This window comes from Triticum aestivum, chromosome 2A (assembly GCF_018294505.1).
Source record: "Triticum aestivum cultivar Chinese Spring chromosome 2A, IWGSC CS RefSeq v2.1, whole genome shotgun sequence".
In the NCBI taxonomy this organism is placed as follows: Eukaryota; Viridiplantae; Streptophyta; class Magnoliopsida; order Poales; family Poaceae; genus Triticum; species Triticum aestivum.
In genome coordinates, this window is record NC_057797.1 from 209,346,054 (window position 1) to 209,418,142 (window position 72,089).

Below are 72,089 nucleotides of genomic sequence, written 5' to 3' on the forward strand. Positions count from 1 at the left end.
GGAGCATCGCCGTCCATGGCGACGGGAGCCGGCGGCGAGAGCAGACAAAGAGCGGTTTCGCGGTGCTGGCGGCGGCGCTCATCAGCGAGTCTAGCAGCGCGCCGCCGCTCCTCGGCGATTTCAGGGGGGAGAGGTCGGGATGGCCATCGTCCTCCATGGCGAGGGCAGCCAGCGCAGAGACCAACCCAACAGCGGGTTTGGGAGTTTTTTACCCGCTTTTTTTTCCCAGCAACGTGGTTCGTTCCGTGTCTTTTCCTCTTTTTTTATATATAAAATATAGAGTTGTAAGTTATTTTTTTAGGCAATCCCACGAAGCTTTATAAAGACGTCACAGCGTTTACAGGGACGAATGAAAGATTTTCGGGGTGTCCTAACCAAACATGGCGGCCCACCCCTAAAGTAAGAGCATGCTTCGCTAGATTGTGAGCCTTGAAATTCAAACTCCTAAACTCGTGGACAAAATTACAGATAGTAAAAGACCTACTTGCCTCTATTATTTCATGTATAATCGCACCGTAGCTTGCCAGACACTGTTGCTTGATGTCGTTCACCACCACCTTGCAATCAGTAGCTACATGTATCTTCAGTTCATTGAGATCTTGAGCTAGGGCAAGCGCCCCCCGGACTGCCATCGCCTCGAGAGTTATAGGGTCATCAACTCCCTTGAAACTGATTGCCGAGGCTCCCAAGAACACTCCGTTCTGATCCCTACACACTGCGGCCACAACTCCCCTCTTCTGATTTCTTCTTGTCGCTGCATCAACATTTACTGTTGCCAAAGTCGCCGGTGGATGTAGCCACTTTGTAGGCCTAGGAATAGGCTGGGCACTCACCACCCGTCCCGGTGTTTCAATTTCCTTGAGATCATTCAGATAAGATTCGATGAACTGATGTGTTGACATTGGGCTGGTATATATATCTTCATAGATCACCTTTCTCCTCGCTCTCCACACCACCCAGAGGGATATGATTAGTCTCATAAACTCTGAAGGAGTAAGAGTCTTATGCAGAGCGAACAGCCAGTTCTTCGCATCTGCATCGCTGTTTAGACTGACCTGTTCCACTAAACGCTCATTTGACAAAGCCCAGATGCATCTCGACACAGTGCAATCCAGCAAAGCATGTCTCCACGAGTCTTGAGCTCCACAGATAGCACAATGGGCAGTTTGTGACATGTTACGGTGATGTAAAACATCAGCTGTAGGCATTGAGTGTTGGGCTAGCCGCCATGCAAAGATTTTCTGCTTCGACGGTAGAGTTGTAAGTAGGAAATATGGTGTAGGAAATATGCCCATTTGTTACAATGAAAGAAAAACAATCAGACTATACATATGTCATAGAGATAAAAAAAAGTCTGAAGCATACGCTAGAATGAGATAAGGACTTTTAAAATGTGATTTAATAAACTATGTTTGAATCATGTTACAATGAGGTAAGGAACTTTTAGAAAGTCATTTCAAAAGCTAAAAATGTGATGGTCCCATCACACTTGACCTAACATCACGATGTTTATCATAACCAACAAAACTATGATATCAGAATAAATATAGATGTTTGCCACCAAAAAAAAGAATAATCATAGATGTGTATGGAGGCAAATTAGACAATTGGTCATTTTCATATTGCTTACAAAAATTAACACATAGGAAGATGTGTCAATTTTGGGGGCTCAACATTGAACATAACACGGAAAATGTTTTTTTAGGAAATGCACGATGTACTAAAAAAATCATAAAATGACGTCTATAGATCCAAAAAACCTCTATGTAAGCGGGTTAATTTTGTTTGTTATTTAAGGATTTGGTTGAATTTTGAAACATTTTTTAAAATTCCAAAATATGTTTTGAATACACAAAAAAATCATGAGTAATTTTTATTTCGTGAGCATTTTTTTGAAATCATGATTTTTCTTATAATATGAAAGATTTTATTTAAAATACCGTACATTTTAAAATTTTCCAAACATTTTTTGATTTCTTAAGAAATCAAAACCCGCAACTTTTTAAAATTTGTAATTTTTGGAAATCCCAAGTTAATTTAAAGAAGGAAAAACATAAATAGAAAAAAGAAAAGAAAAAAAGGGCGTCACACCCCGCATGGTGGGCGGGCCCATGAACAAGTGTGGGGGTGGAGGAGGCGCGCTTGTTGTTAAGAGAGGAAAAAGAAACGGGGGCTCTAGCCACTCGTAGTTGAGTGCCTTGAGATACATGAGGGTATGACCATCTAACACGATGACGAGTTTGAAAAAAAATTGAATTGTTTTCTTTATTTATGGGTGGCATGGTGGGTAATTTACGGCAGTTTTGGGGGCAATTTCAATGACGGGCGAACAGAAGCAGTTCGTGCCTTATTATTAGTGAAAGATTAAAGGAGGAAACATGGTTGTTACGATCTTGCAAGACCACGCTCAACATACAGGTTGGCACTGTCCCTTGCAATAAGGCTCTTGTTGCAATGGCGACAGACATAACTGTGGAGGTGCTTTTTACAACAAGAATTCGGTTGCAATTGCTAGAACCCTTGTTGCAATTGCAAAACAGGACCCTCCCCTAATCTCCATGCCTTCCATGCAGATCATGAACTCGCCGACTCGATCAACTACTTCCTGATGATCCTGCAATCGGGCTTGTCTTCACCGGCGACGACGACACCCTCTGCTATCTTGGCCGCGTCGACAACAGGTGGCCTCTTTGCATTAGCGGCACCAGGCAGTGCCATGCTTGTAGCAGCTATTGTTGGGGAACGTAGTAATTTCAAAAAAAATCCTACGCACACTCAAGATTATGGTGATGTATAGCGACAAGAGGGGAAAGTGTTGTCCACGTACCCTCATAGACCGAAAGCGGAAGCGTTATAACAACGCGGTTGATGTAGTCGTACGTCTTCACGGCCCGACCGATCAAGCACCGAAACTACGACACCTCTGAGTTCTAGCACAAGTTCAGCTCGATGACGATCCCCAGATTCCGATCCAGCAGAATGTCGGGAAAGAGTTCCGTCAGCACGACGGTGTGGTGACGATCTTGATGTTCTACCGTCACAGGGCTTCGCCTAAGCACCGCTACAATATTATCGAGGATTATGGTGGAGGGGGGCACCGCACACGGCTAAGAGATCAATGATTTATTGTTGTGTCTCTGGGGTGCCCCCCTGCCCCCGTATATAAAGGAGCAAGGGGAGGAGGTGCGGCTAGGCAAGGGGCGCGCCAGGAGGAGTCCTACTCTCCTACCGGGAGTAGGACTCCCCCCCTTTTCCATGTTGGACTAGGACTTGGGGGGAAAGAGAGAGGGGGGAAGGAAAGGGGGGGCGCCGCCCCCCTCCTTGTCCAATTCGGACTTGGAGGGGGCGCGGCTGCCCCTTGGCCTCCTCTCCTCTTCCTCCACTAGGCCCATTAAGGCCCATTAGGTTACCGGGGGGTTCCGGTAACCTCCTGGTACTCCGGTAAAATGTCGATTTCACCCGGAACACTTCCGATGTCCAAACATACGCCTCCAATATATTAATCTTCATGTCTTGACCATTTCGAGACTCCTTGTCGTGTCCGTGATCACATCCGGGACTCCGAACAACCTTCGGTACATCAAAACATTAAACTCATAATGAAACAGTCATCGTAACGTTAAGCGTGCGGACCCTACGGGTTCGAGAACAATGTAGACATGACCGAGACACGTCTCCGGTCAATAACCAATAGCGGAACCTGGATGCTCATATTGGCTCCTACATATTCTACGAAGATCTTTATCGGTCAGACCGCATAACAACATACGTTGTTCCCTTTGTCATCGGTATGTTACTTGCCCGAGATTCGATCGTCGGTATCTTAATACCTAGTTTAATCTCGTTTCCGGCAAGTCTCTTTACTCGTTCCATAATACATCATCCCGCAACTAACTCATTAGTTGCAATGCTTGCAAGGCTTAAGTGATGTGCATTACCGAGAGGGCCCAGAGATACCTCTCCGACAATCGGGGTGACAAACCCTAATCTCGAAATACGTCAACCCAACAAGTACCTTCGGAGACACCTGTAGAGCACCTTTATAATCACCCAGTTACGTTGTGATGTTTGGTGGCACACAAAGTGTTCCTCCGGTAAACGGGAATTGCATAATCTCATAGTCATAGGAACATGTATAAGTCATGAAGAAAGCAATAGCAACAAACTAAACGATCAAGTGCTAAGCTAACGGAATGGGTCAAGTCAATCACATCATTCTCCAAATGATGTGATCCGGTTAATCAAATGACAACTCATGTCTATGGTTAGGAAACATAACCTCTTTGATGAACGAGCTAGTCAAGTAGAGGCATGCTAGTGACACTCTGTTTGTCTATGTATTCACACATGTATTATGTTTCCGGTTAATACAATTCTAGCATGAATAATAAACATTTATCATGATGTAAGGAAATAAATAATAACTTTATTATTGCCTCTATGGCATATTTCCTTCAGTCGCCCACTTGCACTAGAGTCAATAATCTAGTTCACATCGCCACGTGATTTAATACCAATAGTTCACATCACCATGTGAATAACACCCATAGTTCACATCAACATGTGACCAACACCCAAAGGGTTTACTAGAGTCAATAATCTAGTTCACATCGCTATGTGATTAACACCCAAAAAGTACTAAGGTGTGATCATGTTTTGCTTGTGAGAAAAGCTTAGTCAACGGGTCTACCACATTCAGATCCGTAAGTATTTTGCAAATTTCTATGTCAACAATGCTCTGCATAGAGCTACTCTATCTAATTGCTCCCACTTTCAATATGTATCCAGATTGAGATTTAGAGTCATCTGGATCAGTGTCAAAATTTGCATCGACGTAACCCTTTACGACGAACCTTTTTGTCACGTCCATAATCAAGAAACATATCCTTATTCCACTAAGGATAATTCTGATCGATGTCCAGTGATCTACTCCTAAATCACTATTGTACCCCTTGCCAAAAACAGTGTAGGGTATACAATAGATCTCGTACACATCATGGCATATTTTATAGAACCTATGGCCAAGGCAAAGGGAATGACTTTCATTCTCTTTCTATCTTCTGCCGTGGTCGGGCTTTGAGTCTTACTCAGTTTCACACCTTGTAACACAGGCAAGAACTCTTTCTTTGACTGTTCCATTTTGAACTACTTCAAAATCTAGGTATGTACTCATTGAAAAACTTATCAAGCGTCTTGATCTATCTCTATAGATCTTGATGCTCAATATGTAAGAAGCTTCACCGAGGTCTTTCTTTGAAAAACTCCTTTCAAACACTCCTTTATGCTTTGCAGAATAATTCTACATTATCTCCGATCAACAATATGTCATTCACATATACTTATCAGAAATGTTGTAGTGCTCCCACTCACTTTCTTGTAAATACAGGCTTCACCGCAAGTCTGTATAAAACTATATGCTTTTGATCAACTTATCAAAGCGTATATTCCAACTCCGAGATGCTTGCACCAGTCCATAGATGGATCGCTGGAGCTTGCATATTTTGTTAGCACCTTTAGGATTGACAAAACCTTCTGGTTGCATCATATACAACTCTTCTTTAATAAATCCATTAAGGAATGCAGTTTTGTTTATCCATTTGCCAGATTTCATAAAATGCGGCAATTGCAACATAATTCGGATGATTCGCATAGACACGATGCAGAACTCTCATCAGTCAAAGATACGAACTTTTCGTCAGTTGTAGAATACTGAACACTACATCAGGTAGTTATCCTCTGAAGTCACTTAATCTCAATGTCGAACAAGTCATCAAGTCCATACTTTGTTCTAACATGGATCTCATCTCAGATTTATGCCTCAACGCGAAACTGGGTCATCATCGCTCCTCATACACTACTAACATAGCAGATTACCGTCCACTCTGGTCACTCTGTTTACCTACGAAGTAACATTGCCATTATACATTAGCTCACTAATTGGTGTCAGTAGTCAGCCGGATCAATGGGCAAGTCATATCAAGTCCATACTTTGTGTTGGGGAACGTAGTAATTTCAAAAAAATTCCTACGCACACGCAAGATCATGGTGATGCATAGCAACGAGAGGGGAGAGTGTGATCTACGTACCCTTGTAGATCGACAGCGGAAGCGTTAGCACAACGCGGTTGATGTAGTCGTACGTCTTCACGGCCCGACCGATCAAGCACCGAAACTACGGCACCTCCGAGTTCTAGCACACGTTCAGCTCGATGACGATCCCCGGACTCCGATCCAGCAAAGTGTCGGGGAAGAGTTCCGTCAGCACGACGGCGTGGTGACGATCTTGATGTACTACCGTCGCAGGGCTTCGCCTAAGCACCGCTACAATATTATCGAGGATTATGGTGGAAGGGGGCACCGCACACGGCTAAGAATATGATCACGTGGATCAACTTGTGTGTCTAGGGGTGCCCCCTGCCTCCGTATATAAAGGATCAAAGGGGGGGTCCCGCCGGCCAACAGAGGGCGCGCCAGGAGGAGTCCTACTCCCTCCGGGAGTAGGATTCCCCCCCCCCTTCCTAGTTGGAATAGGATTCGGGAGGGGGGAAAGAGGAGAGAGAGAAGGAAGGGGGGCGCCGCCCCCTCTCCTTGTCCTATTCGGACTAGGGGGGAGGGGCGCGCGGCCCAGCCCTGGCCACCTCTCCTCTCTTCCACTAAAGCCCACTAAGGCCCATATACCTCCCGGGGGGTTCCGGTAACCTCCCGGTACTCCGGTAAAATCCCGATTTCACCCGGAACACTTCCGATATCCAAATATAGGCTTCCAATATATCAATCTTTATGTCTCGACCATTTCGAGACTCCTCGTCATGTCCGTGATCACATCCGGGACTCCGAACAAACTTCGGTACATCAAAATGCATAAACTCATAATATAACTGTCATCGAAACCTTAAGCGTGCGGACCCTACGGGTTCGAGAACAATGTAGACATGACCGAGACACGTCTCCGGTCAATAACCAATAGCGGAACCTGGATGCTCATATTGGCTCCTACATATTCTACGAAGATCTTTTATCGGTCAGACCGCATAACAACATACGTTGTTCCCTTTGTCATCGGTATGTTACTTGCCCGAGATTCGATCGTCGGTATCTCAATACCTAGTTCAATCTCGTTACCGGCAAGTCTCTTTACTCGTTCCGTAATACATCATCTCACAACTAACTCATTAGTTGCAATGCTTGCAAGGCTTATGTGATGTGCATTACCGAGAGGGCCCAGAGATACCTCTCCGACAATCGGAGTGACAAATCCTAATCTCGAAATACGCCAACCCAACATGTACCTTTGGAGACACCTGTAGAGCTCCTTTATAATCACCCAGTTACGTTGTGACGTTTGGTAGCACACAAAGTGTTCCTCCGGCAAACGGGAGTTGCATAATCTCATAGTCATAGGAACATGTATAAGTCATGAAGAAAGCAATAGCAACATACTAAACGATCGGGTGCTAAGCTAATGGAATGGGTCATGTCAATCAGATCATTCACCTAATGATGTGATCCCGTTAATCAAATAACAACTCTTTGTCCATGGTTAGGAAACATAACCATCTTTGATTAACGAGCTAGTCAAGTAGAGGCATACTAGTGACACTCTGTTTGTCTATGTATTCACACATGTATTATGTTTCCGGTTAATACAATTCTAGCATGAATAATAAACATTTATCATGATATAAGGAAATAAATAATAACTTTATTATTGCCTCTAGGGCATATTTCCTTCAGTCTCCCACTTGCACTAGAGTCAATAATCTAGTTCACATCGCCATGTGATTCAACACTAAGAGTTCACATCACCATGTGATTAACACCCATAGTTCACATCGTCATGTGACCTATACCCAAAGGGTTTACTAGAGTCAATAATCTAGTTCACATCATTTATGTGATTAACACCCAAAGAGTACTAAGGTGTGATCATGTTTTGCTTGTGAGATAATTTTAGTCAACGGGTCTGTCACATACAGATCCGTAAGTATTTTGCGAATTCTATGTCTACAATGCTCTGCACGGAGCTACTCTAGCTAATTGCTCCCACTTTCAATATGTATCTAGATCGAGACTTAGAGTCATCCAGATCTGTGTCAAAACTTGCATCGACGTAACTTTTTACGACGAACCTTTTGTCACCTCCATAATCGAGAAATATTTCCTTATTCCACTAAGGATAATTTTGACCAATGTCCAGTGATCTACTCTTAGATCACTATTGTACTCCCTTGCTTAACACAGTGTAGGGTATACAATAGATCTGGTACACATCATGGCATACTTTATAGAACCTATGGCTGAGGCATAGGGAATGACTTTCATTCTCTTTCTATCTTCTGCCGTGGTCGGGCTTTGAGTCTTACTCAATTTCATACCTTGTAACACAGCCAAGAACTCTTTCTTTGACTGTTCCATTTTTGAACTACTTCAAAATATTGTCAAGGTATGTACTCATTGAAAAAACTTATCAAGCGTCTTGATCTATCTCTATAGATTTTGATGCTTAATATGTAAGCAGCTTCACCGAGGTCTTTCTTTGAAAAACTTCTTTAAAAACACTCCTTTATGCTTTGCAGAATAATTCTACATTATTTCCGATCAACAATATGTCATTCACATATACTTATCAGAAATGTTGTAGTGCTCCCACTCACTTTCTTGTAAATACAGGCTTCACCGCAAGTCTGTATAAAACTATATGCTTTGATCATACTATCAAAGCGTTTATTCCAACTCCGAGAGGCTTGCACCAGTCCATAAATGGATCGCTGGAGCTTGCACACTTTGTTAGCTCCTTTTGGATCGACAAAACCTTCCGGCTGCATCATATACAACTCTTCTTCCAGAAATCCATTCAGGAATGCAGTTTTGACATCCATTTGCTGGATTTCATAAAATGCGGCAATTGCTAACATGATTCGGACAGACTTAAGCATAGATACGAGTGAGAAACTCTCATCATAGTCAACACCTTGAACTTGTCGAAAACCTTTTTGCGACAATTCTAGCTTTGTAGATAGTAACACTACTATCAGCGTCCGTCTTCCTCTTGAAGATCCATTTAATCTCAATGGCTCGCCGATCATTGGGCAAGTCAATCAAAGTCCATACTTTGTTCTCATACATGGATCTCATCTCAGATTTCATGGCCTCAAGCCATTTCGCGGAATCTAGGCTCATCATCGCTTCCTCATAGTTCGCAAGTTCGTCATGGTCTAGTAACATGACTTCCAGAACAGGATTACCGTACCACTTTGGTGCGGATCTCACTCTGGTTTACCTACGAGATTCGGTATTAACTTGATCTGAAGTTACATGATCATCATCATTAGTCTTCCTCACTAATTGGTGTAGTAGTCACAGGAACAGATTTCTTGTGATGAACTACTTTTCAATAAGGGAGAAGGTACAATTACCTTATCAAGTTCTACTTTCCTCCCACTCACTTCTTTCAAGAGAAACTCCTTCTCTAGAAAGGATCCATTCTTAGCAACGAATGTCTTGCCTTCGGATCTGTGATAGAAGGTGTACCCAATAGTCTCCTTTGGGTATCCTATGAAGACATATTTCTCCGATTTGGGTTTGAGCTTATCAGGATGAAACTTTTTCATATAAGCATCACAATCCCAAACTTTAAGAAACGACAACTTTGGTTTCTTGCCAAACCACAGTTCAGATTGTGTCGTCTCAACGGACTTAGATGGTGCCCTTTTAAACGTGAATGCAGCTGTCTTTAATGCATAACCCCAAAACGATAGTGGTAGATCGGTAAGAGACATCATAGATCGCACCATATCTAATAAAGTACGGTTATGATGTTCGGACACACCATTATGCTGTGGTGTTCCAGGTGGCGTGAGTAGTGAAACTATTTCACATTGTTTTAACTGAAGGCCAGACTCGTAACTCAAATATTTTACCTCTGCGATCATATCGTAGAAACTTTTATTTTCTTGTTACGATGATTCTCCACTTCACTCTGAAATTCTTTGAACTTTTCAAATATTTCAGACTTGTGTTTCATTAAGTAGATATACCCATATCTGCTCAAATCATCTGTGAAGGTCAGAAAATAATGATACCCGCCACGAGCCTTAACACTCATCGGATCTCATACATCAGTATGTATTATTTCCAATAAGTCAGTTGCTCGCTCCATAGTTCCGGAGAACGGCGTTTTAGTCATCTTGCCCATGAGGCATGGTTCGCAAGCATCAACTGATTCATAATCAAGTGATTCCAAAAACCCATTAGCATGGAGTTTCTTCATGCGCTTTACACCAATATGACCTAAACGGCAGTGCCACAAATAAGTTGCACTATCATTATTAACTTTGCATCTTTTGGTTTCAATATTATGATTATGTGTATCACTACGATCGAGATCCAACGAACTATTTTCATTGGGTGTGTAACCATATAAGGTTTTATTCATGTAAACAGAACAACAATTTATTCTCTTACTTAAATGAATAACCGTATTACAATAAACATGATCAAATCATATTCATGCTCAACGCAAACACCAAATAACACTTATTCAGGTTCAACACTAATCCCGAAAGTATAGGGAGTGTGCGATGATGATCATATCAATCTTGGAACCACTTCCAACACACATCGTCACTTCACCCTTAACTAGTCTCTGTTTATTCTGCAACTCCCGTTTCGAGTTACTAATCTTAGCAACTGAACTAGTATCAAATACTGAGGGGTTGCTATAAACACTAGTAAAGTACACATCAATAACATGTATATCAAATATACTTATGTTCACTTTGCCATCCTTCTTATCTGCCAATCACTTGGGGTAGTTCCGCTTCCAGTGACCAGTCCCTTTGCAGTAGAAACACTTAGTCTCAGGCTTAGGACCAGACTTGGGCTTCTTCACTTGAGCAGCAACTTGCTTGCTGTTCTTCTTGAAGTTCCCCTTCTTCCCTCTGCCCTTTTCTTGAAACTAGTGGTCTTGTCTACCATCAACACTTGATGTTTTTCTCGATTTCTACCTTCGTCAATTTCCGCATTACGAAGAGCTTGGGAATCGTTTCCGTTATCCCTTGCATATCATAGTTCATCACGAAGTTCTACTAACTTGGTGATGGTGACTAGAGAATTCTGTCAATCACTATCTTATCTGGAAGATTAACTCCCACTTGATTCAAGCGATTGTAGTACTCAGACAATCTGAGCACATGCTCACTAGTTGAGCGATTCTCCTCCATCTTTTAGCTATAGAACTTGTTGGAGACTTCATATCTCTCAACTCGGGTATTTGCTTGAAATATTAACTTCAACTCCTGGAACATCTCATATGCTCCATGACGTTCAAAACGTCTTTGAAGTCCCGATTCTAAGCCATTAAGCATGGTGCACTAAACTATCAAGTAGTCATCATATTGAGCTAGCCAAACGTTCATAACGTCTGCATCTGCTCCTGCAATAGGTCCGTCACCTAGCGGTGCATCAAGGACATAATTCTTCTGTGCAGCAATGAGGATAAACCTCAGATCACGGATCCAATCCGCATCATTGCTACTAACATCTTTCAACACAATTTTCTCTAGGAACATATCAAAATAAACACAGGGAAGCAACAACGCGAGCTATTGATCTACAACATAATTTGCAAAATACTACCAGGACTAAGTTCATGATAAATTTAAGTTCAATTAATCATATTACTTAAGAACTCCCACTTAGATAGACATCCCTCTAATCCTCTAAGTGATTACGTGATCCAAATCAACTAAACCATGTCCGATCATCACGTGAGATGGAGTAGTTTCATTGGTGAACATCGCTATGTTGATCATATCTGCTATATGATTCACGCTCGACCTTTCGGTCTCCGTGTTCCGAGGCCATATCTGTATATGCTTGGCTCGTCAAGTATAACCTGAGTATTCTGCGTGTGCAACTGTTTTGCACCCGTTGTATTTGAACGTAGAGCCTATCACACCCGATCATCACGTGGTGTCTCAGCACGAAGAACTTTCGCAACGGTGCATACTCAGGGAGAACACTTCTTGATAATTAGTGAGAGATCATCTTATAATGCTACCGTCAATCAAAGCAAGATAAGATGCATAAAAGATAAACATCACATGCAATCAATATAAGTGATATGATATGGCCACCATCATCTTGTGCTTGTGATCTCCATCTTCGAAGCACCGTCATGATCACCATCGTCACCGGCGCGACACCTTGATCTCCATCGTAGCATCGTTGTCGTCTCGCCAATCTTATGCTTCCACGACTATCGCTACCGCTTAGTGATAAAGTAAAGCATTACAGCGCGATTGCATTGCATACAATAAAGCGACAACCATATGGCTCCTGCCAGTTGCCGATAACTCGGTTACAAAACATGATCATCTCATACAATAAAATTTAGCATCATGTCTTGACCATATCACATCACAACATGCCCTGCAAAAACAAGTTAGACGTCCTCTACTTTGTTGTTGCAAGTTTTACGTGGCTGCTACGGGCTTAAGCAAGAACCAATCTTACCTACGCATCAAAACCACAACGATAGTTTGTCAAGTTGGTGTTGTTTTAACCTTCGCAAGGACCGGGCGTAGCCACACTCGGTTCAACTAAAGTTGGAGAAACTGTCACCCGCTAGCCACCTTTGTGCAAAGCACGTCGGGAGAACCGGTCTCGCGTAAGCGTACGCGTAATGTCGGTCCGGGCCGCTTCGTCCAACAATACCGCCGAACCAAAGTATGACATGCTGGTAAGCAGTATGACTTATATCGCCCACAACTCACTTGTGTTCTACTCGTGCATATAACATCAACACATAAAACCTAGGCTCGGATGCCACTGTTGGGAACGTAGTAATTTCAAAAAAATTCCTACGCACACGCAAGATCATGGTGATGCATAGCAACGAGAGGGGAGAGTGTGATCTACGTACCCTTGTAGATCGACAACGGAAGCGTTAGCACAACGTGGTTGATGTAGTCGTACGTCTTCACGGCCCGACCGATCAAGTACCGAAAGTACGGCACCTCCGAGTTCTAGCACACGTTCAGCTCGATGACGATCCCCGGACTCTGATCCAGCAAAGTGTCGGGGAAGAGTTCCGTCAGCACGACGGCGTGGTGATGATCTTGATGTACAACCGTCGCAGGGCTTCGCCTAAGCACCGCTACAATATTATCGAGGATTATGGTGGAAGGGGGCACCGCACACGGCTAAGAATATGATCACGTGGATCAACTTGTGTGTCTAGGGGTGCCCCCTGCCTCCGTATATAAAGGATCAAAGGGGGGGTGCGGCCGGCCAGGAGAGGGCGCGCCAGGAGGAGTCCTACTCCCTCCGGGAGTAGGATCCCCCCTTTCCTAGTTGGAATAGGATTCGGGAGGGGGGAAAGAGGAGAGAGAGAGAAGGAAGGGGGGCGCCGCCCCCTTCTCCTTGTCCTATTCGGACTAGGGGGGGAGGGGCGCGCGGCCCAACCCTGGCCACCTCTCCTCTCTTCCACTAAAGCCCACTAAGGCCCATATACCTCCCGAGGGGTTCCGGTAACCTCCCGGTACTCCGGTAAAATCCCAATTTCACCCGGAACACTTCCGATATCCAAATATAGGCTTCCAATATATCAATCTTTATGTCTCGACCATTTTGAGACTCCTCGTCATGTCCGTAATCACATCCGGGACTCTGAACAAACTTCGGTACATCAAAATGCATAAACTCATAATATAACTGTCATCGAAACCTTAAGCGTGCGGACCCTACGGGTTCGAGAACAATGTAGACATGACCGAGACACGTCTCCGGTCAATAACCAATAGCGGAACCTGGATGCTCATATTGGCTCCTACATATTCTACGAAGATCTTTTATCGGTCAGACCGCATAACAACATACGTTGTTCCCTTTGTCATCGGTATGTTACTTGCCCGAGATTCGATCGTCGGTATCTCAATACCTAGTTCAATCTCGTTACCGGCAAGTCTCTTTACTCGTTCCGTAATACATCATCTCACAACTAACTCATTAGTTGCAATGCTTGCAAGGCTTATGTGATGTGCATTACCGAGAGGGCCCAGAGATACCTCTCCGACAATCGGAGTGACAAATCCTAATCTCGAAATACGCCAACCCAACATGTACCTTTGGAGACACCTGTAGAGCACCTTTATAATCACCCATTTACGTTGTGACGTTTGGTAGCACACAAAGTGTTCCTCCGGCAAACGGGAGTTGCATAATCTCATAGTCATAGGAACATGTATAAGTCATGAAGAAAGCAATAGCAACATACTAAACGATCGGGTGCTAAGCTAATGGAATGGGTCATGTCAATCAGATCATTCACCTAATGATGTGATCCCGTTAATCAAATAACAACTCTTTGTCCATGGTTAGGAAACATAACCATCTTTGATTAACGAGCTAGTCAAGTAGAGGCATACTAGTGACACTCTGTTTGTCTATGTATTCACACATGTATTATGTTTCCGGTTAATACAATTCTAGCATGAATAATAAACATTTATCAAGATATAAGGAAATAAATAATAACTTTATTATTGCCTCTAGGGCATATTTCCTTCACTTTGTTCTCATACATGGATCTCATCTCAGATTTCATGGCCTCAAGCCATTTCGCGGAATCTGGGCTCATCATTGCTTCCTCGTAGTTTGTAGGTTTGTCATGGTCAAGTAACATGACCTCCAGAACAGGATTACCGTACCACTCTGGTGCGGATCTCACTCTGGTTTACCTACGAGGTTCGATAGTAAGTTGATCTGAAGTTACATGATCATCATCATTAGCTTCCTCACTAATTGGTGTAGTGGTCATAGGAACAGATTTCTGTGATGAACTACTTTCCAATAAGGGAGCAGGTACAGTTACCTCATCAAGTTCTACTTTCCTCCCACTCGCTTCTTTCGAGAGAAACTCCTTCTCTAGAAAGGATCCATTCTCATCAATGAATATCTTGCCTTCGGATCTGTGATAGAAGGTGTACCCAACATTTTCTTTTGGGTATCCTATGAAGGTGCACTTCTCCGATTTGGGTTTGAGCTTATCAGGTTGAAATTTTTTCACATAAGCATTGCAACCTCAAACTTTAAGAAACGACATCTTAGGTTTCTTGCCAAACCATAGTTCATACGGTGTCATCTCAACGGATTTAGATGGTGCCCTATTTAACGTGAATGTAGCTGTCTCTAATGCATAACCCCAAAACGATAGTGGTAAATTGGTAAGAGACATCATAGATCGCACCATATCTAATAAAGTACGGTTATGATGTTCGGACACACCATTACACTGTTGTGTTCCAGGTTTCATGAGTAGTGAAACTATTTCACATTGTTTTAACTGAAGGCCAAACTCGTAAGTCAAATATTTTACTTCTGCGATCATATCGTAGAAACTTTTATTTTTGTTATGATGATTCTCCACTTCACTCTGAAGTTCTTTGAACTTTTCAAATGTTTCAGACTTATGTTTCATCAAGTAGGTATACCCATATCTGCTCAAATCATTTGTGAAGGTCAGAAAATAACGATACCCGCCGTGAGCCTCAACACTCATCGGACTGCATACATCAGTATGTATTATTTCCAATATGTCAGTTGCTCGCTCCATTGTTCCCGAGAAAGCAGTCTTAGTCATCTTGCCCATGAGGCATGGTTCGCAAGCATCAAAATGATTCGTAATCAAGTGATTCCAAAAGCCCATCAGCATGGAGTTTCTTCATGCGCTTCACACCAATATGACCTAAACGGCAGTGCCACAAATAAGTTGCACTATCATTATTAACTTTGCATCTTTTGGCTTCAATATTATGAATATGTGTATCACTACGATCGAGATCCAACGAACCATTTTCATTGGGTGTATGACCATAGAAGGTTTTGTTCATGTAAACAGAACAACAATTATTCTCTAACTTAAATGAATAACCGTTTTGCAATAAACACGATCAAATCATATTCATGCTTAATGCAAACACCAAATAAAATTTATTTAGGTTTAACACTAATCCCGAAAGTATAGGGAGTGTGCGATGATGATCATATCAATCTTGGAACCACTTCCATCACACATCGTCACTTCACCCTTAACTAGTCTCTGTTCATTCTGCAACTCCCGTTTCGAGTTACTACTCTTAGCAACTAAACCAGTATCAAATACCGAGGGGTTGCTATAAACACTAGTAAAGTACACATCAATTACATGTATATCAAATATAGCATTGTTCACTTTGCCATCCTTCTTATCCGCTAAATACTTGGGGCAGTTCCGCTTTTATTGACCAGTCCCTTTGCAGTAGAAGCACTTAGTCTCAGGCTTAGGTCCAGACTTGGGCTTCTTCACTTGAGCAGCAACTTGCTTGCCGTTCTTCTTGAAGTTCCCTTTCTTTCCCTTTGCCCTTTTTTGAAACTAGTGGTCTTGTTAATCATCAACACTTGATGCTCTTTCTTGATTTCTACCTTCATCGATTTCATCATCATGAAAAGCTCGGGAATCGTTTTCGTCATCCCTTGCATACTATAGTTCATCATGAAGTTCTACTAACTTGGTGATGGTGACTAGAGAATTCTGTCAATCACTATTTTATCTGGAAGATTAACTCCCACTTGATTCAAGTGATTGTAGTACCCAGAAAATCTGAACACATGCTCACTGCTTGAGCTATTCTCCTCCATCTTTTAGCTATAGAACTTGTTGGAGACTTCATATCTCTCAACTCGGGTATTTTCTTGAAATATTAACTTCAACTCCTGGAACATCTCATATGATCCATGACGTTCAAAACGTCTTTGAAGTCCCGATTCTAAGTTGTTAAGCATGGTTCACTAAACTATCAAGTAGTCATCATATTGAGCTAGCCAAACGTTCATGACGTCTGCATCTGCTCCTGCAATAGGTCTGTCACCTAGCGGTGCATCAAGGACATAATTCTTTTGTGCAGCAATGAGGATAAACCTCAGATTACGGATCCAATCCACATCATTGCTACTTACATCTTTCAACTTAGTTTTCTCTAGGAACATATCAAAAACAAAACAGGGGAGCTAAACGCGAGCTATTGATCTACAACATAGATATGCTAATACTACCAGGACTAAGTTCATGATAAATTTAAGTTCAATTAATCATATTACTTAAGAACTCCCACTTAGATAGACATCCTTCTAATCCTCCAAGTGATCACGTGATCCAAATCAACTAAACCATAACCGATCATCACGTGAAATGGAGTAGCTTTCAATGGTGAACATCACTTATGTTGATCATATCTACTATATGATTCACGCTCGACCTTTCGATCTCAGTGTTCCGAGGCCATATCTGCATATGCTAGGCTCGTCAAGTTTAACCTCTGCGTGTGCAAAACTGGCTCGCACCCATTGTAGATGGACGTAGAGCTTATCACACCCGATCATCACGTGGTGTTTGGGCACGACGAACTTTGGCAACGGTGCATACTCAGGGAGAACACTTTTATCTTGAAATTTAGTGAGAGATCATCTTATAATGCTACCGTCAATCAAAGCAAGATAAGATGCATAAAAGATAAACATCACATGCAATCAAAATATGTGACATGATATGGCCATCATCATCTTGTGCCTTTGATCTCCATCTCCAAAACATCGTCATGATTTCCATCGTCACTGGCATGACACCATGATCTCCATCATCTTGATCTATATCAATGTGTCGTCACATGGTCGTCTTGCCAACTATTGCTCTTGCAACTATTGCTATCACATAGCGATAAAGTAAAGCAATTATTTGGCGCTTGCATCTTATGCAATAAAGAGACAACCATAAGGCTTCTGCCAGTTGCCGATAACTTCAACAAAACATGATCATCTTATACAACAACTTATATCTCATCACGTCTTGACCATATCACATCACAACATGCCCTGCAAAAACAAGTTAGACGTCCTCTACTTTGTTGTTGCAAGTTTTTACGTGGCTGCTACGGGCTGAGCAAGAACCGTTCTTACCTGCGCATTAAAACCACAACGATAGTTTGTCAAGTTAGTGCTATTTTAACCTTCTCAAGGACCGGGCGTAGCCACACTCGGTTCAACTAAAGTTGGAGAAACTGACACCCGCTAGTCACCTGTGTGCATAGCACGACGGTAAAACCAGTCTCGCGTAAGCGTACGCGTAATGTCGGTCCGGGCCGCTTCATCCATCAATACCGCCGAACCAAAGTGTGACATGCTGGTAAGCAGTATGACTTATATCACCCACAACTCACTTGTGTTCTACTAGTGCATATTACATCAACGCATAAAACCTGGCTCGGATGCCACTTTTGGGGAACGTAGTAATTTCAAAAAATTTCCTACGCACACGCAAGATCATGGTGATGCATAGCAACGAGAGGGGAGAGTGTTGTCCACGTACCCTCGTAGACCGAAAGCGGAAGCGTTATAACAACGCGGTTGATGTAGTCGTACGTCTTCACGGCCCGACCGATCAAGCACCGAAACTACGGCACATACGAGTTCTAGCACACGTTTAGCTCGATGACGATCCCCGGATTCCGATCTAGCAGAATGTCGGGGAAGAGTTCCGTCAGCACGACGGCGTGGTGATGATCTTGATGTTCTACCGTCGCAGGGCTTCGCCTAAGCACCGCTACAATATTATCGAGGATTATGGTGGAGGGGGGCACCGCACACGGCTAAGAGATCAATGATCTATTGTTGTGTCTCTGGGGTGCCCCCCTGTCCCCGTATATAAAGGAGCAAGGGGGAGGAGGTGCGACCAGGCAAGGGGCGCGCCAGGAGGAGTCCTACTCCTACCGGGAGTAGGACTCCCCCCTTTTCCATGTTGGACTAGGACTTGGGGGGGGGGAGAGAGGGGAAAGGAAATGGGGGGGCGCCGCCCCCTCCTTGTCCAATTTAGACTTGGGGGGCAGGGGCGCGCGGCTGCCCCCTGGCCTCCTCTCCTCTTCCTCCACTAGGCCCATTAAGGCCCATTAGGTTACCGGGGGGTTCCGGTAACCTCCCGGTACTCCGATAAAATGCCGATTTCACCTGAAACACTTTCGATGTCCAAACATAGGCTTCCAATATATCAATCTTCATGTCTTGACCATTTCGAGACTCCTCATCATGTACGTGATCACATCCGGGACTCTGAACAACCTTCGGTACATCAAAACATATAAACTCATAATGAAACTGTCATCGTAACGTTAAGCGTGCGGACCCTACGGGTTCGAGAACAATGTAGACATGACCGAGACACGTCTCCGATCAATAACCAATAGCGGAACCTGGATGCTCATATTGGCTCCTACATATTCTACGAAGATCTTTATCGGTCAGACCGCATAACAACATACGTTGTTCCCTTTGTCATCGGTATGTTACTTGCCCGAGATTCGATCGTCGATATCTTAATACCTAGTTTAATCTTGTTTCCGGCAAGTCTCTTTACTCGTTCTGTAATACATCATCCCACAACTAACTCATTAGTTAAATGCTTGCAAGGCTTAAGTGATGTGCATTACCGAGAGGGCCCAGAGATACCTCTCCGACAATCGGAGTGACAAATCCTAATCTCGAAATACGCCAACCCAACAAGTACCTTCGGAGACACCTGTAGAGCACCTTTATAATCACCCAGTTACGTTGTGATGTTTGGTGGCACACAAAGTGTTCCTCTGGTAAACGGGAGTTGCATAATCTCATAGTCACAGGAACATGTATAAGTCATGAAGAAAGCAATAACAACAAACTAAACGATCAAGTGCTAAGCTAACGGAATGGTTCAAGTCAATCACATCATTCTCCTAATGATGTGATACCGTTAATCAAATGACAACTCATGTCTATGGTTAGGAAACATAACCATCTTTGATCAACGAGCTAGTCAAGTAGATGCATACTAGTGACACTTTGTTTGTCTATGTATTCACACATGTATTATGTTTTCGGTTAATACAATTATAGCATGAATAATAAACATTTATCATGATGTAAGGAAATAAATAATAACTTTATTATTGCCTCTAGGGCATATTTCCTTCAGCTATGGTGGGTTGTAGCGCTTGCAACACCCCAACATGTGCTCCCAGGCAACGTTGGCCTTAATCATCGATGCGGTAGGCCAAAAACTCTTGCTGCTTCAAGTGGAGCTTGGCGGGCTATAGGGAGAAAGGATTTGCGAGAGAAGGGAATGCCTAAGAAGGAAGAAGATGGACAACGTCGCTTGGGTGAAATTCATGTGGACTAACACATTCAGTTGGGGATAAAGGTGGAGAGAGTGGAGCATGTTTTCTCTGCAAAAGACCTCGTCCCCCTGTCGCACTCGGTAAGATTGCAACAAGACCTAAATTGCAAAAGCTAAACTATGGGCAGGGTTCCTGCGGGTCATTCGATCAAACGAATATCTAATGGGCGAGGAGGTGGTCGACGTGCGCAAGGTGGTCCGTCGGGTGAGCGCAGTGTTCATTTTTTTATTCCATTCACATGTTAGAGCACAAACCTCACCATATGGGTCATGCCCCGCGGCAAGCCGGTGGGCATGGATTTTTGGGCCTAGCATGGGCCCGACACTACACACGAATAAATGGGTCAGGCCGACCTTCACCTACCACATAACCAGGCCGATCCTCTAAACCAAATCTTATTCATGAGCCAACATGGCCTAGGCCGGCGCAGCACACGAGCAAGGAGGGGGACAAAGGGTTCATGCCCGGCATGTGAGGCATGTGAGAGAGATTGGTGGCCAGGAGGGGCATCCCCAGCGCATGGCATGCGAACGGAAACAAGGGACTGCCAGGCCGTGCCCGGCACATGAGGTATGTGGCCCAAGTCAACCTTTTTAGGGGTGCTTGGACTTTTTAGCAATGTTTGGCCTTTTAAACTTTGAATTTCAAATTTGGAGGGGTTAAATGGTCTGAAAATTGTTGAATTTTTACAATAAGTGCCCCCACCTCATTTCCCACACACAAACACCGCATCTCATATGTCATTCACCAACCTTCTCATGGGTGATCCCAACCCGTTCCCTAGCTTTGAGCCACACGATGGGATTAACATACCCGAGAATCTCGATCTACATAGTTTTTCTCCTATCCCCCGGTCACAACAATAACTGGAATTTATCTAATAACAATAACTTGTTTGGCTCTCTGTCGTGGTACACATCCTTGGGGAAAAGGTACGGGAATCTTCTACTACCCAAACCGGATCTCAAAGGGCATCATAGGTTTAACCTGGTTGCGGGAATCTGCATGTCTTACCGAAAAAGGCTTTCGCTCCGCTTTATATATAAAGAAAATCGCCCGAGCCAAGCATCCAACAAGGTTCACACCAACACAAACACACACGAACACACACAAGTTCCACCCACCACAAAGTCTCACATAGGGTTAATGCTGAGGGCATAGCTCAACAAGCCCTGAAAACAAAAGAACACATGCACACGCAAAGCCGCGCACGGCAATAAGCCTAGTCGGGCTCTGGAAGAGTGGGCGGAGCAGAGACGCCACACGGAAGGCCATCGAGCGAAGGCCGGTGAGGAGGTTGTTGATGGCGTCCCGGTCCTGGGTGCGGCTAAGCGGCCGCCAAAGCTGCAGGTAACCACACATTTAAAAGATTGCGCCAGTCACACGTCGCAGAGGCACCCTTTGAATAACATGCTTGTTGCGGATGGTCCAAAGTGTCTAGGCTAGGACCCCAACGCACAGCCGCCTAATATGGCGGTGCTGGAGGGCCGAGGCTTGAAGTTTGGCGAACAGGTCCGGGAAAATGGTGTTACACCAATGTCCCCCAACCGTCTCGTGGAAGCAAGCCCAAAGGAATTGTGCCGTAGAGCAGGAGAAGAATATGTGGTTAGCATCCTCCACGGTTCCGTAGATATGGCACATCCCATCGCCAGGGCCATTGCGCTTGAGAACCTCCACCCCAAATGGGAGGCGTCCTTGAATCCACTGCCATAAGAAGATCCGGATCTTCAGGGGGAGCCGTATGTCCCAAAGTAGGCTAAACGGCTCAGGGGCCGATGAGGGGGCGATGACCGAGTATAGGGATTTTGTGGAGAAGCTACCGGAGGACTCCAGCCGCCAAGACAAGGAGTCAGGGCCACCGTCCATATCGATCGGAAGAAGGGTGATGTCCTAGAGGAGGGAGTCCCAGGCAGTCACCTCGTGGGGGCCAAAGGGGCGCCGGAAAGCGAGTCGCCCTGAGTCAATAAGGGTTGTCTCGACGGAGACCCGAGGGTCTACCACAATGGAAAGTAATTCCAGGAATCGCGCGGCCAGGGGGGAGTCCCTAGACACCGATCGAACCAGAACAGCGTCGCGGAACCGAAGCCCACCGAAATGGACGTGCCAATTCGGAGGACGGGCATCGGCTGGATCACAGCCTGCGAGAACTGGGAGCCACTGGAGCGCTGGCAGAAGGCTAGAGGTTGGCCTCGTAGGTATTTATTCCGGATGATGGATAGCCAGAGTCCCCATCCCCATTGGCAATTCGCCAGAGCCAGCGGGTCAGGAGGGTAATGTTCATGCAGCGAGAAATCTGCATGTCTTCACAAACATCTCTTCTTCGTTGTGCTTGTTTTCTTATGTTTTCATAGTTGTTCCCAGGGTTTTGATCAAAGGCATATTTTTTTGGGTACTATAGTACCCAACACCTAGTGGCTGCAATGTATCATATTGCAATTATGTTAAAGAGTGGTGACCTTACGTAGGGTTACACACCTTCACTCGACATACCTCACATGTGGCATAGTTGGAGCTCTATCAAGATTTGTTTATACTTTCCACTGCATTGAATTATTGGTACGTACTATATTTGATAATAAAATACTTCACTTAGAGTTGTAATTAATTATGTTATTTCTGGTCATTTCAATGTAATAGAATGATGCGTTGTGTTTGGTATTACATCGATATTGTGTATTCTGACAAATCGATCTATGGACTAGCATGATAAGCACGGAGACTTAAGCCTTATTGGCATTACTTAAGACATACCCTAGCCCTACCCTTAGTTCTTGCTAAAAACTATGAGTAAAATGCCTACTGCACATCATAAAACTCATACAACCATTCCACCATTTTTGCAATGAATTTGAGAGAAATCACCAAAACTAGAGGTTGCTTAAAAATGAACAATGCTATGAAATAAGATGATTCCAACCAATCAAAATGGTGAACGATGGCAGAGGCCACATCAAAGGATGAAACATTCGATTCACCGAACAAATAGAACCAATTTGTCTCTGTGTGTGTGTGTGAGAGAGAGAGAGAGAGAGAGAGAGATGGCCAAGGTTTGGCTATGAGAAAAGGAAGAAGATTGAGGGTTGAATGAATTGGTTGGTGCGCCCGAACCACTTACCCTTTAGGAGTCTATCGCTGAAACCCCCAACGGTAAGGTATGTGCGCTATCGTTGATTACTGTAGTTATCACGTTAGAGGTGACTAGACGTTAACCAGAACCCTACCGCTGAAGAGCCACACTAGTAGAAAAAATCATCTTGCTTTAATATTGAGCGGTAAAAAAAAGCTAAATTTTATTTTTGAGAAAAAAGCTAAACTTTTAAAGTGGGACCAAAAAAAAGTCAAAACAGCGATTTTGGCCCAACGAGGGGCCGACCCTGCGTTCCAGCCCACCGGAGCGCCGCAGGTTCCTTCCCGATGATAGACGCACTTGCGCCGGCGGAGCACCCTACTGGTGGTGACGGCGAGGGCTGCAGCGTGCGGACCGACAAGTCTCAGCCATCCTTTCCCGGGCGACCTGACTTCGCTTACCTGAGCAAACGGGAGCCCAGATTCGTCTCTACAACTCTATACCCGATCTAGTTTTCCTATGTAGAATCGGCATCGCAATTCCACTTTTAAATTCGCTTCATAGGGTTGCTGCGTACTGTTGTCCGCTCTTCATATGGATGGGGTGGGGGTGAGATAGAATAATACTAGGAGAAAATGTGGTTCTTAATGCTTGGAGTGCCGGGAAACAGCTTTGCGGCTATCTGGAGTTCCTTGTCAGTTCTGTAGTATTAGTAATTTCATTTTGCTGGCGTACTTGAATTGTCAACTGGGACTGCAGTGTTAGCAATTACTGTGCTTCCAAGAGCATATAGGTTTCGCTTGAATTAGTACTCTTAATTTTGCGGAGTCCTGTGCTTCACCTTTATTGTTCTACGTATATACTATATTATGGCAGGAGTGTGTAAGAGCATCTCCAGCCGCGCCCCCAACAGGCCTTCCCAGTCGCGCCCCCAGGACACCGAAAATCGCCGGCTCGGCCTTTTTTTCGCCCGGCAGTCACAGGCCGAAACCGGCGCACTGGGGAGCAGTTGGGGGCTCCGGCGCAAGGGAAAAGCGCGGTTGGCCCACGCCGTCAGGGGAAAAGTCAAGGTTTTCTTCCCCGACTTGCCTCCCACCCCCCGCGCCCTCGGCCACCACTAGCTATATTTCGGCGCCGCCCGCCGCCCTTCACCGCTAGATAACCATTCCCCGCCGGAAAAATAGCAGCGCTTCGCCGCGGCAGCCCCTCCAACAGCAGTTGGGCGTTTCCGGCCGCCGTTCCCAGCCGCGGAGGAGCAGTTTAACGGCGGGTACACGCCTAGCGGACGCAAAGTGTTCAGCGATTTGCCTGCCTCGGCGATGGACTCGGATGACGAGGAAGCGCTCGTCGCGCTACTGGAGGAGGAAGCCGAGGCCGACGTCCAGGAAGAAGAGCATCTCATGGTGCTCGCCGCCCTCGCCCAGTTGCTGGCGAGCAATGAAAAGCCGCGGCGAGGCGGCGAGGCGCCTGGGCGGGTGAAAGCAAAGAACCAGCATCGTCTCGAAGGCTACTGCATGCTCTACTCCGACTACTTTGCCGATGCTCCACTTCACGGCGAGAAAACATTTCGGCGCCGTTATCGGATGAGCCGAAAGCTCTTCCTCAGGATTGTGAATTCCATCCGAGAGTTCGACAACTACTTCAAGTGCAAGATGGATTGCACCGGCGCTCTTGGATTCACCTCCATTCAGAAGTGCACGACAGCGATGAGGATGCTTGCATACGGAGCTCCCGGTGATTCACTCGACGACTATGGGCGCATGGCCGACTCCACCAGCTTAGAGTGTTACTACAAGTTCTGTCGGGCAGTGGTGGCAGTGTTTGGACCATAATACTTGAGAACACCCAATGCGGAAGACACTGCTTGGATCCTAGCACAAAATGCAGCAAGAGGATTTCCTGGGATGCTTGGAAGCATCAACTGCATGCATTGGAAATGGAAGAATTGTCCATTTGCTTGGCAGGGGATGTACAAAGGCGCCAAAGGCGGTTGCAGTGTGGTGCTTGAGGTGGTGGCCACACAGGACCTCTGGATTTGGCACTCCTTCTTTGGTATGCCAGGAACTCACAATGACATCAACGTGCTGCAGTGCTCTCCTGTCTTTGCCAAGCTTGTTGAAGGTCATTCTCCTTCGGTGAACTTCGAGATCAATGGGCGGCACTACAACAAGGGGTACTATCTAGCTGATGGCATCTATCCGAGATGGTCAACATTTGTGAAGACCATCTCAAACCCTGTGCCAGGAGGCAAGAACGCCTGGTTTGCGAAGATTCAGGATGCGTGTAGGAAGGATGTCGAGCGGGCATTTGGTGTGCTCCAATCTCGATTTGTTGTTGTCCGGTACCCCGCTCAGACGTGGTCCAAAGATCAAATGTGGGAGATTATGACTTGCTGTGTCATCTTGCACAACATGATCATCAAGAGCGAGCAAGAAGATCCAGTGTTTGACATTGAACCATACTACAGGCAGGGTCCTCTAGCCGAAGTTGATCACCAGCTACCGACAACTTGGACTGCCTATCTCAGTATGCGTCAAGAGATCCGAGACCCACAGGTGCATCATCAACTGCAGAAAGATCTGATTGAGCACCTATGGAGGCTCAAGGGGGACCCTGTGTGATGAAATACGAGTTTTTATTTGTTGAACTATATAATTTGTATTGAACTATTTGTTGTTGTACTATTTTGTTGAAGTATTTGATTTTTCTGTGATGAAATATGTGGTAAGAAAAAATTGTGTTGATAATTGAACGCCGAGACACGGCGAACCACGCCGAATATGGGCCTATTCTCACCCATATGGGCCCTTTATTCGCCGTAATGGGGCTGCAAAGTGGGCCAATTTCGGCGCCTGGGGGCGAGCTGGGGGCGACGACTGGGCGCAAAACCGCCCCCAACGCCGATTGTATCTCCGGCTCGCCCCCAGGGGGCGATTTTTATGCATCCTGGGAGGGCCAACTGAAAGGATCGAGATGGACCTAGAGGGGGGGTGAATAGGTACAACTATAAATTTTAATTGTTACTTAACAATTTTTAGGCAATAATGCGGAATGTGAAAGTGAGCCTAACAATTGCAAGTGAAGTACTAAGTACAAAGCAGGTAACACAAGTAGTAACTAGGCAAATACAAAGTGATGAAGTAAGTGCTAAGAGACAAGTAACCACAAGTAGAGAGTTAGGGTTAGGAATAACCGCAACTCCGGGAGACGAGGATGTATGCCGATGTTCACTTCCTTGGAGGGAAGCTACGTCACCGTTAAAGAGGTGGATGTTACCACGAAGGCACACCAACGCCACGAAGGCTCACCCTATTCTCCCTTTGAGACAACACCACGAAGGCATTTCTCAACCACTAGTGGTAGACCTTGGGGTGGTCTCCAAACCCTCACAAACGTTTCGGGGGTAATCACAAAGATTGATTCCTCTCCGAAAGACTCCTACCGCCTAGGAGTCTCCAACCTCCAAGAGTAACAAGATCGATGGGGAAAAAGCTCAAGACTTGCTCAAATCACAAATTCCTTTGGTGCAAAGATGGAGTAGGGGTGGATCTATCACTTGATTGGACAACTTCTCTCGAATGCTCTCAAATCCCTTGGGGATCTAAGATTTGGTGTGGAGGTGTAAGAGAGAGAGTGAGATGTGTTCTAAGGTTTGTTCAAGAGTGAATGGTCAACCCTCTCCCGTGGAGAAGAGGGGCTATATATAGTGTGAGCTTGAATATGGCCGTTGCAGTGTAAGTGAGTGAGCAGGCCGGACATCCGGGCTAGGGGGCGGATATCCGGCATGGTAAGCTGCGAGAACAGAACAAAAACAGAAGAAGAGAACAGAGGGGCCGGACATCCGGGGCCCAAGCCCGGACATCCGGCATAGCAGGAAGGCCCGGACATCCGGCAGGTGGCTGGACATCCGACACGCAGCCCAGCATAAACACGTCCTCTGGACAGCTATGCTCGGATATCCGGTCGAGAAGCCCGGACATCCGGGGAGCACTGGGAGCCCGGACATCCGGCGTAGAGGGCCGGACATCCGGCAGCAGCACAACACAAAACTGCATACTGGAATGGCTAGGCCCGGATATCTGGCGCGAGGCCCGGACATCCGGCGTGATGCCCGGACATCCGGCCTTAAGCCCGGACATCCGGCAGGCTAGAAACAGAACCATGAAGATTTTATCATGAGCAAATATGGCAAGGATGTTTTGTGGCAAGAGCAAGCTTTTTTAACTATCCCAATCGATCCCCTCTTAATAGTGCGGGATCCTATACTCAAGAAAACAAAATATGTATTCAACTTTTATGCTTCATCCTTGAGTAAAATCACTCTGTATGCTCTTGATCCACACACTTCGATGAACCGGGGGCTAACACCTGAGATTTACTTGACAACCATTGTTAGACCCCCTACATGTACATTGTCATCAACATCAAAACATAATATAAGGACATGATTGCTCTTTCAATCTCCCCCTTTTTGTTTGTTGATGACAATCACACATGTAGTATCATAGATGTAATAAATAATCTTAGCATTTGACAAACATGAGAGCAAAAAAGGTACAAAACATGTAGATGTTTCTATTTACTTTTAGCTCCCCCTCATTGTGAGCATGAGATGAATATGTTAGGGTACTCAATATAATACTTCGTATGGTAGCATATGTAGCTTCAAGAGATATACATGTGAGAAATATGCACATATGAAACCATAATAACTCATAGACTAAAAACATTTCATAATCACAAGATAATTCATAGCCACACGATAATAACATAGTACCAGAGGTAGCACATTAACACAAATAGCCAACACATAACATAGTTTCACATGATCAAGGTAGCACATTAACACAAATAGCATGACCATACTAAGATACTACTTCTCCCCCTTTGACATCAACAAGGAAAAAGGGGTGAAAAAAACAAACGGGCTGGGTCACTCCTAGCGGATGTCATCATCAGTAGCAAAGAACTCGGGGTAGTCAGCGTGAGACGGGAATCCGAAAGTGGAAGTGGATGGAGCCGCGGGAATGGGATCATCCTCACTCACGGGGCTCCCACGGTCACGGAGACGCTGCTTGAGCTGATTCTTGGAGATGATGAGGCGCTTCTGAACATCATGATTCTGTTGACAGATGAAGGTGATTGCCCTCATGATAGCAGACTGAGCCTTGCCGAAGAACGAGGCAAGGCGTCCATGAGGGGCAGACGAAGAAGATGGAATAGACGAACCAGTGGGCTGAGTAGGAGCAGCTGTCTGCCCACCAGCAGACCTCCTAGGCTGAGTAGAAGCAGCAGCCACTGCACGCATATGAGGAGGAGGTTTCCAAATGGAGTGCACAGCTGTCTTAACCACCTCAAAGGGAGCAGTGTGATCAATTAAAGCCTGAATAAATGGAGCATGAGGGAACTGGCGAGTCTGAATGAAACTGCAAAGACGGATCTCATGCCAAATGAAATTTGCTATGTCTAGAGGCTCAGTGGGTTTTTCATGCATACGAACCATCAAGTCAATGCAATAGTTGCGAGCCCTCGAGCGATCTCCCTTTTTAGGGTAGAGAGTGCGAAGCACACACTGATAGAGGATGTAGAAGGGAGCACGGAAGATGGAAACCTCATTGACTGGATATTATTTTTCTTCGTCAGTGAGCTGAGAGGTAGGTTTGACAAGTGGCAAGCAAGCATCAATCCCTTTGGGCTTGTACTCTGGATCCATACTGTGGATGCAGTGGCCAAACCCGGAGAGACCCAAAATCTGAACAAACCTGTTATAGGTAATGCTCAGTGTAGTGTCATCGGTCATCCAAGTGAGAGTGTTGTTCGGACAAAAGAAACAGGTGGCATAGAACTGTAGAATGGCAGCTTCACTCCAATCACACTTGAAAGTCATTGCGGAAGCAAGAGTCATATCCTCAATGATCTTGACCGGATTGTTAGGGAACATGGCAGGGTTATCACGCAGAAAGTTGAGATCCACATATGAGTGAGGAGCAAGACCACGCCCATGGGCAAAACTGGAATAGAGGTCCTGCTGCATACGAGTTCGGAACCGAGGATCTTCGGCATCAGCCACCATCTCATATTGATTGACATCCCGACGGAACAGAAGATATGGCCCCGCCCCCACAGTTGTGAAGTCGTGAGTGGGACGACCTCTACTGTCAGGAAGCTCCATGGATATGCGACGACCATGGACAATGGGCATTGCAGAACCACGAACTTGAGGCATCGGTGCCCTCCTAGTACCGGTCTTGGACTGTCCAACAGACTGTCTTGGTGCACTGTCATCTTCTTCCTCGCCAACATAGTCCACATCATCTGGATCCAAGGCCGACGGACTTGTGGATGGTGCCCGCTTCTTCTTCTTGGTGGCGGTCTTCTTCTTCTTAGGCCGAGCATGCTCATCGGAGTCGGTTGAGCCTTGCCGGTGATCAACTGGAATGGATAATGAATAGGTTCCGATGAGAAGAAGCCAACAAGTAGGAACACGGATAAAACAATTTAAACAATGGGATGAGCATTTTTTATCATGATCATAGAACAAGCCTAGTGATAGAGCAAAAATTGCGACATATCCATGATTTAAAATGATTAGCCGAGTACATAGGAAGATTTCTAGGCTGAGGCAAGAGACACCACAACACTAGCAAGATATAGATGACAGGATTTGCATGAGAGAATGAAACCCTAAGATTTTTCGATCACCATTCAAGTAGGCTGGAGTAGAGATGGCATCCATACCCCGGGAAGAAGGTGCGGGGCGCTGGGGACCACAGTTCTTGGTTCGTGCCATGAGGAACTCCGGCGGTGAATCCCACGATACACCGGTCCCTCCTGAAATATTCACTCAACAACCCAAGAAATGGATTGGATAGGATCGTAGATCGGGAGGAGAGGAGTCCGTGAGCAGGAGATCGGGGCCGGAGGTCGATGGAGATGGCCGGGGCAGCACCGGAGTGATGACCCGCCGGCGGCGGCTGTGAGGAGAGATGAGGGGAGGAACGAGAGAAGTGAGGAACTGCCCCCAAATCCCACACTCCTCCCCAGGGATATGCGACTGCGGGCGACGGGCCGGACACCCGGGGCGAGGCCCGGATATCCGGCGAGTGGAAAACACAGAACAGAAGAAATAGCACCAATGGGCCGGACATCCGGGAGTATCCCCGGATATCCGGCGTGAGGAAATCAGCAGCATGGGTACAGGGCCCGGATGTCCGGCTGAGGCCCGGATGTCCGGCCACTATAAGTGGTTGATGATTGTTTTGAGTGGCAAGGGGGTTTTCCCAGGGCCCGGATGTCCGGCTGAAGCCCGGATGTCCGGCCACTGAATAGAGGAGGGGGCCAACAAGTATAAGTTGATATAGACTCCGCCAAGGAGTTTACATGAGACTAATAAGAGAGAGAACCAGAGACATCTAAGGCCATACTAAGATGCATTAACAAACCACACATTATTTAAGAAAGAAAGGTCCATACAAGCATTGTACAAGCGGTGACCGAGGTCACCATGTTTGAGCATATGGAACATAGTACCGCAAAGATGTAAACTTTGAGCACATGGTCACGACTCCGTCATGTTAAAGTACCCTAGTTTGAAAACTATGATAACTTTGAGAGTGTTTGTTCTATTTATGCATTATGTAAGGTGAGAGTACTCATGAATTGAGTGTCTCCCCCTAAATATATGCCTACATCAAGACAAGACATTAAGTTTAAGTATGAATGGGCACTAGGTTTCACATAATGTTGTCAAGCTCTAAGATACCAAGTTCACGCCTAAGTTGACAAAACCTTGCTTCATCCAATGGCTTGGTGAAAATATCTGCAAGTTGCATATCTGTACCAACATGAGCAATGTCAATATCACCCTTCTTCACATGATCTCTCAAGAAGTGGTACCTAATGTCAATGTGCTTGGTGCGGGTATGATCTTTGGGGTTCTCAGCAATATTAATGGCACTTTCATTATCGCATAGAAGGGGCACATGTCTATAGGTGATACCGTAATCCTTCAAAGTTTGCCTCATCCATAATAACTGAGTTGCACAACTGGCGCTTGCAATATATTCAGCTTCGGCTGTGGAGAGGGCAACACAATTTTGCTTCTTCGAGGACCAACTTACCAAGGAGCGTCCAAGAAATTGACATGCACTGGAGGTGGACTTACGATCCACTTTGTCTCCAGCCCAATCCGCATCCGTGTACCCAATGAGATCAAACTTAGCATCCTTGGGGTACCATAGACCCAACTTTGGGGTGTGAACAAGGTATCTAAGAATATGCTTAACCGCCTTATGATGGCTTTCCCTAGGGGAAGCTTGAAATCTAGCACACATGCATACACTAAACATGATGTCTGGTCTAGATGCACAAAGATAAAGCAATGAACCAATCATAGAGAGGCATTTAGATGGGTCAAAGGACCGTTTGAGTCTTTAGTGAGTACAATTTTGGTTGGCATGGGTGTCTTACATGGGCTAGCATCAGTCATGCCAAATTTTGCTAGGATATCCTTGAGGTATTTCGCTTGAGACAAGAAAATTCCTTCTTGAAATTGTTGAATTTGAAAGCCGAGGAAGAACTTCAAATCCGCATTGAGTGACATTTCAAAATTCTTGGTCATTGATGTCGCAAACTTCTTGCATAAATGAATGTTAGGAGAACCAAAAATTATATCATGTACATAGATTTGGCATAAGATCAACACCTTTGTCCCTCTTAGTAAAAAGAGTGGGATCGATCACCCCTCTCACAAAACCATCATCGAGTAGAAACTTCTTAAGATGATCATACCAAGCACGAGGTGCTTGTTTGAGGCCATACAAAGCCTTATGAAGTTTATACACATAGTCTTTGTGATCAGGGTCAACAAACCCAGGTGGTTGTGATACATATACTTCTTCTTGTAGATGACCGTTAAGGAAAGCACTCTTCACATCCATTTGATGTAATGTAAATCCATTGAAAGCAGCATAAGCAAGTAAGATGCGAATGGATTCAAGACGGGCAACGGGGGCAAAGGTCTCACCAAAGTCCAAACCTTCAACTTGTGAGTACCCTTGTGCCACTAACCTTGCCTTGTTGCGGATGATTACGCCATTCTCATCTTGCTTGTTCTTGAAAATCCACTTTGTTCCAATGACGTTGTGTTTCGTAGTTGGCCTCTTGACTAATGACCACACTTGATTGCGTTCAAAACTATTCAACTCTTCTTGCATAGCAATGAGTCAATCGTTGTCTATCAACGCATCTTGTACCTTGAGAGGCTCAACACTAGACACAAAAGAGAAGTGAGCACAAAAGTTTGTCAATTTTTTACGAGTGACTCTACCTCCCGATATGTCGGTGAGGATTTTATCAACATCAACACGACCGGCCACTCGAGGCATGATGGAGGTTAAGGTTTCGCGAGGTTCAACTTCATGTCCATCATCCACGTCCTCAACATATGGATCATTAATGTGTGGTGGAAAATGTTCTTCTTCTTCTTGCATTTGTTGAGGTTCATGGTCAATGATTGCACTTTCTTGTTCTTGCCCTTGAGGATGATCTTGTTCTTGATGATTATCATGAAGAGGAACTTGATCATCATCTTGTACTTGGACTATGGGCATTGATTGAGTGGTAGGGGCTTGTGGTGGTATGGGTGTGGAAGAAGTTTGATGGTGTGTGAGGCCTTCATCTTCTTCTTCTTCATCATGAGGGTCTTGTTCCATTGGAAGAAGTGCACCAACACCCATCGTCAAGATATCTTGAGAAGAATCTTCTTCACCTACATCACTTAGATCAACTTGCTCCCCATGGGAGCCATTAAATTCATCAAACACCACGTCACAAGTTTCTACAACACATCCATTGGATTTGTTGTAGACTCTATAGGCGTGAGAGTTTGATCCATAGCCAACAAATATGCCCTCAATAGTTTTAGATTGAAATTTTCCTAACCGCTCTCTTTTGTTGAGGATGAAGCATTTACACCCAAATACATGAAAGTACTTGACATTTGGCTTGTTCCAGGTTAGGAGCTCATATGGAGTCTTTTCCAATATCTTGTGGAGGAAGAGCCGATTTGATGCATGACATGCAGTGTTGACGGCCTCAGCCCAAAAACTATGTGGCGACTTGTATTCATCCAACATGGACCTTGCCATCTCCACAAGGGTGCGGTTCTTCCTTTCTGCAACACCATTTTGTTGGGGAGTGTATGGAGCTGAATATTGATGCTCAATCCCTTCATCACTAAGAAATCCTTCCAAGGTGTAATTCTTGAACTCGGAACCATTATCACTTCTTATTGCCATGATTTCTTTGTCAAACTTGCGTTGTGCTTGCTTGGCAAAATCAATGAAGGTGATCTTCGTCTCGTCTTTGGACTTGAGGAAAAACACCCATGTGTATCTTGAGTAATCATCCACAATTACAAGTCCATACTTTTTCCCACCAAGACTATCCCACGAAGGAGGCCCAAAGAGATCCACATGAAGGAGCTCCAACGGCCTTGAAGTAGACACAATATTCTTGGGTAGGTGCTTTGATTGATGTTGCTTCCCCGCTATGCACGCACTACACACATGATCTTTCTCAAATGAGACATTTGTTAGTCCAAGGATGTGATTACCCTTTAAGAGATCTTGAAGATTTCTCATGCCGACATGGGCTAGCCGGCGATGCCATAGCCACCCCTTCTCGGCCTTGGCCATTAGACAAGTTGCATGGAATGTGCTCTCTTTCGAGAAATCAACCGTGTAAAGGTTGCCATCCAACTCTCCAACAAAGGCCACTTCAAGAGTATCTCTCTTAAAGACTTTCACATCCGTTAGTCCAAAAAGTGTATCATAGCCAACAGAAGCCAATTGGCGAACAGAAAGCAAATGGTATTTGAGGGATTGGACAAGCATCACATTTGCAAGAGACATGTCATTTGTGATGGCCACTTTGCCCAATCCGAGTACCTGTCCTTTTGAACCTCCACCAAACATAATGCTCATAAATGGTTGAATAGCTTTCATGAAATCGTAGAGCAACTTGCTATCTCCGGTCATATGATTGGTACATCCACTATCAATCACCCATTTTACTCCACCGGAGAAAGCGACCTACACACAATTATGGCTTGGTTAGAGGCACCCATTTTGCAATTGGACCTCTCAGGTTAGTCACAAGGGTCTTAGGGGCCCAAATAGCATAAAACCGAAATGCATTTCGAGGACCAACAAACTTAGCAAACACTTCTCCATTCTTAGTCTTACGAAGTACATAGGATGGAGGCATGAATGCTTTTGGCTTGTTGAGAGTAGGCATGCCCCTTGTGGCCTTCCCACTAACAACCTTACCTTTCTCCTTGTGCCCTTCACGTACAAAAATTTCTTTTAAAGGAGTGGTGCACTTTTGAGAGGACGTCTTCTTCTTGCTTGTGCTTGGGTCAAACTCGAGTCCCTCTTTGGCAAACACCTCATTGTGTTGGCTCAACACCTCATTAAGGTTCTTTTGCCCTTGAGCACATGTCATGAGTCCTTTCTCAATTTGAGCTTTGAGAAAGCGATTCTCCTCAAGAATAGACGCTAGATCACTACTAGAGTTAGTAGTACAAGCATCAACATTGATAATAGGAGAAGAGTAAGCCTTGGCTAGAGTTTCAAGATAAGTAAGCTTGAGTGTCTCAAAACTCTTTGTAAGGAGGGTGAGCTCTTCTTCCTTGGTCTTGAGGGACACGGATAGGAGCTCACAATCCTTAGAGAGAGAAGCATTAGACTTTACAAGCTTACTTTTATCATTCATCAACTCTTCGCAAGAGTTGATAGCCTTTTTCAAGGAGGCAAGATCCCTAGTATGAACATCAATGTTTGCACCAATTTTTAAGCATAGTTCATCATTGCGTGCTTCCTCATATTGGACTTTCCGCTCAAGGATTTCATATTTTTTCTTTTCCTCGGTGACGAGGGTTTCGAGTTCCTTAATGGAAATGGTGTGCTTACTCACCATCTCCATAAGCATACGAAACATAGTGAGCTTCTTTCCTTTAAGGGAGCACATGAACTTATTTAATTTAGCAGGATCATTTATATCATCATCCTCATAACTATCCTCCGCATCAAGATACTCATCACTAGAAGTAGGAGGAGTGAAAAGAGGAGGGTTTGATCGTGGGGTTACCTTGACCTTGTCAGGAGAGTGTTGGTCCTCTCCATCTTCTACCATGGCCTTCGCCATGAGGCACTTGTGAGCATTGCCCTTGTAATCTTTCATGTAGTTGTAGGTGACAACTTCACCACTCTTGTTGACTAGCCTCAATGTGTTTTGAGAATCTTGAGCAACTCCGGCAACACCACTAACATCATCTGGATCGGATTCTTCTTGAGCAACCATTGCTTTCCCATCTCTCTTCTTGATCTTGGAGTTCAAAGGATTTGGCAGCTTCTTCTTGGGAAAGGTCTTGGGAAACCTTGGTTTATCTTCTCTCTTCTCATAAGGGCACTCGTTGGAGAAGTGGTTGGTTTCTTCACAGTTGTAGCATTTTCTTACTTTCTTCTTTTGAAACCTACCCTTGAATTTTCCCGCGCTAAACTTCTTGACAAAGAGAGCCATGTCTTCATATGAAGGGCCCTCATCGGATTCAACCTCATCACCATCTTCTTCTTCATCATCATCTTCTTCTTCACTTTGCTCATCTTCACATACATGCTTGGCCTTCAATGCAAGATTGATCTTCGACGATGGAGTACCATGCATGGCAAGATGTTTTGTAGCATTTGCCTTTGACTCTTCAAATAGTTGGAAAGTGGATATGATGTCATCTGTAGTCATTTCCTTGAAGGCATGGTGTTGTCTGATGTCCCATACCATCTGATGGTGATATGGAGCAAGAGCATGGAGCAACTTGTCCACAAGGAATCGCTTAGTCATGTTAAATCCATCTTGTGTCTTGTCACACTCACACGACTCAATATCAGTGGTGAGAGTCATGAGACGCTCAAGGAGTTGATTTGGAGTTTCACCTTTCTCCATATAAAAGTTTTGCAATTGTCCCTTGGCAATTTCATATTGAGCACTCCGGAGGGTGGAGGTACCGGTCTTGGATCTTATAATACTTTCCCATAATTCCTTGGCACTTGTGATGTGTATGAAAGGTCTCCTTTGCTTTTCAACCATACCTCTCCTTATACACATGATTGCAGTGTCATTGAGATTCTTGTCATAAATTTCTCTTGGTGTAGGATTCTTTGGATCAACCACATGGTAACCATACTCCAAGATCTCTAGCATCTCATCATTTCCATATTGAAGATGATCCTGCATAGCAACTCTCCACAAAGCAAAATCGGAAGTGGCATCAAGTAAAGGAGGTTTGCCTTGAGAGTTATATTTTGGTTTCTCAACTTGGGGTCTTGAATAAAGCCAAGGAACACTAGAGTGTTCATTGCTAGGAGGTTGTTGACCAAGTGACGGAGTAGGCACAGTTGGCCTCGAGGCCGCACCACCCGAAAGTTGTGCAAGCACCGTGGACAATGTGGCTATCCTCATATGGACCAAGGCCTCGACAGAAGCATCATGCTCCTCCTTTTGCTTAGCAAGGGCCCGTTCTAGATCCTTAGAAGTAAAGGTCTTGACTTCAAAAGAAGCCCCGCCTTTATCCTTCGGATCTACAACAAGGGGAGTCCCATCGGGGTTCATCTCGCTCTAGGGCGGTTAAGCCACAAGAATACAGCACGAGGCTCTAATACCAATTGAAAGGATCGAGATGGACCTAGAGGGGGGGGGTGAATAGGTACAACTACAAATTTTAATTGTTACTTAACAATTTTTAGGCAATAATGCGGAATGTGAAAGTGAGCCTAACAATTGCAAGTGAAGTACTAAGTACTAAGCAGGTAACACAAGTAGTAACTAGGCAAATACAAAGTGATGAAGTAAGTGCTAAGAGAGAAGTAACCACAAGTAGAGAGTTAGGGTTAGGGATAACCGCAACTCCGGGAGACGAGGATGTATGCCGATGTTCACTTCCTTGGAGGGAAGCTACGTCACCATTAGAGAGGTGGATGTTACCACGAAGGCACACCAACGCCACGAAGGCTCACCCTATTCTCCCTTTGAGACAACACCACAAAGGCGTTTCTCAACCACTAGTGGTAGACCTTGGGGTGGTCTCCAAACCCTCACAAACTTTTCGGGGGTAATCACAAAGATTGATTCCTCTCCGAAAGACTCCTACCGCCTAGGAGTCTCCAACCTCCAAGAGTAACAAGATCGATGGGGAAAAAGCTCAAGACTTTCTCAAATCACAAATTCCTTTGGTGCAAAGATGGAGTAGGGGTGGATCTATCACTTGATTGGACAACTTCTCTCGAATGCTCTCAAATCCCTTGGGGATCTAAGATTTGGTGTGGAGGTGTAAGAGAGAGAGTGAGATGTGTTCTAGGGTTTGTTCAAGGGTGAATGGTCAACCCTCTCCCATGGAGAAGAGGGGCTATATATAGTGTGAGCTTGAATATGGCCGTTGCAGTGTAAGTGAGTGAGCAGGCCGGACATCCGGGCTAGGGGCCGGATATCCGGCATGGTAAGCTGCGAGAACAGAACAAAAACAGAAGAAGAGAACAGAGGGGCCGGACATCCGGGGCCCAAGCCCGGACATCCGGCATAACAAGAAGGCCCGGACATCCGGTAGGTGGCCGGACATCCGGCGCGCAGCCCAGCATAAACACGTCCTCTGGACAGCTATGCCCGGATATCCGGCCGAGAAGCCCGGACATCCGGGGAGCACTGGGAGCCCGGACATCCGGTGTAGAGGGCCGGACATCCGGCAGCAGCACAACACAAAACTACATACTGGAATGGCTAGGCCCGGATATCTGGCGTGAGGCCCGGACATCCGGCCTTAAGCCCGGACATCTGGCAGCCCAGAAACAGAACCATGAAGATTTTATCATGAGCAAATATGGCAAGGATGTTTTGTAGCAAGAGCAAGCTTTTTTAACTATCCCAATCGATCCCCTCTTAATAGTGCGGGATCCTATACTCAAGAAAACAAAATATGTATTCAACTTTTATGCTTCATCCTTGAGTAAAATCACTCTGTATGCTCTTGATCCACACACTTCGATGAACCGGGGGCTAACACCTGAGATTTACTTGACAACCATTGTTAGACCCCCTACATGTACATTGTCATCAACATCAAAACATAATATAAGGACATGATTGCTCTTTCACCAACGACTGGAGATGCTCTAACTGAACAACATAACAAAATGTTACCATTTCTGTTTTCGTTTGTTCAGTTATCTTGCAACTGGTGATATATATCTTCAACATGCTTCTTCCTTTTTCTGACGGGGAAAAGCATGAGCTCTACTTATGCATATTAATGCAAATAAAGAAGAAGAAAGCGATAAATTTTGCATGTTGAAAAAAAGTATAATATGTTTGGGTGAGAAAATAGGACAGAGAGATGTGCATAAACATCAAGCACATCGGCACCACTATAGTAAATTATTAATGCAAATAGTTCCATTTGGAGGCAAATAAACTTAATTAATGCAACTAGCATCTTTCTCAGCGCTGATGACTATGTTGTGCTACCTCTCTAATGTGATGCTTATAGTAATGTTGCATGATGAAACTTCTTCCTCACTTGGATTTACATGGAAGTAAGGTGGTTGCTTAGGTGGAGGTAAGCTCATGTTCTTGGTGTTTAGCATCATGACAACACGCTCCATAGCTGGTCGATCCTCTGCACTTTCTTGAACACATAAAAGTGCCACATGAACGCACCTCTCTATCTCTTGATTTTCGTTCTCTGGTGGACAATAAGTCATCTCACTCCACTTTTCATCTATCCAAAGTTGCCAGGCCTGTTGTCAAAATATTGTGATTTTATCAACGTTGAAACAAACAATATACACACTATATTGTAAAATGAAAATTGGTATGCATAGAAGTGTAAATTGGGGTCTAGGGTAACTTCACTCACGTATGCAATGAGATTGTATAGTTTCCCATTGTATTGATAGAACTGGGCTGTCTTCTTTCCACTTATTATCTCCAGAATCAATACGCCAAAGCTAAATACATCTGTCTTGGTCGAGCAAACCCCCTCAAAAGCATACTCCGGAGGTATATAGCCACTATATGGTGGAAGTAAAATCAATGCATGCCACTAATGCAAAAGGTAGAAATTCAAGATTAAGTTCATAGGATGCTTCAATGCATTTTCATTCCTTCCAAAAGAAGCAGACATATTTGATATTTACTAAAAGTGAACATGCTTTTATGTTCTTACTGTGTGCCCACTATTCTGGTGGTATTTGATTCTGCCATATTTGAGCAGAATATTCTGGCCACTCCGAAATCAGATACTTTTGGATTCATGACACTATCCAAGAGAATGTTACTTGCTTTGAAATCCCTAAGAACAATGCATATTCATGAGTAGTTGTGAAGATAAAGAAGACCTTGAGCTGTCCCATCAATTATGCGCAAACGTTTTGACTAGTTTAATCGCCTTCCTTTAATGATATCTGCAGAACATATATAATTAATCAAAACACGTCACCAAATTATAAATAATACCGTGCTCTAGGCTTCTGGCACATCAAAACTAGAAATGCTACCAAAGATGAAGTTGTCTAGGCTTTTGTTTTCCATATATTCATATACTAGCATTTTTTCTCGATCTCCTTGAGTGCAACATCCCAGCAGTTTCACGAGATTTTTGTGTTGAACCTTTGCTATGAGTTGAATTTCGTTTTGGAATTCCAGTAAACCTTGCAAAGAAGATGTTTGCAGTCTCATGACTGCTATTTTGTGTCCATTTCTTAATCGGCCCTGAGATTGAGAAAAAAAGGAAAACAAGTTAATAAGTGTACACAGTGTATCATGTTTTGGGGAAAAGTTAAATTATGCATAGTTGCAGAACACATATCTTTTCATGGGTGACTATAAGTAATGCAACTCACTATGAAATATGGAATTCAAAGAAAAGCAGTCAAGCAAGTTCACTTTGGATTTTGAGTAAGATAGCATTTAGTATGCCAGTACACAACACAATCACCTTATATACAGGACCAAAGCCACCTTGTCCCAGTTTGTTACCAATCGAGAAGTTATTTGTAGCTTCTTTTATCTTGGAGAAATCATAAACTGAAAATTCTGTGTTGGCTCCTCCCATCCTCCAAAGATTTATTGCAATTTGTATTGACAAATACAGCCGTCCTAGTTTAAATATTGTTTGTTCTGAAACATAATAATGAAATGTTATGCTATTAATATACGTACTTAGAAAAATAAAGTGGCAAATATTATCTTATGCAGTGGTGAATTGATGAGAATACATACCTCTTGGTCGTTGTGTTTTGACCCATATATGAAAAACCAAGCAAGAAATTGATATTACTAGCAGGAAACCTCCAACGCCAACCAAGACTGCATTGTTCCATCGAAAAAAGTGTGTTTTACCTGTACATTCACATAAATTCCAATGAAAATCTATTTTGATAAACCAATGACAAGTTATGTACTGCATTGTTGATACGTTATGTCTTTGCTATGACTAGTGCCATTCATCATAACTGAAGGATGGTAGGAACCGGATCCCTACCAGGGCGTGGGGTGGGGTTGTAGGGGTGGAAGGAGGGATGGCTTGTAGGAAGGCGTGGTCGCCGGCGCTGGGCGCCGTCGTTGCGTGCGCGCGCGCGAGAGGGAGGGAGGGAGGGAGGGAGGGAGGGGGAGGGGGAGGGGGAGAGAGGGGCTGGTCACCGAGCCCGGCAGCGGCAGGTTCCTCAGCCTCCAGGTAGAAGAGTCGTGGGCAGACGTGGCCCGGTAGGTAGGGTGAGCCGGCGGAACGGGCATCCTGCAGCTGCGGCGAGGGGCGCCGCGGAAGCCTGGGCAGGCCGACCCTGCGCGGGAACTTCCGGCCAGGGTGGCGGCCCGGGGCGGTGGCGCCTGCTGGATGGCCACCGCGCGATGCTCGAACGCAAGGGCGTAGTACATGGCCGTCTGGAGGTCCTGTGGCCCGCGCATCTCCACATCCACACGGATGTGGTCCGGTAGGCCGCCGACGAAGAGCTCAGCGGTTTGGAGGTGCGAAGTCTTGCACCGAGGTGAGGAACGAAAGATGCCCAAGCTCTGCCAGATGGCTCCCGCGTATAGGCGGACCGAAGCGCAAGAGGCACAAATCGCGGAAGCTCTCCCATGGTGGCATGCCGCCCTCGTCTTGTTCGAGGGCATAGTACCACGTCCGCGCGGCTCCTCGGAGATAATACGAGGACCGAAGCGCAAGAGGCACAAATCGCGGAAGCTCTCCCATGGTGGCATGCCGCCCTCGTCTTGTTCGAGGGCATAGTACCACGTCTGCGTGGCTCCTCGGAGATGATACGAGGCGATCCAGGTGCGGTCGTACACGAGCGTGCGTTGTTCCCTGAAAAATTGGTCGCATTGGTTGAGCCAATTTAGGGGGTCGACGGTGCCGTCGTAGGTCGTGAACTCCAGCTTGAAGAATCTTGGCGGCGTCTGGACGTGGACGACGGGCGGGTGCGCCTCGTCAGCACGGAGCAGCGAGGATGACGGGGCCGAGTAGGCGGGCATCAGGGTGCCGCCCTGGAACAGGGGCCCGTCGACGCTGGTGAAGGGCTCGGCGGAGCCCGAGGACCCGCCAAACTGCATGGCTGGGTGCGTCGCCGGCGGGGGCAGCACGTGCGGCCCGACCGAGGCCGTTGTGTAGACCGGCTCAAGGGACCCAGTGAGCCAAGCCGATAACGGAGACGACGACGGGGGAAACCGGACCTGGTGGATGGGCACCCCCGGGCCCGTCATTGGGATGCCCAGGGCCGCGGTCTCCGGTGGCGGCGGCTGCAGCTGTTGCCCCTGTTGCATGGTGGGGCGCCAGGGTTCGTCGCTGGTGGCGACTGCCACGGCAGCTGCTGCATGGCGGCGGCGACGGGGGTCACCGAGGATGGCGGCTGCCATCCTCGGCTACTGTGGCGGTGGGGCGGTGGCGAAGGGCACAGGCGGCTGCGGCCCATAGGATCTCACGAGGAACGTGTAGATGCCTGTGACCGCCTGGGTGAGATACCGGATGGCAGCTGTCATCTCCTCCGGGGTGAAGACGACGAGGACGGGCGCGGCGGAGGTGATCGGCATCGGCAAGAGCGGGGCGCTGGCCGTGGTGGCCATCGGGGCGGTCGTCGCGGTCGGCAACGGGAGGGTCGGGGTCAGGGTCTCAGGTTGTAGGGGTGGAAGGAGGGATGGCGTGGTCGCTAGGGACTTCTTGGGAGCGCATTGAGGGGGTGTTTGTTTCCGGGGACTTTTTTGTGTAGGGACTAGAAAAAGTCCCTCTTAGAGACTTTTTTACCAAACGGGGGGGGGACTAGAAAAAGTCCCTCTTAGAGACTTTTTTACCAAACGGGAGGGACTTTTTAGGGACTAAACTAGGCATTTGGGACTAAATGAAGAAGACTCTCAAGGAGAGTCTTTTCTGGGACTTTTTGAGACTTTTCCAACAATGCCCCTTCATGCATTCAATTGCCCGCCATCCCATGGTGTTGTTTGATTGTTATTTTGCTATATAATAGGGGCAACATGGTCATTTAATAACCTCTAGGAAGGGACTAGGGACTTTTTAGTCTCTGAAAACAAACAGGAAGGGACTTTTTAAGGACTAGAGAATTTTTAGTTGGGACTAGAAAAAGTCCTAGGACTTATGAACCAAACAGGACCCGAGAGCCCCCTCCCTCGCTCCCTCCCCGGACGAGATGGCTCTCTCCTCCCCTCCCTCGCTCCCTCCCCGCGGGACGCCGTCGGCTTGCGGTTCCCCCTCGTCCCCGGCGTCCAAGTCAGATTCGCTCCCCTGCTCCCTTCTCCCCTCGTGCTCCTCTTCGGGCTATCCGCCTACGGTGGGGCCCGAACCCCTCCCACCTGCGTTCCCCCCTCCCTACCCGGTGGCCCTCGCAGCGCCACGGGCCAACAAGTTCTGGGCCCTTGATTCCGACGACTCTGGCTCCGATTCTGATCCTGAGACTCCCCCTCCTCCTCGCTCGGCATCGGTGGTTGGGTTGCCTCTGTTATTGGTGGCGGGCCATCGGCGCAAGTTTGCTCCAGGGGGTCGGGGCCGGCTGTGTGCGCTTGATGCGGGCCCGGATGGATGGCGTCGTGTTGGCCGTGGGCGCCGGCGCGCCGCTCCCTGGGCGGCGGATCCTTCTTTGGTGAGCCCGGGGGTGGACGCCATGGCCTCACCCGTCTCATCCTCCTCGGTGGCGGTGCCCTCCGGTTCGTCGCCGTCCAGGTGCCTCCCTTCCACGTCGTCGGCGGCGCCGGCGCAAACCCTAGATCTGGGATCGGGTCTTGCGTTGGTGCCCCGGTCCGTGGGCCGGGTCCCTCTGGTCGGTGACGGGTCGTGTGGGCCTGTGTCGGCCCCTTCGCTGGATTCCACGGCTGATTCCCCCCCCTTGTGTCTGAGTCTGATGGGCCTAGGCTAGCCCAGTTGAGTCCGCCTCCCCCTTCGGCCCTTTCGACAGAGCCCGGCCTGGCTGGCTCCGGCTATTTATGGGTCCGGAAGGGGTCGGTTCCCCCTTTTCTAGGGTTTCCTACCTCCGCTGCTGATCTGCGACGGCGCCGTTTCCCTATCCGCCGCTTTGTCAGATCCAAGCCTCCCCCTCCCCTCCTCCTCCCCTTCTCGTCGGTGGTGCCGATGGACCGCTCCCGTGGGTCCTCCAGCGACGCTGTCTCCGGCCTCAAGCGGGGCGGGACGGCTCTGGCGACGCTGCTGCGGATCTGGAGTTTGAGGCGTCGCTCCGCGCCAAGCTCCAGGCTTCGCGGTCGGAGGCGGGTGTCGCTTCGCCGCGTGCGTCTGGTTCTGGGCTGGTGGCTTCTCCGTCCTTGGCGTCCGCAGCTCCGGTGCATGTGGTCGACCCTTGGGAACAGGCGGCGCGGGGGAGCCGGGCGGGATCTTCGGGCCCCTCCTCGTCTCCTTCCTCGCTTGCTCCCATGGGTGGGCCGCCGCGGGCGCCGGCGGCGGGCGGCGGCGGGCCGTCCCGCTTCGTTCCTCGTGGTGGCTCTGGGGCCCCGGCCCGGCGTCCGGTTGGCCCTGCGGCGGGACGTGGTGCTGGCGCGGGTGCCGTCGGTGGTTCTTCTGGAGATGGCATCCTCCCTTCGGCGCCTTCTCGTGGTGCGAACCGTAACTCCTCTCACTCCCAGGTTTCTAATCCCATCCTCACCTGCTTCGCGTGTCATCGCCCTGGCCATTTCCAGTCTCGGTGCGAGAACCCTCCTTTCTGTCTCATCTGTAGGGAGGATGGACACCTAACGGTGGACTGTCAGAGTAGGATCAAGCCCCCCTCCTTCGTCCATTTTGGGATTGGCCTCCCGGGTTGCTCTTTTTTTGCCATGGACAGGGAAGTCCCCGCAGCTGCTCCCATTCCCTCCCTGTCCAACGTGGGTGTCATTACTGTCCAAGACAAGCGTATCTCTTCACAAGCCCTCTTGGATGAACTTCATATGTGGAATGAAGGGGGTTGGGACTGACAGATCCGGCAGCTTTCTGATTTCGAGTTTGCGGCCACTTTCCCCTCTAAAGAGAGTCTTCGCATGATGTCTTCCTGTACCAGTTTCACTCTCCCTGTGAATCAACTTGTTGTATCGGTCAAAGCGGCTTCCAACGGATCCAAGACCATATCTCCTCTGTCTGATGTCTGGGTGCTCGTTGATGATGTGCCTCCCAGCTTGCGCACCGCGTCCTTCTTGATGGCTTTTGGGGTGCTTATCAGGAAACCTATTGAGGTCGATCTTGCTTCGCTGTCGGTTCTGGGTCCTGCTCGCCTTCGTGTGTGGTGTGTTGATCCGATCTGCATCCGTGGTTCCGTTGATGTCTTCCCGGCGGCTGGTGGCTTTCGTCTTCGAGTTCGGGTGGAAGGTGCTCCTGGTGCGGTCGCTCCTCCTCCCCCCCCCTCCTCCCCCGGCCTCGGGTGACGATGACAAGAGTCGGGAGGGTGGGGGGGGGGTCATGAGGACTCGCTGAATGGCACGGATCCCCGATTCACCCAGTCTGCGTGGGATGGGCTTTCTCCTGCTGAGCAGGAGCTGATGAAGGATTGTGCTCGGCTCCGGCGGGTGGTGGGGTTCAGGGCTCGGTGCCTGGTACGGTGGCTGGTCCTACGGCCGCGGCTGCTTCGAAGGGCACCCCCTTGTCGGGGGCGTGCTCCAACATGCCCGTGCGCCCCACCTCCCCCTCGCTGTCCGACATTGAAGATCTACCTCCAGTGGGACCTTCGGCGGCCAAGAAAAGGAAGAAGTCCTCGGTGAAGAAGTTTTCCGCGAAGAGCCGGGCCTCGGGGGACTCCAGGCAGTCGGCAGCTGGGCTCTGCCGCCGTTTGGAGGCGGACCTGGGGGCGGCTTCGGGCCCTTCTTCGGCGGCGGCTTCCCCTGGTCGGGCCCCTCCGGTCCCTGTGCGCTCTCCTGCCTCGACTGCTCGCAAGAGTGGCCGCGCCTCCAACAGTGGCGAGCACGTGGTGGATCGGGCGGCTCGGCGTGCGGTGGCGCGTGATCTTCCCCCCTCAGGTTTGGATTCACCCTCATCTCCTTCCCCCCCTTTGGCTCAGTCTCCTGTTAGGCTTGTTTTACCCTCCCATTCCGATGAACATCTCCTTTCGATATTAGCTGATGTTGGGATATGTCTAGACGCTAGCGTGGGTTCTCCCTCCTCTCTGTTGCAGTTGATTCATGCTAATGAACGTGCTCAGGATGATATCGCCAAGGCCAAGGAGGCTGGGACTGGGATGGATGCCCCTCTGGTTGTGGTCGGAGGGGAACCGGGCGAGGTTGCTAGGGGGCAGCTGTCTCCGGTGCAGAAGCGCGGGGCCGGGAAACGTGCTAAAACCTGCAAGGCTCCGTGCAGGTCGAGCTTGAGAATTAAAAACCTTTCCCTAAGATGAAGGCCCTGTTTTGGAACATTAGAGGGTTCTGCGCTAGGGGGCGCAGAGACCAACTGAAGGACTTAATGCGCGCTGAAAGAATTGATTTTATCGGGCTTGTTGAGACTCTTAAACCCTTCTTTTCTCCTTCTGAACTATCGGCGATTGCTGGGATTGATAGATTTAGGTGGAATTTCGCGGCCTCTGTTGGTCAGTCCGGCGGCTTTCTTCTGGGCACCAATAATGTCACCTTTGATTTTGTGGCTTTCGACCATGGTATATACTGGGCTAGTATGGTAGTTTCCCTACGTTCCAATAACACCCTCCTTGAACTTATGGTAGTATATGGTCCGGCTGATCATTCCTTGTCACAAATTTTCTTGGATGAGATTTTTACTAAAATTGATGCCTGCCAACTGCCACTCCTGATTGGGGGTGATTTTAATCTGCTTCGGTATCCTTCTGATAAGAGTTCTGTCAATTTCTCCTGGGTGCGGGCCGAGGCTTTTAATGCTTTCATCAGGGACACGGCTATCCGTGAGATCCCGAGGGTTGGGGCCCGCTACACTTGGACCAACCGACAGACTTGTCCTATTCGCTCGGTTCTTGATAGAGTTTTTATCTGCCCTGCTTGGGATGGCCTTTTTCCTCGCTGCTCACTTCGGGCCCTCCCCATCGTCGGGTCCGATCACGCTCCTCTCATCCTTGACGATGGTCTCTGCCCCAATGCTGCCAAAGATTTCAATTTGACGCGTCCTGGCTTTTAGTGGAAGGGTTCCCTGATATGCTGGCTCAGAAGATCTTGGGCTTTCTTACCTCCCTCCATCGTTCATTTGGCCCTATGGATGACTGGCATTATGTTTCTTACTCCCTACGCAAGTTCCTTAGAGGATGGGCCAAGAACCACTTTGCTGAGTCGAGGCGCGACAAATCTAGGTTGAGTGCTCAAATTAGTGCCCTCGACTCCCGTGCGGACAACGGTGGGCTCTCGGCTACTGAGTGGCAAGTTCTCTATGGCCTTGAGAAGGAGCTTATGGCTATTCATCGCCAAGAGGAAGTGTATTGGAAGCAAAGGGGTACGATTAATTGGACTCTTAAGGGTGATTCTCCCACGGTTTACTTTTTCGCCATTGCGAATGGCAGACGGCGTAGATGTTTGATTAACAGCCTCATTATTGATGGTGTTAGGGTCTCTGAACCGCCGGTCATTCTTCGTCATGTAGTTCGGTTCTTCTCTAACCTGCTTTCGGGTAAACCAGACCTCGGATTCGTGCTAGCCCCGGGCTTCTGGGCTCCCCTTGATAGGATTTCTCACGCTGATAATGAGCTTCTGTTGATTCCCCCTTCTGAGGAGGAAATTTTTGATACTATTCGGACGGCTAATTCTAATGCGGCTTCAGGCCCTGATGGTTTCTCCATTCCGTTCTTTCGACAATTCTGGCCCCAACTAAAAGGTCTAATTTCTGCTGTCATTCAAGGGTATTGGCTGGGATCGGTTGACATTTCTAGACTTAACTATGCGGTTCTCTCCCTCATCCCTAAGGTCAAGGGTGCGGATATGATTTCTCAATTTAGGCCGATTGCTTTAATCAACAACTTCGCAAAGATGCCTGCAAAGGGCATGGCCACTAGGCTATCTCCCATTGCACATCGGACCATTAGCCCTTTCCAGTCTGCTTCCATCAAAGGGAGGTTCATTTTGGACGGGGTACTTTGTTTACATGAGATTGTTCATGACTTACGGGTGCGAGGGACCAAGGCTGTGGTTCTTAAACTTGACTTTGAAAAGGCCTACGACTCGGTTAGCTGGAATTTCCTTCGGCAAGTTCTTTTGGCTAAGGGCTTTGAGGGGCCTGTTATGCAGCGCTTGATGCAATTGGTTTCTGGGGGGCACACGGCTGTGGCTGTCAATGGCCAAATTAGACAGTTTTTTGCTAATGGCAGGGGCCTCAGGCAAGGGGATCCAGCGTCCCCTATACTCTTCAACTTTGTGGCTGATGCTCTATCTCGCATTCTCTCTCGAGCTGCCTTGGCTGGTCATATCACTCCGGTGAGCTCTCATCTCATCCCTAATGGCATCTCTCATCTCCAATATGCGGATGATACTATAATTCTGATGGAACTTAATGATAATAGCCTCACCAATCTGAAATTCCTTCTGCTTTGTTTCGAAGCGCTCTCAGGTCTTAAAATCAATTTCTCTAAGAGTGGGGTTGTAGTGACTGGGGTCTCGGACGAAGAGGCGCAGCAGGTGGCCCATCTTCTGAACTGCTCTTTGGGATCCTACCCTCTCAAATATCTAGGCCTCCCCATTTCCCCGCTTAAACTTTTGGCTAAAGACTTCGCTCCGGTGGTTACCAAAGTTGGCAACAGAGTTCTCCCTTGGCGAGGGCGATATAATATGCAAGCGGGCAAGGTCGCCCTTACTAACTCCTGTCTTTCTTCGCTACCTATGTTCTTAATGGGATTCTATCTTCTCTCTAGTGGGGTTCATAATGGTTTTGACAAGCATAGGGGTGCTTTCTATTGGAACGCAGCGGACAATAAACGTAAGTACAGGATGGTCAGATGGGACATTATATGTCGCCCCAAGGCCAAAGGGGGTCTGGGCATTATTAATACGCGAGTGATGAATACTTGTCTTATGATCAAATGGTGGTGGAAGATCATGACTCTTGAGGAACTGCCACCCTGGCTCTCTATCCTAAAAGCTAAATATTTCCCCTCCTCGAGTCCTATGTTCGCGCCGGCTGCGGGTGGGTCGCAATTTTGGCATCAACTGGTTAAAGTCCGGCCGATCTTTCGGTCCCTTGTAAAATTTGTAGTTAGGAACGGTAAGTCTACGCGGTTTTGGCTTGATTGCTGGGTCGGGGACTCCACGCTGGCTGTTGCTTTTCCGGTTCTATTTTCTTATTGCGATGATACTGAGGTTTCTATCTTTGAGCTCTCGGCTAGGGGTTGGGTTCTGGATTTTCGTCGTTCTCTTTCTCCTGAAGAGTTGGAAGATTGGCAGCGCCTTACTGCTTGCTTCCCCCTGCTCTCGGAGGAAGATGATGCCGTGGTGTGGCTCTTCTCCTCTTCGGGGCGTTTTTCGGTTAAATCTGCTTACTCCAAGCTTATCCCTAGGGGGCGCCCGGTCAAGTTTAAGCATGTCTGGTCGGCTCGAATTCCTCCTAAGATCAAGATATTTCTCTGGCAAGCTATCCGGAGTAAGCTTCCGGCGGCCGATCAGATTAAGAAAAGAAACGGGCCGGGGTCCGACAGGTGTGTGCTTTGTGGGGCACTGGAGAACACCGAGCATATTTTCTTTCACTGCTCCTTAGCTAAACTTATGTGGAGTTGCATCAGACTCTGGTTACATGTAAATTGGTCCCCTTCCTCCTTTGAAGACCTGAGGCATTATGTCAATCTTCTTTCTGGCCATTCTAAAAGAGTCTTCTTAGTTGGATGGGCTGCGATTGGCTGGTCGTTGTGGACTACTAGGAATAAGTTCTCGATTGAACATATTTTTCCGGCTAATCCTATCAATTGCTTATTTAAAGCCAATGGTTTCTTGCAGCAGTGGAGATTATTGACTAAAGAAGGGGACCTCCACGCCTTCGACGCCATGCTATCCAAGATGAAATCTACGGCGTCTGGGCTTCTTCGGCTTTCTTTGAGGACGGCTTCCTGAATGCTCTTTTGGTGTCTGGTTTAGGCTGGCCTGCGTGCCATGTAAGGCCGCTGGCCTTGTAATGATTCTTTATCTTCTGCGCGCGTTACTTTGTTGGGTGCTGTTGTTGGTTATATACTCTGCCTGGTGGCTTTATCTATAAAGTCGGGCTCTCGCCTTTTCTCTAAAAAAAAAACAAACAGGACCCGAGTGACAGCATCTTGGTATCAGTAAAGAACTGTGTGTCCGTCTCATAACGCAATGTGCACCACACCCCAAGAAATGCTGCCCCTATCTGGCCAGCAATGATCTTACTCTGCATGTCAGAGATTATGCGATCCAGGCATGGCGCACAACTCTCATATGGCATATCCCGTATGCACTGCGCCAGCCCATACACCGTCTGTCCTGTCTCCTCAGACCTCACTTTCCTGACTGCATATTTTTCTGCTCGGCTCACCACAGCATCAGCAAGCGCATGTATCAGCTTGTTGACAAGGTCTTCATAACGCTTGGCTACTCCAGTGGCCGTCACGGAGTTCAGGTTAGTATTCACGGTGCACCCGGGCATGTTGCTGAAGTTGGAAAGGAAGTCCTGGTCAGAGAAGCTTATCTGTGCCTGGTATTGGTCGTCGTAGTAGGTCACGTTGTTACTCTGGAGGGAGTAAGAGTTGCCAGCTTTGCTGTTGATTGCTTCATCAAGGGCCCTGGTTAGGCGCTTCCGACAGTCGGAGCCGTCAGAATCACCCCGACAAAGCACTGCACCATAGACCTTGTCTGGTCGTATGCCAGCCGTGCCAGTAGCTGAGTGCTCCTCTGTGGCTTTGGCAAACAGTAGTTCAGCGAGGGATACAAGGTTGGATTTGTAGGTGCTGTTTGGCATGTACATGCCGCCATTATTGTCGCTGCAGAGTGTCTGACCTTCTGACGAAGCCGAGAAGGAGAGGAAGAGAACTAAGAGAGATAATAGTGGCATCCTCCTTGTTTATTTCAGAAAATGGTCTTTGATCTATCTGCTTTGCAGAAGTACTCATGAAGCTGTAATGAATGAGTGGCAAATAACATCTTCTCTTTGTGTACAGGAGGTAAACATGTTGAAGGTTCTTGCAAAAATGACCTTTGGGACCAGACTGGTCTAAGTTTGACCTTTTCTCTTCAAATTGACAGGATGATTGATGGTGACAGTCACCATATCCTGCAAAGTAGGGCAGAGAAACATGCCTACTGGACGGGGTTTGACTTCCAATTTGGTCCAAGTGTAAGCATTGGACTTTATTTACACACACAGGTGCTGTCATACTTTTCAATCCCATTATCTGAAATTGCGGTCTTTTTTCCTTCTAATCCTGCTATCATACATGTTAATTATTTGAATATTTAACACAGACACTATCTATTTGGGTTGGGACATATGTTGCCATCCCCGGTGGACTATACCACCTCTAATAAGATCGAGCCTTGAGTCACTGTTGTAGCATGTCCTAGTTTCACATCTTAGTAAAGTCAATTTTACAGTACCTTCATGTCTAAAACAAGGTCGGCATATGGTCTAGATTGCACTTTCACTTTATCATTAATTCATTTTCATGTCTAACATGCATATAACGGACGAGAATGTATGGAGTAATCCCGGTGTGGAATACTCCCAGTGCTCCCGAAAATTTTGGCCTATAAAAAAATTGCCAAAACTTATGAACAAAATCTCAATACTTATACTGTATGTATCTACTATGTCACAAAGTTCCAAAGTTTCTGTAGCTCAAGAAACAAAAAAGAAGAATCCGGCATTCTTATTGTTAGTGAGCCGAATTCACAGCCCAAATTTGATTAGTACTATTCACAGCAATATTTGTCATTTTTGTTTCTAGACGTGTGTTTCGAATCCATCGATCTGATTTTTTTTTGTTATATGATTTATACATAAATTTGTCTATATTGCCAATTTTTGTTGAAATATTTCATGACTTCTAGAATGAGATTTCTAGAGTTGGGAGTAACGGGAGTGTAGAATACCTTCTCTATAATCAATTTTACAAGCTACAGTAGATATGTCTCAAAGGACGGCCTGACGGTAGATAGTTGGTGGTTTTGTTGATCTGCCCAGCAGCTCGCAGGTCTTGTGCTAGTTCCAGTGCTATGTAGTTTTGAAACAGATATGTAAATATTCTCATAGTCCCTTGTAAATATTGCTTATGATGGAAAATCTTGTTACATATGCAGGAATAGGATAAATGGGTGAAATTCTGAGTCACTAATGGAATACAAACAGTGCCCTGTCTAATTAATTTGTCAACACAAGAAGAACATCCAAAACCAGTAGTCACACACTTTGCAAATGAAATAAATGACCATTTATCTACCATCAGTAGTGGTGAGGGTTATATCATTTCTGGTGCATGATAAATTGATATTTACTGACACATCTACTCTGGTATAGGAGTAAGCTGGTTGCCTTGGCTCTGGTATGGTGATGTCGTCACTGCTAAGCATTGCAACAATATCAGACATAGTGGGACGGTCTACTGCTTTTACTTGGACACACATTAGTGCCAACCTGAGATATTTCATCATGTCTCCTGGTTCATATTCATCACCAATTGATTGATCAATGAATTCATGCCATGTTTCTTCTTCCGACATCTGCCATGCCTGAAAATACGGTCCTTACATAAATTTGACGGTAAGGGTAACCTTATATATCTGTATTAAAATTTGCACACAAAATTATAGCTAATAAAACGGGAAAGAATGAAAAGACCCCTGCAATTCATGGAAATGAAAAATCGAGAATGCACCAATTTTACAGATATTAACTTGCTTACATATTGAAGAAGATTGTGAAATTCTCTTTCTCCATAATGCTGAAATCCTGCACTCCTCTTTCCACTTATAATCTCAAGAAGCAATACCCCAAAACTGAAAACATCTGACTTGATCGAAAGGAGGCCCTCAAATGCGTACTCAGGAGCCATGTAACCACTAGGAAAGATGACATGCAATAGTCAGAAGGAAAATGCTTGGGTAGAAATATTAATTGGTAATTTACTCGTGTGATGTACTTACTATGTTCCAACAAGCCTGCTTGTTTTTGTTTGAGTGGCATCTGAGGGAAATATCCTTGCCATGCCAAAATCAGAAATCTTAGGATTTAACTCGGAGTCTAACAAAATATTGCTTGCTTTCAGATCCCTATGGATGATACGCAGCCGTGAATGCTCGTGAAGGTATAGAAGCCCTTGGGCTATTCCTTCTACTATTTTAAGTCGTATCATCCAGTTTAATGATGTCCTCCTGTTTGGATCTGCAAGTATGACACACGGCCAAGTGTTTAGTACTACAGAGGGGCATACAATTGGACATTAGTAAATTACTCCAAAAACCTACCGAAAATGAAGTAGTCCAAGCTTTTGTTTGACATGTATTCATAGATCAGTATCTTCTCTTCATCATGGATGCAACAACCCAGCAGCCTAACAAGGTGTCTGTGCTGAAGTTTTGCTACCAGTTGGATCTCATTTTTGAATTCCACTAGACCTTGTCTTGACCGTGCAGCAAGTTTTTTAATTGCTACTTCTTGTCCGTCAGGAAAAATTCCCTGCAAAAATCATGAACGATCCTCCATAACTTAGAATGGTTCGTGTTAATTATGTTTTTATTGAGGAAATATGAATACAACGGAAAAATACTTTGTAAACGGGCCCAAAGGCACCCTGTCCTAATATTTTGCGGGGTGAGAAGTTGTCTGTAGCATCTGCAATTTGCGAGAAATCATACAGGGAGAACTCAGAGCCGGTATCTTCCATCTTCCAAAGCCTCAGGATTTCATCTATGTCCTTGGGCTGCTCCGTGGAATTTATCTTCCCTAAATGTACACCCCTCCATCAGTTATCAGTTATTACATGAAATTAGATCACTTGGTAGTGAGTTAGTTGCCACTATCATCATTAGCGCATGGATTTTTTTTTTATTTTTTTTTTGCAGATAGCGCATGGAATTTATTGAACTGCTTACCTCTTTTTCTTCGTCTTGTGATGTATAGGACACAGAAAAGCAAACGTGTACAGACGACCGAGAGCGAGTACACTGTGGCAATAATCAGGAGTGCATGGCCCTTCCGTTGCCCTGAATATTGCAAGAGAATAAGTGACATGTAGCGAATGAACGATACTACTAATAGCCTCTCAAGGCTCCAGCTCTTTCATACTTTTAGAAGGGAAGTATGTCAGAAGGTGACTCAGATAGGTAAATTCATGTATTTTTCATGGTTGCTCCTTCCAGTATATGTACCCGATTTGATTAAGCAAACTGAACCTTTGTACTATTCCCCGTGTTCTGTTGGTCCCATTATAGACATATCTAGCAAAATAGCAAAACTGTATGATGTCTTACTTTTCATTTTTATAAGCTACCCAAAGGCACAGTTTTCAGTCTTATGATCTTATATTATTGTTGATAGTCCAACTCTTGAGTCTGATGATAAAAAAAAAGGGCGGGAAAATTTAATGCTCAAGACAAAAATGGAATTTATTTTAAAAAAATCTCAGTTTCTTTCTTGTGCTCTAAATTGTACAACGACTTGCCTGTGGCGGTCTCCGTAAAGAATTGGTTGCCGGTCTCGTACCGGAGTGTGCACCGCGCACCATGAATCGCCCCGCCCATCTTGCTGCTACCGATCCGCCGCCGTATCTCAGCGCCGACTCCGTCGAGGCAAGCGCGGCAGCGCTCCGGCGGCATGTCCTGCGTGCACTGCGCCAGCCCGTACACGGTCCGCTCGCTCTCCCGCGACGACCACGGCGCGTCGGCCGTTGCGTACCTGTCCGGCTGCGCTGCTGCGGCCTCGGCCAGGGATCTCGTTAGCTTGGCGACCAGCTCGTCGAACTGCCTAGCGTCGGCGGCCGGCACGAGGTTCAGGTTGGTGCCGTCGACCCACTCCGGCGCGTTGCTGAAGGCGGAGAGGAAGTCCTCGTCGGAGAAGCGAAGCTGGTAGAGCTCGGATTAGAGCGCCACGTCCTTGTGGAGCGCGCATGCGGCGGCCCCGGTGCTGTCAGCGTTGATTGTCTTGCCGAAGGCCTCCCGGAGGCGCCCGCTGCAGTCAGCGCCGGTGGAGTCCCCTCGGCAGAGCACGGCGCCGTAGACCTTGTCGGAGCCCCCGCCGGCCGTGCCCGTGGCCGAGTGCGAGTTCATGGCTCTCGCGGTAAGTTCATCGGCGAGGGATCTAAGGCTGGCCTGGTAGGTGCTGTTTGGGCTGTACTTGTCGTTGGCGTCGGCGCAGAACAGCTGGTCCCCGGCCGATGGCACCGGCGAGGAGAGCAGCAGAACTACGAGGGCTACAAACATCGCACGGCCGGGATACAGGGACTGAAAAATGGAAAAATCGCGAGTGGACATGCCACCACGCGCGCGTCCGAAATCCACACCGCGCGCGATGCGTGCAGCTTTATAACCCTCTGACCGTATAAGGAATTCGCCTCGTAGTATAGCATTCGGTCTAGCGTGTGTGTATTTGCATCTGACACATGCAGTGCATGGCCCGCGAGGCAGCGCCCCTGCATTAATCCCACACCTAGCAGCCCAACGGCAATAATTCAACGATCTGGCAGCCCACATGCGGGCAACATATCTGATGATACCGCAACTCAAGTGATACAATGCTCCGATGAATCATGGGCCTTTTGATTATGTTGGAAGGGACACGATGAAGGCACACGTGATGAGCAGCCTCTCCACCGCAAAATATACAAAAACATTCTGATTCATGTATTCCCAGCGTCAATTACTGACCCTGCCCCACCGGGATGACAAGAGGAGTTAATCTCTTATTTATTTTAGCAGATGTCTGACGGCACCCTGCACATATTATCTGTTGCCCCTCTTCATCCCGCAGCTCCTCCCTTAATTATCCTCCCTAATTTTTGCAGTTTCTCCCCCCTGTTTATCCCACATTGGTTCATCAGCTCTACCCGTAGACAGCTGCTACCAACGGTAACATGCACCAAACTTTTTTTACTCATCCTCTCACCAGCAAGTGCTCATCCCCTCGCATTCGTCCTCCTCGTCGACTCTATTTGTGTTCAACTTCTGGCCTTCCCTGCTTTGTGCTCTATCATGTGCTCTTCCAGGTTCTAGTCTAGTTCATTAGCTCCTTCAACACGTATTCATTCGGACCAGGTAGCTCCCATTCTGTTCATCCGATGGCATGAATGGATTAGTTCGTGAGCTCCTTCAACACACCTTCTAATGATCTAATCCACCATGTGTCATTCGGTGCTCTCATCAACTCTGGATATGCAACTTGTTCAGAATCAGCTGGTGGACATTTCAAGCTCCTTTTTTTTTGCAAGGGACAATGCAAGCTCCTGTACTAGGTTCCCAACGAGCCTAGAAAATCAATAACAAAACCTCGCCTAAGCACATATTTTGAGCATAGCAACGGTATTCCTATAGTAGGAACATTAACGAACGGCTACCCTTCAGCTGTCACTTGAGTTTGATACAATGGTCACCTTATCATTTTGTTTTCTCCCAACTGGCAGGTTGAAGAAGGTTGCACAGTGTAGGAGTATTACTGTTACCTTCCCATGAAATTTGTTATTAACGTAACATGCTATTTTACATTCATTCTTATGGGGATATCCCATCATCCACTAGGTAATACTGCAGCATTAAGATTTAAGATGAACAGTGGCAGTGCTGTGATGAACTGATACAACAGTACCCTCAATAATACACACGAAAAATGAAGTTGGGCAACACAAACTAAAACAAAACCGGCAGCTCCAGATTTGTTAAATGCCATTCAAGGCATACAGGTTTGAGAAAACCACATTTAAACGTTGCAGACCAGTGTTTTAAATGGCCTGCACCACATTAACATGGCAGAACGGTCAATACTGTATTTTGGATGCATATTCGCTTGTGTCTAGTTTCATTTAAGGTGGCTAGCCACCAACCCATGTACGCGTATTTGCTGAATTAACCTCGCGTATTGTTTGGGTATTCATTCAATTACTATATTAATTGCTAATCTTATAGCATAGATGGACCGCCCAGATTTCATCCACGCGCGCCACCATGTCCCAAAAATCCGCGTCGCTGAAAAATGACCTTCAGTTTGGTGTATATCTATTCAAAACGTAACAGAGCATCATGGCAAAAGAAAAGGAAAATTAACACAGCACACCAGGGGCAAGGTAAGAACCGAAACTGAAGTGGAACTGCATAGGTGATTACGACGTGTCTGCAAATCGATTGGCGACTAACGGCACAACCGCGAAATAACATGCACGGACAACTGGTTTGATCTTTCCTCCTTTGCCGAGTGTATTGACTGCAGCTAGACTTCCAACACGGCACTGCAGTTTACACGTTGATCGCTACACGAGTCGTGCGAGAATATCAGGTACCGTCTCATGCTCAATGATACTAGAGCTCCTGGACCATTGGATCTCATACTTGGATGATACAGGTGCTCGTGAACCGCTGGATTCTGGATCCAACAGTTGGTGTTGGAGTCTCTAGATCCGCACGGAATTATGGGACTCTTCAGTTTGTTTGTTTTTTTGCAAGTTTGGGCAAGGATCCAACGGCCCATGAGCTCCTGTATCAAGGGAACATGGGGAGTGTGGGAGCACATGATATTCTCATTGTGAGTCATTCGTGTTTCATTGATTGTATTTTGTAAGAGCATCTTCAATCACATTTATCTAATTTGAATCATGTTTGTGAATGTGTCCGCATATAGGAACGTACTGACCCTCATTTCCAGGCAACTGTGCTCCCCATGCAAACCCTCATTCTTATGCAAATACATGCATGATGGATTATTGAACCGTACAAATAACAAAGGACAACCAAAATAACACATTGCAATTCAAAAATAAATGGTTTAGGTTTTAAAAAATAGTTAATATTATCCGGAGTGCATAGTGTAAACACACCTAATAAGAAATCATCAATTTAATGGTTTTCAATGTGAATCAACATATGCTTCATATGATCATTGAGTAGTTGCACACGTGCATGTTGATCTCGAAGTTGTTGATGCATTTCTAAGAATTTAACAACATGCATTGCATCTTCTTCCGGGAGGCGGACATTTACTCCGAGCTTCTCAAAACAGAAGTACGGGAAGCTACACTGCCCTCCTGTGCAAGAGTACACCAAGCTCGTCAAATACCCTCTTCACATCCTTCATAATAGCTTCTTGCATTTGTGCAAACAGAAATTCTTCTTGCCTTGGGGCTCATGGATAGTCTTCACAAAAGCCAACCACTAATGATAGATATCATCGGCAAGGTAGTACCCATGATGTAGTTGTGCCTGTTAACAGTGTAGTTGCACGTTGTAGTATCCCATCGCAAAGTCTCTTGAGAATAACAGAGGTCGCTGAAGGACATCGATGTCGTTGTGAGAACCTAACATGTCAAAGAGTGACAAATCCACGGGTCTTTTGATGCCACTGCTTCAAGTATGATAATTCCCACTTCTATTTCGCGCTCCAGCGCATCTTCCTGACACCTTGCACACACCCAAGGCGACCCCTAAGCACAACTTTGACCATGCACGAGCACCACCACCAACAATCGACATTTCTGGCGAGGGAAGAACATGCCCGACCCGTTGTCTTGTCCATTCACTTCGTCGCGCTGCAATGCACCTCACTGACCACTTGTGCAACACTGAGGAGCACTAAAGCTTAATCGTCGTCGAAACCTTAAGCTCGTCGTTGTGTCTGCATCTCCGGGGAGTGATTCCCAATGACTCTGTCCATCCTTGGTGCCACCATGGTCACCCTCTTGTTGTGTCGAGTCGAAATGTATAACGTGTGCATCCAAGGACTCCCTGTAGCATTGACCCCGAGCACCGCCATAGCGTCCCCGATGTCGTCCTCGTCTCCAATGACAGATATTGACCCGCCAAAACCCTAGGGTGACATGGGCTCCTGTGAGCCGTTCATCCCCTCAGATTCATCGATCGCGTTTTAATTAACCAAATCGGTATGGCCTAATCTAAGTCGTCTTATGATCATAAAATCCAACACCATGTTATATTTCATGGGGCAACTGGTACCAACCAATCATGTTCCGCCACGTGTCCATTTCTGTCAAAGCCCAAAAATGCTGCCATGCAGAGTTTCCACTGATTTCAAAGCGCTGCCATGGCAAAGTTTTTGGACAAAATCAAAATTGAATCTAGAGCTCCAAATTTAGAAAGTCTTTTTGCATTGAGTTCATGCTGATCCCAAGTATCCAGTAGAACCAAATTGGCACAAGTTTGGATTTTTAAAATTTATTTTTATTTAAATTTGGATTAAAACTTTATTTAAACCTAGTTTATAAACCACACGTCCATTTGAGATGATTTTTTGCGATTGATTCATATGATGAGCACTATCCATTCTCTTGGTCTTGGTTGGTATATGTGAAAGAGCATAGTTAGATAAAGATTCGACAAGTTAAGCTCATGCTCATTTGCCCCTGAAAAAGTGGGTTGACCATTTTCTTGAATTAGTTCCGAGAAAGAAATCCAAAGCAAATAAGAGCCAAATGAAATTCAGAAAAGGCATAGGTCAAAATTTTGAAAATTGGTCTGTGACAGAACACCAGCCAAAACACAACAAGAGAGAGTAGAAGCACCACCCCCACTCGACACAATCTCTCCAAGCGCACCGCAAGCGCAGCAAAAGGCCAACCTGGTATCTAACTTGGGGCAGTCCGATCTACACAAATCGAGCACCCTCCATAACGGTCTCCTCATAGGGCACACCTGGCGCACTGTGTTAGGGAGAAGCCGAGACAGACCAAGCACACGATGCATCCATTTCTCGCGCAACGCAAAGAGCAGCGATGCGACATTTGCAGCGATGAATGAGGCGCAACCGACAAGCGGTGTCCAACCCAGCACCCATGAAGCATGTCCCAATGCAACATGCGAAAAATGGTGTATGCCTACCCGGGAAACTCTGACTCGCACGAACCAAGTACCCTCCTCGACAATTCCCTCAATGGGCGCACCTGGCGTTTAGGGCCCGAGAAACGACGAGACAACATAGACCGAGCAACCTGCATTCCCATCGATCTTGCACCCCGCAACGTCGATCCAAACAAACCGAGCAACCCCCTCACCTCCCACTTGTTAGAATATATGTGTTGTAATCTCAACCACCTTCCTTCTCTTGTATTCATTTCAAACTCCTTTTGTATCATCTTGTACGCCAAGCCAAGGGCTGCAGCCACATATCAATATAAACACCACGCGGCTCCCTCGATGGAGTAGGAATGCTTGATATCTTTCATGGTAATCAGAGCCACCTCTTCTCATACATCTAGCCACAAAACCAAAACCCTAGAAACCACATCATCGTCTCCATGGCTTCTTCCGCCGGCGTCTCCCTCAACCTCGGATCGTTGCCGTCTGAGAAGCTCGCAAGAGGCAATTTTATCCTCTGGAAGACGCAGGTCCTCCCAGCCCTGCGAGGCGCGCAGGTGACGGGGCACCTGGACAACACTGACCCCGCTCCGCCCAAGATGGTGGAGGTCACGAAGGCGGACAAGACCACGGCCCTAGAGCCGAACCCCCCATACGGACCCTGGATCACCAAAGACCAGTAGGTTCCTATCATACCTTCTAAATTCCATGTCTCCAGAAATCCTTGCACAAGTTGTTGGGAAAGATTCCACCTTCGAGCTCTGGACGACGGTGACAAATCTCTTCGCCTCACAATCTCAGTCTCGGATTACTAATCTGAGAATCGCCATCACCAATACCAAGAAGGGCTCCATGTCAAGCTCGGCGTATATGGCGAAGATGAAAAGTCTTGGGGATGAACTTGCTGCTGCCGGTCGTCCCGTATCTGATCCGGAGATGGTGGACTATATCCTGGTCGGACTGGACCGCGACTACGACTCCGTGGTGGCGGCGATCGAAGCTGTCAAAAATACCATCACAGTCGACGATCTCTTTGCTCAGATCTCTGCCTTTGATCAAAGGATGGAGATGCTAGGCGATTCATCTTCAGGCGGGTTCCACTCATCCGCTAATGCAGTCTACAAAGGCCGTGGCCAGTCCCGAGGCAGATCTCGCGGGCGCGGAGGAAGATCGCGTGGCCGTGGTGATCGTGGTGACCGCGGTGACCGCCAGTCCTCTTCCTCCAATGGAGGCGGCGGATTCAGAGGCCGCCCTCGACAGCAGCAACAACAACAGCAGGTTCGTGATCAACAGCATGACTATCCAGAGTGCCAGATAAGCTACAGATACCATCCAGGAGGTGCACGAGTTTGTTGGTGGCGTTATGAAGAAAACGACCAGGAAGAAAAAGAGGCGCATGCAGTCTCCTATGGCGTGGACACCAACTGGTATGCCGACAGTGCAGCAACAAACCACATCACAGGTGAACTTGACAAGTTGACGATGCGGGAGAAGTACAATGGAGGCGACCAAATTCGCACGGCAATCGGTTCTGGTATGGATATCACACACATTGGCAGTTCAATTGTTAAAAACCCCGTGAAAAATTTACACTTGACCAATGTCTTGCATGTTCCTCAAACATCTAAAAATCTTGTTTCCGTTTATCGATTCACTCTTGATAATAATGTTCTCATTGAATTATATCCTTATTTTTTCTTGGTTAAGGATTTGAGAACAAGGAGAGTCATTCTTAGAGGACGGTGCATGGGAGGCCTCTACCCACTCATATCATCATCATCATCATCTTCATGGTCCAATAAACAAGCAAACATTGTCACCAAGCTGTCTACATCAAGGTGGCATAGTCGTTTGGGTCATCCATCTTCAGTCATAGTTAGATATGTCCTTAGCAAAAATAAACTCTCTTATGAGCCTAGTGTTGGGTCAGTTTGTGATCCGTGTCAACAAGCAAAAAGTCATCATTTACCTTACCCAATTTCTACTAGTGTGTCTACTGCCCCTTTACAACTTATCTTTTCAGATGTATGGGGGCCAGCTCCTACTTTAGTTGGTAGATTTTCCTATTATGTAAGTTTTATTGATGACTATAGTAAATTTACTTGGATTTACCTATTAAAGAAACGATCTGATGTATTCCAAGGTTTCCTCAATTTCCAAAATCTTGTTGAACGCAAACTGAACTCTAAAATCATTGCTATGCAAAGTGACTGGGGTGGTGAGTATGAAAAATTAAATTCCTTCTTTCAAAAGCTTGGCACATCACACAATGTATCTTGTCCTCATGCTCACCAACAAAACAGATGTGCTGAAAGAAAGCATCGCCACATAGTTGATATGGGGCTTGCATTGCTAGCAAATGCTTCCATGCCACTTAAATTCTGGGATGAAGCATTCTTAACTGCCACATATCTTATCAACTTGCTTCCAAGTAAAGTTATCAAATTTGAAACACCTATTACACAACTTCTTGGTGTCACACCTAACTACACATCTCTTCGTATCTTTGGTTGTGCCTGTTGGCCCAATCTTAGGACCTACAACACACGCAAACTTGCTTTCCGCTCAAAACGATGTGTCTTTTAGGCTATAACCCCATGCATAAAGGGGTCAAGTGCCTTGATGTTCCTACTCGCCGGGTCTATATATCAAGAGATGTTGTATTTGACGAGTCTGTGTTTCCCTTTGCCTCTCTTCATCCTAATGCCGGTGCACTTCTCCGCAAGGAAATTCTTCTTGCTTCACATCTTCGGTCTTTGATAATGGGGGCGACAATTGTACTAACCAATGTGATGATATCTCTGCTGGTACTGGTCTCTCTCTTATGCCTGTGCAGGTCCCTAGAGAAAACGGTGCTCAAAATGACCAAGATTTCAAAAATATGACTAATTTTGACCCAATATTGCATGTTGAGTGATACGTCTCCGTCATATCTATAATTTTTGATTGTTCCATGCCAATATTCTACAACTTTCATATACTTTTGGAAACTTTTTATATTATTTTTGGGACTAACATATTGATCTAGTGGCCAGTGCCAGTTCTTGTCTGTTGCATGTTTTATGTTTCGCAGAATATCCATATCAAACGGAACCAAACGGGATAAAAATGGACGGAGCTTATTTTCGGAATATTTGGAAAATTTGAGAGAAAGATCAATGCGAAACGGTGTCCCAGGTGGGCACGAGGTAGGGGGGCGCGCCCCACCCCCTGGGCGCGCCCCTGACCCTCGTGGTCCACCTGTAAGGCAGTTGATGCCCTTCTTCGGCCGCAAGAAAGCTAATTTTTGGTAAAAAAATCACGGCGAAGGTATCGGTCCAATCGGAGTTACGAATCTCCATATATATACGAAATGGTGAAAGGGCAGCAGAACAGAACGCAGAAACAGAGAGAGGCAGAGAGAGAGATCCAATCTCGGAGGGGCTCTCGCCCCTCCCATGCCATGGAGGCCAAGGACCAGAGGGGAAACCCTTCTCCCATCTAGGGAGGAGGTCAAGAAAGAAGAAGACGAAGGGGCCCCCTCTCCCCTTCTCTTCTGGTGGCGCCGGAACGCTGATGTGGCCATCATCATCATCACCGCGATCTACACCAACACCTCCGCCATCTTCACCAACATCTCCATCACCTTTCCCCCTCTATCTACAGCGGCCCACTCTCCCGCAACCCGTTGTACCCTCTACTTGAACATGGTGCTTTATGCTTCATATTATTATCCAATGATGTGTTGCCATCCTATGATGTCTAAGTAGATTTTCGTTGTCCTATCGGTGGTTGATGAATGCCTATGATTGATTTAATTTTCTTGTGGTTATGTTGCTATCCTTTGGTGCCCATCATATGAGCGCGCGCGTGGATCACACCATAGGGTTAGTTGTATGTTGATAGGACTATGTATTGGAGGGCAAGAGTGACAGAAGCTTCAACCTAGCATAGAAATTGATGCATACGGGATTGAAGGGGGACCAATATATCTTAATGCTATGGTTGGGTTTTACCTTAATGAACGTTAGTAGTTGCGAACGCTTTCTAATAGTTCCAATCATAAGTGCATAGAATTCCAAGTTAGGGATGACATGCTAGCAGTGGCCTCTCCCACATAATACTTGCTATCGGTCTAGTAAAGTAGTCAATTGCTTAGGGGCAATTTTGCAACTCCTACCACCACTTTTTCATACTCGCTATATTTACTTTATTGTGTCTTTACTTAAATAGCCCCTACTTTTTATTTACGTAATCGTTATTATCTTGCAAACATATCCAACAACACCTATAAAGTACTTCTAGCTTCATACTTGTTCTAGGTAAAGCGAACGTCAAGCGTGCGTAGAGTTGTATCGGTGGTCGATAGAACTTGAGGGAATATTTGTTCTACCTTTAGCTCCTCGTTGGGTTCGACACTCTTACTTATCGAAAACTGTTGCGATCCCCTATACTTGTGGGTTATCACTAAGGAAGAAGACGCACCTGGCACAGATGATGAGGGAGATCCGGCGGCACCTGCCACCCCTGCACGCGCGCAGTCCTCGGATCGTGCAAGCGCATCCGCCTCGGATCGCGCCCCTGACGGCTCCAGTCCCAGATCCAGGGAGGGCCACTCCCGCGCGGCCGCGTCATCTTCAGGCGGGGCCAGCGACAGGGCCGAATCCCCCTCGCACCACGCACCAGTGCCAGGCGGGGCCAGATTCCCTTCACACCGTGTGCGCGTCCAGTCGCGGTCGGGTGGCGGATCCTCTGCGCCGGGTCGGACGGGCGACGCCCATGTGCATGTGGGAGGGGCAGCCACACCAGCAGGCACATGATCTCCTGCGCACATGATGACAAATCAGCCCACTGCATCAGCAGATTCTCCTGGATCTTCTATGGCAAGTATACCAGCGGTACAGCCAGAGGTTTCTTCACGTGTTATGACCCGGCTACAAAAAGGTATACGAAATCCTAAAATTTGGAAAGATGGAACTATACCATATGGAATGTTGTGTATTTCAGGAGAATCAACATCGTTGAACAGTGCACTTGATGATCCTAAATGGAGGAAGGCAATGGATGAGGAGTATTCTGCACTCATGAGGAATAAAACTTGGCATCTTGTACCAAATCAGAGAGGTAAAAATATCATTGATTGCAAATGGGTGTATAGAATTAAAAAGAAAGTAGATGGCTCCATTGATAGATATAAGGCACGTCTAGTTGCAAAGGGCTTTAAGCAACGTTATGGTATTGACTATGAGGACACCTTTAGTCCCGTTCTGAAAGCTGCAACTATCAGACTTGTGTTAGCTATTGTTGTATCCAGAGGATGGAGTCTAAGGCAGCTAGATGTACAGAATGCGTTTCTGCATGGTGTTCTGGAAGAGGAAGTGTCTATGAGGCAGCCACCAGGTTATGAGAGTAAGAAATTGCCACATTATGTCTGCAAGCTTGATAAAGCACTCTATGGTTTAAAGCAAGCACCCAGAGTATGGTATTCCAAGTTGAGCTCACAGTTGAAATATCTTGGCTTCATTGCCTCTAAGGCTGACACATCCTTGTTTATTTATAACAAGGCAGGAGTAGTCATTTTTGTGCTTATATATGTTGATGATATCATAGTTGCAAGTTCTTCACAAAATGCTACTAATGTTCTTTTGCATGATCTGAGTTCAGAATTTGCCTTGAAGGACCTAGGAGATTTGCATTTCTTCCTAGGTATTGAAGTAAAGAAAACTCAAGATGGTATTGTGTTAAATCAGGAAAATATATCATTGAGCTTCTGTCTCGTATGGGGATGAAAAATTGTAAGCCAATGCCTACACCTTTATCCTCCTCAAAAAATCTCTCAGCATATGAGGGTGAGCCACTTCAAGAAGAGGAGAGTACAAGGTATATGAGTTGTTGGGAGTATAGCTACCAGGTAAGACCTGCCTAGGAGGGGCCGGGTCAGCCCCAATGGCGGGTCACAAAAGAAGCCCAGTAACATTCAAGGCGATAGTTTATTAAGACTTATAGAAGGCCTAAGCCTAGAGTTGGCTTAAGGCCCAATATTGTATATCATCGTATGTAAGAAAAGACTTGTAAAGAAAGGCATATAAAAGAAGTCACTGAGCCAGACACGTTTTATGAGCCGGCCGGGACTCTGTAGGCCGCCAGGCGTCAACTCGTGTATATAAGGGGACGACCTGGCAGCGGCTTAGGGGAAGAATCAACAGATCGATAACCAAGCCGGTGGATTTGCTCCTTGGTCATCGAAACACCAGCAATTCCAACACAACTAGACATAGGCTTTTACCTTCATCGTAAGGGGCCGAACTAGTATAAAACCTCTCGTGTCCTTTGTCTCGATTAACCCCTTTAAGCTTCCTAGTTGCGATGGCCCTACAACTAAGTCCTTTTGCTAGGACATCTGTCGTGATAATTCCACGACAGTTGGCGCCCATCGTGGGGCCAGTGCACGATGGATTTGAGTTCTTGAAGGGCAACTTCGAAGGACTCAAGGGATACGTTGTGGGCCGGATGACCAAGAGTCGCTGCGGCAAGCTCTACATCGACGACGAAGGCTGGGGCCCCGGCTCAATTGAGTACGGGTACCGGGCCCCCTTCGTTGGGATTCATGTCTTCATTGGCCGGATCGGCGAATCAGGCCCTGAGCCGAACGTCTGCACCAACATCATCGAGACGGCTCAGCGTGCGAGGCCCGCCCGGGCCTGACCAGCGTAAAACATGCCTTTGTGGGTTGCATCCATGGAGGTGAATACTCAGAAGGATCAGTGGATGGCGGTGACACGGCCATCTGTTCTGATGCTACGTCATCAACAGGCGAGACGGATTCTTTGAATCAGCTACGGGATGGCATGCTTTGGGGTTGTTCCGATGGCAGCAGCATTCCGGACCCCTTTTGAGCCGCCAAATCGAGCCGGAGTCTTCATGGCAGGCACTCAGCCCGGGCAGAACTCCACGGCCGCAGCAGCAACAACCACCGGGTCGGCAGCGGCCGGGTCAGGAGACCCCGCGAGCCCCTCGGCTCAGACGCTGATGGACCTCACAGATAAGCTGACGGCTCTGTTGACTGCCATGGTGGAACCAGCGGATAAAGTTCAGCATGACGCGGAGGTGGCATGGGTACGCGAAGAGATGGCATAGGCCAAGGAAAATTTAGCAGCAGAAGAGGTCAGGATGGCCGTGGAGCGGGCGGCTTTGGACGTTCGTGCTCAGCAGCTTCAAGCGGAGACTTTCCGGCTCTCGGTGCATCTGAACGCGTCAAACGAGGTCATGAGGAGAAGGCATCAGAAAACTCAATCACGTCTACCTCTGACGCTCGATCCTAGGAACCTTTTCCATACACCCAGGGCCGGCCCAAGTAACCCGCCGGAGGCAACTCAGATCACGACACCCGGAGCACCGGTTCAGCCGCGGGCCATGGAACCACCTCGCATGTATACCGCTCCGCCTCATTATGCACCAACACCACCGGGTCACTTCTCCAATCCTTTGGAAAACCTCATTGCTGCGTTGGCTCGTTTGGCGGCTCTCCCGATGGAAGGCGACTCTCCGACAGCAATCGAAACACGAAGAGTGAGAGAAATTCTTCAGACGGCTCTGGCGCAGCGGGATGCGTACTCTTACAGTCAAGACAGAATCCATTCGACTCCTTGCCCGAGCCGGAGCCCGAGCTATAGCAGGCATATGGACTCAGCTGATATGTCAAGCAACGCTCAACGCTGCAACCAACCACGCATGCATGAGCCGGTGCGGGCTGGAGCCCTTAACTTAGCGGATTAGGAGAGGATCCGACAAGAGGCTGAGCGGGCGGTTCAACTGGTAGCTGAGCAGGCGGCTCATCAAACTTTTTCGGCTTATCCAGCAACCTCTGTTGAGGCAGGAGTAGCCACAAGAACAGGAGGTGTCCCTTGCCTGGTGCCGGCTATACGTAATGAGTGCTTGCCAAAAGACTTTAAGGGGCCTCGTAAGGTGCCTAATTACACGACCGACTTGCAGCCTGGGGCATGGATTGAGAGTTACGAGATGACAATGGAGCTGTTGGAGGTCAGCGATGCAGTAATGGCTAAGTACTTCACCATGATGTTGGATGGAACGGCTCGCACTTGGTTGAAAGGGTTGCCACCTAATTCCATCGGCTCATGGGCAAAGTTGAAGGCTCGATTCGTTCAGAACTTCAAAGACACATGTAAGCAACCTATGTCAATCGTGGACCTGACTAATTGTAAGCAAGAGGAAGGGGAGTCCACAACCCATTGGGTGCGCCGGGTCAAGGAGATAATACATTCATCTGATAAGATGGATGCTGGCTCGGCAGTCTTAATGTTGGAGAAAAATTGCCGTTTTGAACCTCTGAAGCAGAAGCTGGGGCGGCTCAAGCATGACTACAATGACATGGGCCAGTTGATGGCGGCTCTGATCAAGTATGTTGATTCTAACAATACCAAGGATCCCGTGTCTGATGAAGAAAAAACAGGGAAGGGAAAGAAGAACGACAACGACAAGGGTCACCAGCATAACCCGACAAATCAAGGAGGTAATAAACGTAAGGATGACAAATTTGTGGCTAACACCAATACACAGGGCAACAATCAACGGCGCAAGGGTAGGCAACCCCCTCGGTCAGGCGGGTCAAGTCCCACCCTCGAGCAACTATTGAATGAACCTTTCCCAAGACACGGCACCCGGGAGAAGCCAGCCACCCATCTGTGGAAGGACTGTACAATCATGAAGGCATTTAAAAATTCAAACATATTTGATGGAAGTCACGGGCCTGGCGGCGGTTCAGGCGGAGGCGGCTCTCATGGCCCGGGCGCCGGTTCAGGTGGAGGCGGTTTTCACGGTCAGGGCCATACGGGTAACCAGGGAGGTTATAATCCACAACCCGACCAAGGTAATCAGCAGCAACAGTCCGGATATTAGAGCAACCCAAAACAGTTGAATAGTGGGCACTACCATGTATTTACCACTAGTTTATGCAAGAGGGACCAGAAACTTCATAAGAGGGTTGTCAATGTCGTTGAGCCGGCAATTCCACATTATTTAAGGTGGTCAGAACAGCCTATTGTGTGGAGCAGAGAAGATCATCCTCCCCGGCTTGATAATCCGGGTCACTTAGCCTTGGTAGTGGCACCTCAGGTTGGTGGATATAAATTCACTAAAGTGCTCATGGATGGAGGCAGTAGCATCAACATCCTCTACTATGAGACGTTCCGTCGGATGGGATTGACTGATAAGAGTCTTAAGAAATCCAATACTGTTTTTCACGGTGTTGTACATGGCAAGTCGGCATACCCAGTTGGTAAGATTGAATTGGAAGTAGACTCTGGGGATGAATATGATTCCAGGGCTGAGAAGTTAACTTTTGAGGTGGTTAAGATCAAAAGCCCATATCATGCTCTGTTTGGACGGCCGGCTTACGCCAAGTTCATGCCTCGGCCGTGTTATGTATATATGCAGCTCAAGATGCCGGGTTATAAAGGCACCATTATAGTACACAGAAGCCGGAAAATAGCCCTGGAGTGTGAAGAAGGAGATGTCGCTTATGCTGAGTCTGTTTGTGCAACAAAGGAGTTAAAGTTTTATAAAGATAATGTTGACCGGCAGCCATGACGTCTTTAAAGAAGCCAACAACGGAGCATGAACCGGTGTTGAAATTCAAGTCAGCTGATGACACCAAAACGGTTGATTTTGTGCTTGGCGACTCATCCAAGCAGTTCATCATCAGTGCCAACTTGGATCCAAAATAGGAAAGCGCGCTCCTCTAGTTCATCCGTGAGAACCGGGACATCTTTCCATGGAAACCTTCTGACATGCCGGGTGTCCCGAGAGAACTCGCTGAGCGCACTCTTAATATTGATCCAAAGTTTAAGCCGGTCAGGCAGTTTCTCCGACGGTTTAACGAGGAAAGGCGCAAGGCCATTAGAGAAGAGGTGGCCCAGCTCTTGGCGGCCGGGTTCATTGTGGAAGTTTTTCACCCAAAGTGGTTGGCTAACCCGGTGCTTGTACTCAAGAAGAACGGCACCTGGCGTATGTGTGTGGATTACACCAATTTAAACAAAGCTTGTCCAGATGACCCTTTTGCTCTCCCTCGTATTGATCACATCATTGACGTTATGGCGGGTTGTGAGCGTTTGAGTTTTCTGGATGCTTATTCAGGTTATCATCAGATCAAGATGGCAGTCAAGGACCAGGAGAAGACAACTTTCATCACTCCGTTTGGAGCCTTCTGCTATCTGTCTATGCCTTTTGGGCTTAAGAGTGCCCAGGTGACTTATCAACGGTGTGTGCAGAATTGCCTTTACAATCAGATTGGGCGTAATGTTCATGCTTATGTGGATGATATAGTGGTGAAGTCCATAAAAGAGGAAACCTTGGCAACAGATCTGAAGAAGACCTTTGATAACCTCCGGATCTACAAGATGATGCTTAACCCGGCCAAGTGTGTTTCTGGAGTCCCAGCTGGCAAACTCTTGGGTTTTTTGGTGTCCAACCGAGGTATTGAAGCTAACCCAGAGAAAATTAAAGCAATCACATTCCTGGCCAAACCAGCCTGCATCAATGACGTTCAACGGCTGGCGGGTCGTGTTGCTGCTCTGAGCCGGTTCATAAGCCGGTTAGGGGAGAAGGCGATGTCTTTGTATCAGATGATGAAAAAGATGGATGACTTTGTTTGGAGTGAAGCTGCAAATTCTGCCTTTGAGGATCTAAAGAAACAGATTGCCGAGCCGCCGGTTCTTGCTGCTCCGGTTGAGAAAGAACTGCTATTGTTATATGTAGCCGCTAACTCACGAGCTGTTAGTGTGGCGATTGTGGTGGAACACAAGGAGGCTGGCAAGGAACATATGGTCCAACGGCCGGTTTACTACGTTAGTGAGGTGTTGATCGAATCTAAACAAAGATATCCACATTGGCAGAAGCTCGTTTATGGGGTATTCATGGCAAGCCGAAAGCTCAAACATTACTTTCAGGGTCACCCAATCACTGTGGTTAGCTCCGCTCCTTTGGGAGACATCATTCAAAATAGAGAAGCTACTGGACGAGTCGCCAAGTGGGTCATTGAACTTGGGTCTCATGGGTTGAAGTATGTGCCACGGACTGCGGTCAAATCTCAAGCACTGGTTGACTTTATTACTGACTGGACAGAGATGCGGATGCTAGAGGAGAAACCAGACAACACATATTGGACGATTCACTTTGATGGGTCCAGACAGTTGGAAGGCTCGGGGGCTGGAGTTGTTTTAACTTCCCCTCGAGGTGTCAGGTTTTGTTATGTGTTGTGATTGATGTTTCCTTGTACTAACAACGCAGCAGAGTATGAAGCCTTGCTCCATGGTCTTCGAATGGCTAAAGAGATGAGCCTGAGCCGGCTCCGGTGTCTTGGCGATTCAGATTTGATGGCTCAACAAGTGTTAGGCAAGTGGGATTCCAAGGACCCTCTCATGGCGACTTATCGCCGTGAAGTCGATGTTGTTGCATAACATTTTAAAGGTTACGAGGTGGAACACATTGACTGTAGGAAGAACGAAGCGGCCGATGCTTTAAGCCGGTTGGGATCTCAGCGTAAGCCGGTGCCACCTAACACCTTTTTGGATGTTTTGCGTAACGCGTCTGTTAAGTTACCTATAGACGAAGATTTAGCCATTCCTGACCTGGAGGCACAGTTGCTGGCAGCTCTTCACGTCATCCCAGATTGGACAGTACCGTTCTTGGCTTACATGACCCGGGGTGAGTTGCCAGAGGGTGAGACCCTGGCCCGACAGATAACCCGGCGGTCCAAATCAATGACGATTTCTGACGGAGAGTTATACCATCGCAGCGTCACTGGAGCGTTTCAGCAGTGTGTTTCTCCTGAAGAATGCCAAGAAATACTTCGTGAGATCCATGAAGGGGATTGTGGTCATCACGCCGGGTCAAAGTCTCTTGTGGACAAAGCTTTTCGTCATGGTTTTTACTGGTTGACGGCTCACGCTGATGCAGAGGATCAAGTTAGTAGGTGTGATGGATGTCAAAAATTTGCACGATTAGCGCATGTGCCGGCTCAAGAGTTGCGGATGATTCCAATCACTTGGCCGTTTGCGGTCTGGGGGCTTTACATGGTTGGACCTTTCAAAAGGTCTAAGGATAAAAAGACACATCTTTTAGTGGCAGTTGACAAATTCACAAAGTGGGTTGAGGCAGAGCCAGTGAGTAAGTGTGATGCAGCTACAGCGGTTCAGTTCATGAAAAAGGTGATTTTTCACTTTGGTTTTCCACACAGCATTATCACTGACAATGGCACTAATTTATCCCAAGGGGCTATGGAGGAATTTTGTCAACGTGAGCATATCCGGCTTG

The 72,089-nt window shown here is 46.8% G+C and overlaps 1 protein-coding gene and 1 pseudogene across 1 annotated transcript; both read right to left on the reverse strand.

Moving 5' to 3' along the window:
* Nucleotides 1-39,788: 39,788 nt before the first annotated feature.
* On the reverse strand, nucleotides 39,789-50,742 carry LOC123185172 (cysteine-rich receptor-like protein kinase 6). Its single transcript, XM_044597152.1, has 6 exons — nucleotides 50,067-50,742; nucleotides 42,562-42,582; nucleotides 40,635-40,754; nucleotides 40,351-40,532; nucleotides 39,911-40,124; nucleotides 39,789-39,817 (listed from the first exon to the last, which is right to left on the reverse strand). Exons 1-6 carry the CDS (start codon nucleotides 50,740-50,742, stop codon nucleotides 39,789-39,791), a joined length of 1,242 nt encoding a protein of 413 aa, XP_044453087.1.
* A 1,226-nt stretch (nucleotides 50,743-51,968) lies between these two features.
* On the reverse strand, nucleotides 51,969-55,214 carry LOC123185173 (cysteine-rich receptor-like protein kinase 6; annotated as a pseudogene).
* Nucleotides 55,215-72,089: the final 16,875 nt, after the last annotated feature.

Bases quoted from the DNA above. Each gene is read 5' to 3' on its own strand.
- LOC123185172 (XM_044597152.1), bottom strand. From the start codon at position 50,742: ATGTACATGCCAAACAGCACCTACAAATCCAACCTTGTATCCCTCGCT. The intron at 40,755-42,561 runs GTCCCTAGCGAC...GTGAATGTACAG, and splicing joins CCTCAATGCGCTCCCAAGAA to GTAAAACACACTTTTTTCGA. The intron at 40,125-40,350 runs GTGATTGTGTTG...TCTCAATCTCAG, and splicing joins GCTTTGGTCCTGTATATAAG to GGCCGATTAAGAAATGGACA.